Raw genomic sequence first — 51,899 nt, forward strand, 5'->3', positions numbered from 1 at the left:
CTTTTCTCTTGGGAATTATAGGGATAGAAACTGTATAGAAACGTATTCAGCGGCAAGAATGTTACTTGCCCCAAAATGGAAAGAAGTTGTCCCAGCAAAGGAAGAATGGATACAAAAACTTATGGAAAACACAGAAATGGCAGAACTTACCAAATGAATAAGAAACAAACTTTTTATAAAAGAGTGGAAATGGTTTATTGAATAAATTGTGAACAGATAAGAAACATTGTAAAATTTTTGAATGTTGATGACATTGGAATGAAATGAAGGGGTTCTAGTAATAAGGTAAAAGATTATGCAAGAGTGGATTGATATTAGATGAAAGTTAAAAGTTAAATATGTGATGAAAAACAAGTAAAGATAGACCAATAGGATGAATTTGCTGAACTACGTTTTTAAATGGAATACAAAGGGAGGCGTGAGGAAGTCAGGAAAATAAGTCAATCAAAGAAGAGAGATTTAAAAAGTGGGATTTTTTGTTATTTTTTTCTTTTTCTTCTTTTTTCTTTCTAGTATGTTAATTGTTTGTATTTTTCTATTTTTCTATTTTTGTATTTTTTCTTGTGTCTTTCTTTTCCGGTTATTGTCTTATTCTGAAAACTTTAATAAAATATCATACATTAAAAAAAGAACGTTGGCAGGATTATTGTAATAACCTGCAGTTTCATGAGTATATATTTAAAGTAGATGAATAAATGAGCAAATTAAATGAATTTGGATATGCCGACGATATTATAAATTTAAGGAACCGCAGAAAGAGGGGGAAGGAAGTCAAGTTTTGAAATGTCAAAATGGTTTTAAAATTATTGAAATGTATGAATCTGAAAAGTATAAATAATAGTAATAATAACTGCCATAATATAATAAAGAACTGCAACGTGTTGGCAAATAGGCCTATACAGTATTGGGCACACTTACAATGCAATCCAACATATGTCTACTCAGAAGCAAGCTTTACTCCGTTCAACGCAGTTTGCCAAAAGGATTGCAGCAGCCTTATTTGAATAATAAGCCTGTGCACCGAATAAAGCTGAGAAGCAAACCAGCTTAGATCGTTTCATCTGGAGCGCTTCAAATATTTGTAGGTTTGATTTCTGACTCATCCTTTCCCCAAAAGGAGCCCCCCCCCCCCCGAAGTCCACCCAAAGCAGCCAATTGCAAAGCCCCTCACCTGGCGGAGGTGAGCAAGGTGAGGCGATCTAAGCCACCGGAGACGCCACAGCAGTAAAAGGGAGGCGCTGAAAGACCCGAAATCAAAATCTGCGCCAAGAACTCGGGCAGCTTCGAAACTCACAGGCGGCCGCCCTGCTAACAAGCGGGACGTTTTATGAATGAATAAACTGCGGGGCGGGGCAACCGCGTACCACGCCGTAGCCAATCAGCGGCTCTTGGAACGCTCTTACACGGACACGCCCCCGCGCGAGGAGTTCCGCCGATTTCCGGCGTCATTGCAAAATCGTGGTCTGCAGTTTGCAGGCTGCAAGTTAATGAGCGTTCGGTCGCTTCGGAGCAAGTCGGTGGTTTGCTGGTTCTGCAGCTGCACCATATCAACCCCTTTGACCTGCAGAACTGGTGCTCCGACAGGTGCCAAACGCTTTTCTGTACTTGTAAGAAATTGATATTTTAGCGTGGCTGCATCCACTCTTTGGAACTGCCTTCATATTGACATTGGACAGGCTCCTTCACTGTGCTATTTTTGCCGCCTGCTTAAAACATTTGTGTGTAGACAAGCCTATCCGGACACGCACAAGTTACATGTGTTCTATTTCCTTTTAAAATCATTTTTATTTGATTTTACAGATATAATTTTGTAACGGTCCAAATACATCTCCGTATATGGAGATTACTCTGAATCTCAGGACTCCCCCCCCTCATCCCTTTCATGGGTCCTATCGTTAACATTTAAAACTGCATATTATTCCTTAATCTACATTTTATATCACTCCATATTATCCATACCATTTGTTACATTCCAATTGAGATTAAAATCCTGCTAACGTTTTCTTTTTCTTTTAAGATTTTTATTGATACAGCAAGAAAAAAGAAAAAAACACAAATACCAAATTACACCACAGGAATAACCATAGACACATAATTTTCTTAGCAAAAAATAAAACATATATTGGTCTTAACACTAAAGACCCAACCTCCCATCTATTCCATATTTCGATTTCATATTACTTATTGCCAAAACACACTTTTATCGTAATTAAACTTTTTCTTAATATATCCAATTTCTTATATCTACCTTGCAACTATTACTGAAGTTCCTCAAATGCTGCAACAGAATTTAAACTACTATATTTTTCAGATATTCTTTGAAAACCTCCCATTTTGAAACAATTCCTGTTTTGATTTATTCTTTATTTTTTCTGATAGACCCTCTAATTTGGCATATTCTGTCCCTGCTAACGTTTTCATCTGCTTGCAGTGGTCTCCTATTTCCTTTTGACTATTGCTGATTTAATTTTTTTTTAAAGGATCTGTTTTTAAGAGAAACACTCGGATGTTTAATTTTTATAAACCACTACAATAAAATAATTTAAAGAGGATTCTGTTTTGATTGCATGCAGCGATGTCCAAACACACGGGGAGGGGGCGGGGGGGGAGAGAGATGGCACATATTATGAGCAAGCAATGCTCCAAGGTGCTTATCTTGTGAACTTGCCATTTAAATTGTTCAATCATGACAAAAGCCCATTTCGAAAAAGAACAGGAAACCTTTTGGAAAGAGTGTATTCCCGAGGTTTGACGGCTCATAACACCACTATGTTTTGGGGGTAGAGAGTAATACCATTCTCCACTGTCCTCTCTATGTTCTAGTAGGGACACGGGTGGCGCTGTGGTCTAAACCACTGAGCCTGTTGGGCTTGCCGATCGGAAGGTCGGCGGTTTGAATCCCTGCAATGGAATGAGCTCCCATTGCTCTGTCCCAGCTCCTGCCAAGTAAGCAATTCAAAAGCACACCAGTGCAAGTAGATAAATAGGTACCGCTGTGGCAGGAAGGTAAACAGTGTTTCCATGTGCTCTGGTTTCCGTCACGGTGTCCCGTTGCACCAGAAGCGGTTTAGTCCTGCTGGCCCCATGACCAGGAAAGCTGTCTGTGGACAAACACTGGCTCCCTCGCCCTGAAAGAGAGATGAGGGCTGCAACCCCATAGTCGCCTTTGACTGGACTTAACCGCCCAGGGGTCTTTTACCTTGACCTATGTTCCAAAAGGTTTACACAATTTTGGCCACTAGTGTATAGTATATGGATAAATGTCCAGAAATTGGCCATTCCATAATATAATGTGGGGGGTGGGCCTTCCTGTATTTTGAGAAGGGGTTGCCAGGTTTTATCTTATTTTTATTTTTTAAAGGATGTTCTAGGCATTTTGCCTCTGACTGGGGGTTTGTGTGATCACCCAGTTTCCAGCATTAAAAATTCCCCAGGCGCTTTTTGCAACTGGCGCAGGTCCAATTGCGACCATGCTAAGATTTTTGGATACCATGTTTGCGACTGACGTCTCGACCTGGCTGGCCCCTCCAGCTTTTTACTTAGATATTCAGGAGAACTTAATGCATTTATATACCACCCTTTTCTCCACTAAGTACACCCCCAGTTAATTCCCAAAATGACCCTGTGAGGCAGGTTAAGAGGCTGTGACTGACTCCAAAGGTCATCTGGTGCGCTTCAAGACTGAGTGGGGATTTGAACCCTGATCTCCCCGGTCCTAGTCCCGACACTCTAACCACTAGGCTACACTGGCTTCCTAGAGTCCTTCTACTATGGGGCCGCTCTATAAAGTTTAGGTAAATAAATATGGGGAAGGATCGGAAATATTCTCCTTGAAGCCTGAATTTGTTTTATTCTGAATTGTTTACCTTTGGTGTTTCAGTGTGTTGTAAACCGCTTTGAGTTTTTTTTGTTTAAAATATAAAGCAGTATAGAAATGAAATAATAATACAGTGGTATCTCAGGTTACATACGCTTCAGGTTACAGACTCCGCTAACCCAGAAATATTACCTCGGGTTAAGAACTTTGCTTCAGGATGAGAACAGAAATCGTGCTCCAGTGGCACGGCGGCAGCAGGAGGCCCCATTAGCTAAAGTGGTGCTTCAGGTTAAGAACAGTTTCAGGTTAAGAACGGACCTCCAGAACGAAGTAAATACTTAACCCGAGGTACCACTGTAAATGGCATTGCCCCCCCAATGGTGCCCAGATATTCCATTGTGGTGACTGTAACACAGGTTTAAGGTGTCATTTGGTGATTAACTTACGTATCTAAACTTTCTAACACTGATTGCTTCCGCTTTGTGAAATTGACAACTTGTAGTCCCTGCTGCAGTTTCCTAGATTGCCAAATGTACCCCTGCGTCCAGAAGTGTAGGGGGATGCCTGACGTAGCCTCAGGCACCAGACCAAAGAAAAATACAACACATTCTAGAGTTTGTTGTCATCTGTTTAATGGCATCGATACACAGACACACCCATGATCCTTTGATTTTAAAAATTAAGAAATACACTGGAAGTTACTTTTCTACACATTTCTCTTCTTCTTTTTCTGAAGGGGTGTGGCCCCAGAGGCAGCTCAAGGCAGGTTTTTGGCCCCACGCAAAAGATGGGCAGGAGAGAAGGCAGCTTTCGTGAAGGAGAAGAGGTATTGGCGTCACGTAGAGAGGAAATAGCCAGGAGGATAGACGTCGTGAGCTTAGGCCAGGCATGCCCTAAGACCGTTTTGGGGGCCTAATTGCCCCTGTGGCAGTTTATCTCCTGATGTAAAATCCTAAAAAAACAAAACACAACAACTTCAACCCTAAAAAAACCTCAGCATCTTTGGTTTGACCTCTGATTGGCCCCCACAGCCCTTCACTTCATCAAATCTGGCCCTCTTTGAAAAAGGTTTTGTAATGGTTCTAGGGGTTGCTCGTGCGTAAGTTGCCGCCACTCCTGGCTAGGTTGCCTGTTTGAACCCTTTCTGTCTGGACAGCCTTTCTCCCGTGGCTGTCTCAATCGCTGGCAGAATCCGTCAGTGGGCGTTTCTTGAACTTCTTCCAGCAAAGAAGTTCTTTGACGCCAAGTCTCCTCCTACTCTCCCTGCGTGGAAGTCTTCTGCGCAGGGAGGGTGTGGGCAGCGGAGGACCCGTGCTCTCTCCGCTGGTCTCCGGTGAGGAGTCCTGGAGCTCCCTCTCCGATTCCCCCATCTGCCCCCCTTCTCCACTGGTGCTACGCTGATTTCCTTCCCCAGCAGATGGGCTGCCTCTCTCCCTACTGGGACCCTCTCCGGCATCCCTCCGGAGCCTTCCCTCCGCCTCTGGCTCCGATGGCAGTTCCCTGACAGGTTTGGACACCACTGGCTTAGATCCACTCCAGGGATCATTGAGGAAGGGGGTTCCTGACTGGACTGTGGGCCTCACCTCGGCTTCGCTGCTAGCGTAGCCCAGCTTTGGCCCTCTGTCCTATTTCAAAAGCTCTTTGAAGCCACCATTCTCTCTCCCCATAGCCAACTGGCCAAGGACGAAGGAGGAGAGCAATAACTATGATTGATTGATCGAGACTCCTCAGCTTACCTTTCCGCAGAGAGAGTCCTGACCTTATAGTGCCTGTGAAAGGAAAAGCAAGTGAGATAAAGCATCAGACCGTCATGGTGTTAATGAATGTTATAGCACACAAAAAGAGTCGGTTGATATCATTGTTTAGTCATAATCCCCTTTCTTGTAAACTGAAGCCATTGGTTTGAGTCCTACCTTCCAGAGCAGGAGAAGACAATCTTGCTCCATCTTACATGCCCTTTAGATATTTGAAGATTGCTATTATATTGTCCTCTCAGTCTGCTCTTTTCCTTCTTGGTAGTGGCACCCTCCCTGTGGAACGCCCTCCTATCTGATGTCAAAGAGAACAACAACTACCAGACTTTTACAAGACATCTGATGGCAGCCCTATTTAGGGAAGCTTTTAATGTTTGATGTATTACGGTATATTAATATTTTGTTGGAAGCCACCCAGAGTGGCGGGGGAGACCCAGCCAGATGGGCGGGGTATAAATAATAAATTATTATTATTATTCCAGGCTAAACATACCCAACTCCCTTAACCATTCCTCGGTTTCCAGAACCTTCTTTGTCTTTTCACTTGTTTCCAAATAATCACATTTGACTTCTGTTTATGAGATCTTTTGTCTCTCTCATCATCATACACAAGGATAACTACTATCTGCTTTTGAAAATCAACCTCTTAAGGTTATTGCCTAAAGTGCTGGAGACTAAGGCCTGGCTAAACCTGAGTTGTGACAGAGTGTCATTGAAACTACCGCAGTAATTATTAAATTCACCACAATATTCTTGCAAAAAAACCACCTGATTTCAGTGGGCCTTAAGTCATACAAAGCTTTAGCCTCAGAAGTGTGTGAGTTTTTTCTAGTGTCCTTGCATAAATTTCTATGTGGGACACTGTTGCTGAAGGAATAAACATGTTTTCAGAGAAGGGAAAGTTGTGGCCTTCACAGTGTTGTTGGTCTCCTAGCATTAGAGGACACCTAGAGTTTTTCCTCAACCACATATGCACCAGTTCAATATCCAGCATGAAATTCTTGTAGCTATTACCTTTGAATTGCCGAAAGGAACTTGCCAGAAATGTATTGATATGACTGAAGTTCCAGAATTTGCACATCAATCCATAAGGGATATTGTTGGTACTCCCAAATGTCGATCTCTCCTCGTGCCTGTAGAGAAATAAAAGGTTTAAAAACACCAATTTGCTCTCCAACCTAGAATTATCAAAGGAAGCAAAAAGAGGAGAGGGGAGAGGATCACAAAGGTCTCAGAAACCAGTTGGACAGATTCAAGGTGAAAAATAAGAGGAAAGGAATATTGAAATAAGCAGTGCAGGGAATAGAAGTGTGAACAATGGTTTGTTGGAAGAAAAACAAAACCTAAAATTAATACAAGCAGGGAACCCCACATTAAGATGAATAGCAAAGAAGCCCAAGACTATGGACAGAGGTAAAGGTAACCGCTGACCATTAGGTCCAGTCATGGCCAACTCTGGGGTTGCGACACACATCTCTCTTTATTGGCCGAGGGAGCCAGCGTACAGCTTCCGGGTCATGTGGCCAGCATGACTGAGCCGCTTCTGGCGAACCAGAGTAGCGCACGGAAACGCCGTTTACCTTCCCGTCAGAACGGTACCTATTTATCTACTTGCACTTTGACGTGCTTATGAACTGCTAGGTTGGCAGGAGCAGGGACCAAGCAACAGGAGCTCACCCGTTGCGGGGATTCAAACCGTCGACCTTCTGATCAGCAAGTCCTAGGCTCTGTTGTTTAACCCACAGCGCCACCCAGTCCCAGAGGACAGAGGATGGAGACGTAAAACATTACTTCAATGGGAAATAAACTGTTTAGATTTTAGATAGCAACTTGAAATGCTGCCATAGATACATCCCTGTTTTGGAAAAGGGAAGATAATTAGAATTACAGCAGGAGGAATCAAAAGATAGAAACTGAGGGGAGGGGAGTTTTGAAGTGAAAATAGGAACCTCAGAAAAAATGGGCCCCTAATGATTTGTTAAAAGTTGGAAGTCACAAAGTCCCACCTTCACAGAACCGCAAAGTGCAAAGGAAAAGAAGAGGGATCTGCTTACCTCTGCGAAGTGCTTCCATGATCCTGCAGGGGAAAGAGAAAAAGAGGAGAACTCAGCATACGTCGAAGCCCACGCCCCATGCCTCAGTCCAAGCAGGGTAATGTCATAAAATCAGAGCACAGCCTCTTAAATGGAGCCCTGAGCAGGAACAAAAGGGGACCAGTAAAGGATCAGACCCAGGGTCCACCCAGTCCAGTCCCCTCTTGGCAAGAGCAGCTTCAGGGAAGCTCACAAACAGGCCAGGAAAGCAACATCACTAATTTGGGAGCCAGCAGCAGACCCATCATCAGCCAAGAGCAGAAAACATCTGATTCCATCATTGTTAAGTAACAGAAATCTCTAGTCTGCATGAAGGTGAGCATTCTCTGCTTGTCCTCTTAGATGCTCCTGCACCTAACATAAGAGAATCGGCTACCAGCTCCACAAAACCAAGCAACGTCACTTTTTGTACAATGACAAAGGCAGAGACTGGTCTGGTAGTGACCTTGACCTGGAGAAAAGCTTGGGCTGCTTATGCCACTCTCCTACCTGCATGAGTTTCCTCGCAATCTCATTCTCCACCTCTTCCAGCTGCTTCAGCAGTTGGTATTCCTGTTCATCCAGAAACGAATGTAGCTGCCTAAACTCACCCTTCATCTTCTGCCTATCAGACATTAGTTGCTCCTGCAAGAAATAGATGGAAAGAAAAACAGGCTGTTAGCAACATCGCCACTCCTTCTGCAGAATGAAGAGGGTTTGAGAATTCATGCAAGGGAACAGGGAGGGTGCTTATGAATTTTTGTATTTTCACAGATGATGCATCAGTTTTCAAGCAGAGGAAAATTTCTGTTCCCATCAGAACAGGCGTCCCCAAGTAAATACAGTGGTACCTCGGGTTACATACGCTTCAGGTTACAGACTCCGCTAACCCAGAAATAGTACCTCGGGTTAAGAACAGAAATCGTGCATTGGCAGAGGGAGGCCCCATTAGCTAAAGTGGTGCTTTAGGTTAAGAAGAGTTTCAGGTTAAAAACGGACCTCCAGAACAAATTAAGTACTTAACCCGAGGTACCACTGTAGACATCTAAAAGAGTGGAGCTGCCTGATGGCTTCAGGATGTAATTTTATATCTCTCTCCCCCCCCCCCCACCCAACATTAGTTATTTTGATTATTTGCTTACTTCCCAGTAAAAGCGACACTTACAAGCAGGCGGTGACTGGTCTTTTCTGTTCTGTTATCCGCCAGGTTTTCTGCCTCCTCCTCCTCCTTCAGAGTCTCCAGGCACCTGCAGAGCTGATCCTAAAGAGAAAAACCAAATTTCTCATTTGGGTCCTGGTGAGAAGTTTCTAGGAGATAACCATCATAATCGTCATTGAGACAGAGAGAGGAAAAGAAGAGAGAGAGGACAGTTGAATTATGTTATTGTTCCCCAGGTTTTGAGACTACAGAGCCTGCTTCTGCCATCCAGAGTATTGAGCCTATGACAGATGCAACTGATGAGTGTTATGGAGAAATATTGAGAAAAGACCCAGAAAGCCCCTTCTCCAGAAAATGTCATTCTCTTTCTATCACAGGTTGGATTTCCTTCTTTTTAAATTATCATTCAAACAAATTGCCCACTAATGCAAATAAAAGCTATCATACTACAGTGTGGGTATTGTGGCTGAGAAAGTGTTTCTAACATGTAATAAAATAACATGCAGAGAGCAGAAGAGTTCGTGTCAACTCTGCAGTCAAGGATTGTTCTAAAGTTTCTTAGTCCCTGAGGATTTTGTTTTTTATGCACTTGTAGAGATTAGTTGATTGTAGCAGCAGCGTGGCTTGGAGGGGTTGGTTAATGCTGTTGGAATATATGGCTTGCTTCGTAAAAAGCTGACCATGTATTTATCCAAGCACGTGGATCTGAACTTTGCTTGTAAATCTGAAATCTGCTTTCACCCTCCTCCTCATCTGAAACAACACACCAGGTCCTACACTAATAGCCTAAGATCAAGCACCAGTGATAGACTTATATTAATACAACTGGTTTAAAACTCATGAATCTTGAGTTCTTTGCATGGTTTAGGGCTGGCAACAGGAGAAAGCAGGGTTATTGTATGTCTCTAATGTTTTTCTTGTTTTCATGGCAGTATCTGTATATATAAATAGATTTGCTAACATGGAAATACAACCAAGGGGGGAAATCTTCACCTCTTGATCTGAGCCATCACAATACTTTTTCGTAACCTCCTTCGACACCCATAATTATTTTTCTGAAAACAGCTTTCATGGCATCATCTTTGTGAGCCCGAAATGTTTATCTTCAACCTTACGCCAGTATGCCAACTACACCACAACTCCCACTTTATAACAGCAAGCAACTCTGAAAAGCCCAAAACATCATCCTTCTAGGTTTTATTATTTGCTTGCCTTTCTAAAGCAATTGTACATTTCTTTTCATTCCAAATAAATTGATGTATTAGTTATTTCCAATCTTGCAATGCTTGCTCTGCACTTTGTATTATCAGATTCTGAAACAGGAAAGGCCATTTACAAAGTGCACTCATTTTGGCTGCATTTATTTTCCCTAGAAAGGCCAACTTAACATCGTTCAGTCTTTCTAGATCAGCTGAATTTATTTATTTTTACATAATCATACCTAATATACACATCTAGTGGAGTCTTATAAACAAGCCTCAGTCCCATAAAAGCCAATGTCTGTCTTAGGATGTGTAAAATATAATTAGATGAGAGGCTTCCTGAGCATGTGCAGAGTCAGTTGACAGCAGGCTGCATCCCTCACACCTAGGATTAGAGGGATAAACGCTCACTCAGAGGAGACAGGGGTTTGCGGACAGCCTTTAATCTTGATTGCTGAATGGCTCAGTTTGTTAGAGCATGGTGCTTATAACATGAAGGTTGCAGGTTCAATCCCCTTATGGGACAACTGCATATTCCTTCATTGCTGGGGGTTGGACTAGATGATCCTCAGGATCCCTTCCAAGTCTACAATTCTATGATTTTAATTCCCATCATATATACTAGCCGTTCCTATGAATGGTTCATTCTTACCTTGTAGTCTTGGACGGCTTCTGCCACAGAAACAACCCTGTGGCCGCTGTGCCCTTGGGATGTGTCACACTCCCCACAGAAGGGGGCTTCGTCGTCCCGGCAAAAGAGGTCCAGGGTCTTCTGGTGCCTCTGACATTTTGAGCGCATCCTTTGAGCATCTTTCTCTGCTACATAATCCCACTCACTGATGATTCCAACCAAATCTGCGAGAAGCCTGTTTTGCCTGAAGTCCTTTTCTACAACCGTTCTGCATTCGGGGCACCTGGTTCTCTCACCAGACTCCTCCCAGCATCTCAAGATGCAGGTTTTGCAGAAGTTGTGCCCGCAGCCCAGTTCTACCGGACGAGTAAAGTAACTGAGGCAGATGGAACAGGTGATTTCACTCCGGATCCTCTTTCTGTACTTGTCCACATCCATGACTTCACACCTGGAAGAGAGATGGAGCAGAGTTAGGATCCCTGTGAACTTTAATCTGAAAGGGGAAATGTAAGCCCTGCCCCTTCCGCCTGGACCTTCTCAGCAGTGGGACCCGCCCTGTGCAACGCCCTCCCATCAGATGCCAAGGAGATAAAAGAAATACACAACTTTTAGAGGATATAGAAGGCAGGCCTGTATTGGGAAGCTTTTCATGTTTGATGTTTTATATGTGGGATGAAAGAAATGCATTGCCTACACCTGGAAAGAAAGATGATCACCCTCCCTCAAGTATTTGGGAAAGGCAAATCTCATCACAAGAACTACAAAGGGGGACAGATTCCTCCTCGCCAGAACAGCCATGGGGTCCGTTGCTCAGTGGGTAGAGCATCTGCTTTGTAGACCAAACGTCCTAGCTCAATTCCTAAAATCTCCAGGAAGGATTGGGAGGGAACCATGTCTGCAACCTGAACTGCAATTGCCCAGTGTTTTCCCCCATGGACAGCTGCAAAATTGCCGGTGGTCTTGGCAAACCACTTAATGAGTTGCTTTGGTTAGATTCCTGAATTGTAGGGGGTTGGTCTAGATAACCCTTGGGTCGCTTTCAACTCTGCAATTCTACGGTTCTATTATTTTCTTGCCTGTTTTAGCAATTCCAATGCACTGGGCTCAGTGGTTTTGAATTTCATTCTGTTCCCGTGGTATTTTAATACGTTTGCCATTTGCATTCCCAGTAATTCAAAATTTAATGCAATAAAAATGTAAGAAACACAGCAATAAAAATACAATCGAAAATCAACATGGATATTTAATTTACCACCTCAGTCAAACTTGCCATTGAAGTTTTTCGCCGTGTGGAAAAACCCTGGTCCAGAAACAGCTTCCTTTGTATTTTTTATTATATTTAAACACATACACACCACTTCTTAAAATGAAATCTCTAGGCAGTTGACAATAAAGATTTATGTCTAAAGGACATGGGACAGGAGGAAAACCGGCGGCTGGATGTGAGAGAGGCACTTTTAACTTCATTTTTTAAAATCATCATGACATGATGCAGATCACAAGAGGACGCCGTATTATTTGCCGCGTTTCTTAGCTGCTGTGTACAAAAACGTGCCTCTTATCGAATTAGCAAAGTAAAAGATGGAGAGGTTAAATCGGCTAAAATCCAGCTGTAAACACAAAGCAAAACCGCGTGCGATAGGAAAGTCCTAAAAAGCTCATCCGGCAACAAAAATAAGAGCAGATCGTGGCAAGTGCTAAAAAGGGTGGGATGGCGCTGGAATTTTTGGGAGCTAGAAATCTGAACCATTCGTTTCATTTACAGGTTTTCTCAGCTCACTCAGGTCGCGGAAAGAGACCTGCAGTCCCGATTCTTTTAAAGAATCGCCAGTGATGTTGAGGAAGGACAAAACCGAGGCCAGGGGGGAAGAACCACCGTCATTCATCTTCCCATAACTAAATAAAACGCACCCACACGTATCGTGTACACGAGACGACATCCCCGCGCAAAGGGCACGGAAAGGACCCCGCAGCATTACGCGCGACCTTTTCGAACCATAAATCTCGCCCAACTCCTTGATCGGGGTCAGCAGATGGGGTCCTAGAATAAATTTACCTTTATTTTTCCGAGTCCGGGCAGAGCAGCGATAGGGAGCAAAGAAAGAGATAAGTGACAACAAAGGAAGAAAAACGGAGGGTAAGAGAAGTGAACGACCCCATCGCAAAATAAAAGCCATTCACACGACTGTGTACACGTATCTTCCGCGCGACATACTGGGGGAAAGGGTCCTGCCGGGTGAGGGGCGCCTATGGAGCAATGAATCTCTCTCACCTTAGAGATCTTGAGGGAGGAGATCGGTGAGCAAAGCGGGTCCGAGCCGGAAAATCCTTCCGTCTCCACGTCCGGCCAAAGCAGGAATTCGTAGCGCTCCTAATCCGGCGGAGAAAGGAGCAAGGGGACCCCTTTTTGCCTGATCCGGAGCAGAGGAGGAGCCGAAGCAGCAGGCAAGGAAATCAAAATCGCCGCGGCGAGAAAAGGAGCCAGTCAGAGACTGCAAATCTGTGGATGAATGGATATTGGTTGTGAATGGATAGGCGGGGGCGGGGCAACGCCGCTTCACTTGGCAGCCAATCAGCTCTTGAGGGGCTCCAAAGTGCAGATCTGCGATTCTTATCCCTATGTATGGAGAATTGAGGCAACTGTAATCAGGGAGCCAATCAATTCAGGCAAGGCTCTTATTCTGCATTCAAAGAGGGATGCGTGTCAGCATTTCAGAAAAGCATTTTATTGCATGATGTTCACATATAATAGATATAATTTAAAATGCAATCAGCAACAACCATAGTTTCTGGTTATCATTGCTTTGTGGGGAGCGGGAGCGGAACAGCAGCTTAAAGTTAGAACCGATAGTTCAGAGCATGTTTATGTGGTTTGGAGCCCAGAATTTCGTTGTCAGCAATATGCTGATGACACCCAGCTCTGTGTCTCCTTTACAACATCTGCCGGTGAGGCAGCGCGTTTCCTGGACTGAATAAGGTAAACTGAATAAGGTAAACCCCGACCCACATAAGCGATCGCACGAAACAGCACACGCACACCATTTGAAGGGCAGCGTCCACCAACTTTGGGTAGGTAGCTGGCCGCCTTAAATATTCTATATTTTATAGGACTTGGCTCCTATGCGGGAGACAAACTTTCCAGATTTTGATCCTATCAGGCTGGGATTCCCTTAGGCATTGGGAGGGGCTAAGCATCTGCAGCCCTGGAGGCATCCCACCCCCCCACCCCTTTTTGCAAAAGCATTACCCCCGCGAGTGGGACTATGATTGGATCTTCTACTCGTCAACAAGGTAAAGGTAAAGGTAAAGGTAAAGGTACCCCTGCCCGTACGGGCCAGTCTTGCCAGACTCTGGGGTTGTGCGCCCATCTCACTTAAGAGGCCAGGGGCCAGCGCTGTCCGGAGACACTTCCGGGTCACGTGGCCAGCGTGACATCGCTGCTCTGGCGAGCCAGAGCTGCACACGGAAACGCCGTTTACCTTCCCGCTAGAAAGCGGTCCCTATTTATCTACTTGCACTTTGATGTGCTTTCAAACTGCTAGGTTGGCAGGCGCTGGGACCGAGCAACGGGAGCTCACCCCGCCGCGGGGATTCGAACCGCCGACCTTTCGATCGGCAAGCCCTAGACGCTGAGGCTTTAGCCCACAGCGCCACCTGCGTCCCTTCACATATAATAGATATATACTCGTCAACAAAGCCACTTGCAATTGAATAAGATACGCTTATCGAGAGCCAGTGTGGTGTAGTGGTTAAGAGCAGTAGTCTTGTAACCTGGGGAACCGGGTTCGAGTCTCCGCTCCTCCACATGCAACTGCTGGGTGACCTTGGGCCAGTCCCACTTCTCTGAAGTCTCTCAGCCCCACTCCTCACCTCACAGAGTGTTTGTTGTGGGGGAGGAAGGGAAAGGAGAATGTTAGCCGCTTTGAGACTCCTTAAAGGGAGTGAAAGGCGGGATATCAAATCCAAACTCTTCTTCAGAAAAAAAAATGAAAAAAAATATAAGGCTTATCTCTTGCATGAAGCGGCTGCCTTTCTGTCTTGCCTTGCAAGAATTGCTGCCCTGCTCCAAAGGGTGTGTCTAAATGAAGGGAAGGGAGGGCTAGGGGTTATTGTTCTAATGTAGACAATGGAGATAAATTTTAATTTATTTTTTTAATTGTCCAGTAGCACCTTAGAGACCAACTAAGTTTGTTCTGGGTATAAGCTTTCGTGTGCATGCACACTTCTTCAGATACACTGAAACAGAAGTCACCAGACCCTTATATATAGTCAGAGGGTGGGGAGGGGTATTACTCAGAAGGGTGGTGGGGATGGGTGATTAGCTGATAGGTGTGGTAAACCTGTTGAGGACTGCAATTGGTCTTACAGGAAAAAGCAAGGGGTGAGATGGCTAAAAATAGCTTTATCATGTATAATGAGATAAGAATCGAATGTCTCTATTCCGGCCAGGTCTCTCCATGGTTTTAAGTTTGGTAATAAATTGCAATTCAGCAACTTCTCTTTCCAGTCTATTTCTGAAATTCTTTTGTAATAAGACAGCTATGAATCGTTCGAATCCCTGCAACGGGGTGAGCTCCCGTTGCTCGGTCCCAGCTCCTGCCAACCTAGCAGTTTGAAAGCACATCAAAGTGCAAGTAGATAAATAGGGACCGCTCCGGCGGGAAGGTAAACGGCGTTTCCGTGCACTGCTCTGGTTCACCAGAAGCGGCTTAGTCATGCTGGCCACATGACCTGGAAGCTGTACACTGGCTCCCTCGGCCTATAGAGTGAGATGAGCACCGCAACCCCAGAGTCAACCACGACTGGACCTAATGGTCAGGGGTCCCTTTACCCTCTACCTTTAAGATAGCTACAGTACTTTGAGATCTTGTATAGAATGTCCTGGGAGGTTGAAGTATTCTCCTACTGTTGGTCCAAATTTTCCGATGTGAGCAACCCTAGAAAATATGCATACAGCACCCTTGGTTGGTTGGACAATACTAGGATCAAAATATTTGAAATCTCAGGTGACTCTGGAAACAACTAAACCATGTTGGAATGTAACTATTTGGTTTTAGTAGAAATGATATAAGGAGCTATGTATAAACAAGTATTAAGTTTTAAGCTTTAAGGTATTTTATGGTAAGATAAGGTTAAAATAAATTAAGGTAAACTGAACGACAGAATATAGTGAAAGATGGAAAGGATTTGTCGAGTTAATTAATAGGTTAGACTGTTAAGATAAATTACCCAATAAGAATTGAGAAAGATGGAAAGAATTTGCTGAAACAAATAATTAAACTAGAATACAAAAAGGGAGGTGTGAGGAGGTCGATGAAACAAGTAAATGGAAGATAAAGATATGGAATATTGGATCTGTTTTATTATTATTATTATTATTGCTATTGTTGTATTGGTTTTTATGTGTGTTTTTTTCCTTTTCAATGTATTGTAATGTATGTTCTATTAAATTTTTTGCTGTTTTCTTTTCTTCTTTTTTCTGTAATTCTTAAACTTTTAATAAATATCATTAAAAAAAAAAGGAAACAACTAAACCAGCCTGGCGCTCAGTTCCATGTCTGTCTATTTACAACATGACCTACTTTTATAATGTTTCGATCCAAGCCCTGATGTTTCATCCACAAGGTCATTTAAAGTCACACTGTGTTGTGCACTTTCAAACAGTGTACTTGCACCTGCAGGTATCTCTCATTGGTTTTCTGCATTCTGACTGCGACTGCAAGAGATTTTTGTGGGCTCTAAACATTACACTACACTGGCTTAGAGTCTTGTCCTCTGGGCAGCCACAGCTGCTGCCCCTGTTCTCTGAGCTGCCCCCCTGCCCCATAGAGAGGTGCCTCCTCACAAGCACCCCCTTGGCCCAGGACCTGAGGAACCATTCGCCTGGGGCGCTTGTAGCCAGGGCTGCCTACAAAACAACCCCTAGGCACCCTTTCCCCTTCTTTTAGACCAGGCGTAGGCAACCTAAGGCCCCTGCCTTCTCAATCCAGTCTGGGAATCAGTGTCTTTTCATATGAGTATGTGTCCTTTAATTTAAAATGCATCTCTGGGTTATTTGTGTGGGGAAAGGAATTTGTTCCTGCAAGACATGCCAGAAGGCTGTTGCTTCATGCAAGAGATAAGCGTATTAGATTCAATTGCAAATGGGCTGTTCAAGAGTAGAAGATCCAGTCAAAGTCCCACTCCCGCTGGTAACGCTTTTGCAAAAAAAGGGGGAAATGAGTCAGCATGGGAACCAACTCCTATAAAATATTTGAGGGGGTCAGCCCCCCACCCTAAGTTGGTGGATGTCGCCCTTCAAACAGTGTACAGTGGAACCTCAGGTTGCGAACGTGATCTGTGCGGGAAGCACATTCGCAACCCGCAATGTCTGCTTCTGCGCATGTGCAAGCGCCGAAACCCAGAAGTAACCCGTTCTGGTACTTCTGGGTTCGGCGCAGTGCGCAACTCAAAAACATAACCTGAAGCATCCATAACCTGAGGTACCACTGTACATGTGCTGTGTCATGTGATCAGTTATGTGGGTCGGGGTTTACCTAATCCAGTCCATTGCCAAGTCCATGACATTTGCTGCCTGACCTGCAGATGCTGTGTATTATCTTCTTTCTTCTTCTTTGGAGACCACCTATAGCCGAGTAAGATTGTCTTCCATGAACACAGTCTTAACAGTGAGTCTGTAAGTGACTCTGGAGGCCAATTCTGGACCCACACGTCCTTCCACAGTGGGGACCTAGGTTTCCGGGTGGTAGCTGATCACGGTGAGGGTTTGCCAAGTGTGCCTTCCTCTTAGCACGTTTCTCCCTTTTGTCCTGAGTTTGATCATCTTCAAATCCCATGACACCTTTAGTAGAGGCTGTTCTCCAATTGCAGCGCTCACAGGCCAGTGTTTCCCAGTTGTCGGTGTTTATACTACATTTTTTTAGATTTGCCTTGAGAGAGTCTTTGAACCTCCTTTGTTGACCACCAGCATTACGCTTTCCACTTTTAAGTTTGGAATAGAGTAGTTGCTTTGGAAGACGATCATCAGGCATCCACACAACATGACCAGTCCAACAAAGTTGATGTTGAAGAATCAGTGCTTCAACACCATATTGCTGTTGAATCATCATATTACTGCTGAATCAGCATATTACTGACAACGCGCTCCAAAACTCTGGGCTCCAAACCCCATAAACATGCTCTTTGTTCTAACTTCAAGCTGCTATTCTGCACCCCGCTTCCCCCAAAGAAAGGACAGACTAGCAGCTATGGTTGTCGTTGATTGAAAATTATGTTTTTTATAGGCAGTGCTTTTTTCCTGGGGGGACGCATACCCCTAAACATTTTGTGAATCTAACTTTCGCCTCATTAAGGGGCGGTATTTCAACATGAGTAGGAAAGTGAGAGTACCCCTAAACTTTTTTTTTAAGAAAAAAGCACCGATTTTTTGTGAAAATGCAATAAAATGATTTTCTGAAATGCAGACACGCCCCCCCCCCAATGCAGAATAAGAGCAGGGATGAGACATGCGCTGCCTCACCGGCAGATGCTGTAAAGGAGACCCAGAGCTGGGTGTCATCAGCATATTGCTGACAATGAAATTCTGGGCTCCAAACCACATAAACATGCTCTGAACTATTGGTTCTAACTTTAAGCTGCTGTTCCGCTCCCACTCCCCACAAAGAAATTATAACCAGAAGCTATGGTTGTTGCTGATTGCATTTTAAATTATATCTATTATATGTGAACATCATGCAATAAAATGGACAATTTTTATTTTTATTTTTCAAAATTTCTATTGATTTTCCAAAATTTTAAACAAACAAATAAACATAAATCATAACTGAAATTGATCCAATCTTAGAAACATTGTTAAATGACTTCCTCAAATCCCCCTAGCTGAATTTCAGTGTATATCACTGTAACAGTTTTCCAAAACCAATTTTTCTCGTAATATTAACTTATTCACTTAACATCTCTTTCTTTCCATTTTAACTTTAAACATATTATTCTCTAACATCACATATTTAAATCCTAAACTATCTGATATTTGCCAGTTTTTCCAATTAAGTCATCTTAACGGATTTAAGTGAATAGTCTTTAAATTTCATCCATTCTTCCTGGTACTCCTCCTCCTTCTGGTCGCTGACTCTTCCAGTCAGGTTGGCTAGCTCTGAAAAGCCCATCATCTTCATCTGTCATTCCTCTAACGTGGACAATTAAAAAAAAAATTATTTCCACTATATACATTAGAACAATAACCCCTAGCCCGCCCTTCCCTGCATTTAGACACACCCTTTGGAGCAGGGCAGCGATTCTTGCAAGGCAAGACAGAAAGGCAGCCGCTTAGATTTAGATAAATTTATTGTCATTGTCCGTATATACACAGTATACACAACAACGAAAATCAAACACCCAAGACCGGATTCACATACACATTCGCACATATCTCCAACACTCTCATCCTATTCAGACATAATCTATTAGAACATAACATAATCCAGAATATAACATAACCTATTAGAAGCATAGCATAACCTAAAACCTATCTCATTCCTTACTACTCACTGCTTGCTATTTCTTACAACTGGCCCTGAGATCATTATTTAGTGCAATCAGAGCTCTTGGATAGAAACTATTCAGAAGGCGTGTGGTTCGTGTTTTCATTGTCCTGTATCTTCTGCCCGAAGGCAACAGTTCAAAGAGGTTGTGAGCAGGATGGGTGGGATCTCTCAGGATATTAGAGATCCCACCCATGCAAGAGATAAGCGTATCTTATTCAATTGCAAGATCCAATCACAGTCCCACTCGCGGGGGTAATGCTTTTGCAAAAAGGGGGGGGGATGCCTCCAGGGCTGCAGATGCTTAGCCCCTCCCAATGCCTAAGGGAGTCCCAGCCTGATAGGATCAAAATCTGCAAAGTTTGTCTCCGGCATAGGAGCCAAGTCCAATAAAATATAAAGCATTTGAGGCGGCCAGCCCCAAAGTTGGTGGACGCTGCCCTTCAAAGGGTGTGCGTGTGCTGTTTCGTGCGATCGATTATGTGCATCGGGGTTTACCTTATTCAGTCCATTTCTAAGTCCAGGACACGCGCTGCCTCACCGGGAGATGCTGTAAAGGAGACACAGAGCTGGGTGTCATCAGCATATTGCTGACAACGAAATTCTGGGCTCCAAAACCCATAAACATGCTCTGAACTATCGGTCCTAACTTTAAACTGCTGTTCCGCTCCCGCTCCCCACAAAGCAATGATAACCAGAAGCTATGGTTGTTGCTGATTGCATTTTAAATTATATTTATTATATGTGAACATCATGCAATAAAATGCTTTTCTGAAATGCAGACACGCATCTCCTCTTTGAATGCAGAATAAAAGCAGGGATGCGACCTTGCCTGAATTGATTGGCTCCCTGATTACGATTGCCTCAATTCTCCATATACCGGTATATGGAAAGAATCGCAGATCTGCACTTTGGAGCCCCTCAAGAGCTGATTGGCTGCCGAGTGAAGCGGCGTTGCCCCGCCCCCGCCTATCCATTCACAAACTCAATATCCATTCATCAACAGAGTTGCAGTCTCTGACTGGCTCCTTTTCTCGCGGCGGCGATTTTGATTTCCTTGCCTGCTGCTCCGGCTCCTCCTCTTGCTGCTCAACAGAGCTGCTCCGGATCAGGCAAAAAGGGGTCCCCTTGCTCCTTTCTCCGCCGGATTAGGAGCGCTACGAATTCCTGCTTTGGCCGGACGTGGAGACGGAAGGATTTTCCGGCTCGGACCCGCTTTGCTCACCGATCTCCTTCCTCAAGATCTCTAAGGTGAGAGAGATTCATTGCGCAATAGGCGCGCCTCACCCAGCAGGACCCTTTTCCCCAGTATGTCGCGCGGAAGATACGTGTACACAGTCGTGTGAATGGCTTTTATTTTGCAATACCTCCTCTCTTTCCTTTGCTCCCTATCTCTGCTCTGCCCGGACTCGGAAAAATAAAGGTAAATTTATTCTCGGACCCCATTTGCAGACCCCGATCAAGGAGTTGAGCGAGATTTTTTAAAAAAATAATTTTATTCCCAAAACCAAAGAAAAAAAGAAAAAGAAAAATTACAAACAAAATTACAAATTCAGCATCCATATTTGTTTCCTAACATAAAGGAGTTCAGCGAGATTTAAGTCTCAGAAAGTTCGCGCGTAACGCTGCAGGGTCCTTTCCGTGCCCTTTGCGCGGAGATGTCGTCACGGGTACAGGACACGTGTGGGTGCGTTTTATTTAGCGATGGGAAGATGAATGACGGTGGTTCTTTCCCCCTGGCCTCGGTTTTGTCCTTCCTCGACATCACTGGCGATTCTTTAAAATAATTGGGACTGCAGGTCTCTTTCCGCGAGCTGAGTGAGCTATAGAAAACCTGTATATGAAATGAAGGGTTCAGATTTCTTAGAAATTGCTGTTAAATTAGGAAGAAAAACGGAGCGGGGCGGGGGGAGAGGCAGAGGAATATCTCAAGAAGCCGGAACTTCAATCTGTGTGTCCGTCTTCTCTCATCGGCTTTGCGTGCAGAAGGTCCCGGGTTCAAATCCGGCATCTCCGGGTGCGGCTTTTTGGGGCGCGCGGGTGGGGGAGTTTAGCTCCCCAAAATTCCAGCGCCATCCACGCTCTTTTTAGCACTTCCCACGATTGGTCAGGAACTGCTCCTATTTGTGTTGAGCATTTTAGGATTCTCCTAGTGCGCGCGGTTTTGCTTTGTGTTTACACCTGGATTTTAGCCGATTTAACCTCTCCATCTTTTACCTTGCTAATTCGGTAAGAGCCAAGTTTTTGTACACAGCACCTAAGAAACGCGGCAAATAATACGGCGTCCTCTTGTGATCTACATCATGGGAACCATTCTCGTGATGATTTTTAAAAATGAAGTTAAAAGTGCCTCTCTCACATCCAGCCCCCGGTTTACCTCCTCTCCCATGTCCTTTAAACATAAATCTTTATTGTAAACTGCCTAGAGATTTTTTTTTTTAAAGTGGTGTTTGTGTTAAAATAAAATACAAAGGAAGCTGTTTCTGGACCAGGGTTTTTCCACATGCCGAAAAACTTCAATGGCAAGTTTAACTGAGGTGGTAAATTAAATATCCATGTTGATTTTCGATTGTATTTTTTATTGCCATGTTTCTTACATTTTTATTGCATTAAATTTTGAACTACCTGGAATGCAAATTGCAAACGTATTAAAATTCCTTGCAATTTGCGGGGTATTTTAATATATATATATGAAACAACAGAATGCAATTCAAAACCATTGAACACAGTGCATTGGAATTGCTAAAACAGGCAAGAAAATAATAGAATCGTAGAATTGCAGAGTTGAAAGGGACCCAAGGGTTATCTAGACTAACCCCCTACAATTCAGGAATCAAACCAAAGCAACTCATTAAGTGGTTTGCCAAGACCACCGGCAATTTTGCAGCTGTCCATGGGGGAAAACATTGGGCAATTGCAGTTCAGGTTCCAGACATGAGTCCCTCCTAATGCTTCCTGGAGATTTTAAGAATTGAGCTAGGACCTTTGGTCTACAAAGCATATGCAGGACGAAAACCTTATAGGGCTGGAGGGAGGCAAAAAACCGGAATAGCTGGCAGGCGGCAAAGAGGGAGAGCCCCTCCCGCCTTAAATAAGGCAGGCCACGCCCTCAGAACCAGCCGATTGGCTGGCCAGGGGGTGATGCTGCAGGGAATCCCCCCAATCGCGCGGGGTCTGGGCTCCAGCTGCGGTGCGCGTGGTGGGGCCTGATACCCACTGAGCAACAGACTCCATGGCTCTTCTGGCGAGGAGGAATCTGTCCCCCTTTGTAGTTCTTGTGATGAGATTTGCCTTTCCTAAATACTTGAGGGAGGGTGATCATCTTTCTTTCCAGGGTGTAGGAGATGCATTTCTTTCATCCCACATATAAAACATCAAACATGAAAAGCTTCCCAATACAGGCCTGCCTTCTATATCGTCTAAAAGTTGTGTATTTCTTTCATCTCCTTGACATCTGATGGGAGGGTGTTGCACAGGGCGGGTCCCACTGCTGAGAAGGTCCAGGCGGATGGAGCAGAGCTTACATTTCCCATTTCAGATTAAAGTTCGCAGGGATCCTAACTCTGCTCCATCTCTCTTCCAGGTGCGGCTGCTTCTGGAGAAGGAGTGTGGTCCCTCTCAACAGGAGTGGAGCCATGTCTGAGGAGAGGTACAGGAAGAGGATCCGGAGTGAAGTTACCTGCTCCATCTGCCTCAGTTACTTTACTCGCCCGGTGGAACTGGGCTGCAGGCACAACTTCTGCGAAAGCTGCATCTTGAGGTGCTGGGAGGAGTCTGGTAAGAAAACCAGGTGCCCCGAGTGCAGAAAGGCTGTCAAAACAGACTACAAGCGAAACAGGCTTCTCACAAATATGGTTGGAATCATCAGTGAGTGGGATCATTCTGAGGAGAGAGATGCTCAAAGGAGGCACTCGGAATGTCAGAGGCACCAGAAGACCCTGGACCTCTTTTGCCGAGATGACGAAGCCCCCTTCTGTGGGGAGTGTGACACATCCCAAGGGCACAGCGGCCACAGGGTGGTTCCTGTGGAAGAAACCGTCCAAGACTACAAGGTAAGAATGAACCATTCATAGGAACGGCTAGTATAAATGATGGGAATTAAAATCATAGATTGTAGACTTGGAAGGATCCTGAGGATCATTTAGTCCAACCCTCAATGCAGGAATATGCAGTTGTCCCATAAGGGGATCGAACCTGCAACCTTCATGTTATAAGCACCATGCTCTAACAAAACTGAGCGAGTTAGTGATCAAGGTTAAAGCCTGTCTGCAAACCACTGTCTCCTCTGAGTGAGCGTTTATTCCTCTAATTCTAGGTGTGAGGGATGCAATCTGCTGTCAACTGACTCTGCACGTGCTCAGGAGGCCTCTCATCTAATTATATTTTACACATCCTAAGACAGATATTGGCTTTTACGGGACTGAGACTTGCTTTGCCTTATAAGACTCCACTAGATGTGTATATTAGGTATGATTAGGTAAAATAAAAATTAAGCTGATCTAGAAAGATTGAGCGATGTTAAGTTGGCTTTTCTAGGGAAAATAAATGCAGCCAAAATGAGTGCAAACTGAATTTCCCCTTTCAGAATCTGATAATACTAATAGCAGAGGAAGCATTGAAAAAAATGGAAAGAATTAATACCGGTACATCAATTTATTTTGGAATGGAAAGAAATGTACAATTGCTTTAGAAAGGCAAGCAAATAATAAAACCTAGAAGGCTGGTGTTTTGGGCATCTCAGAGATGCTTGCTGTTATAAAGGACAAAAAATATTGTGATGGCTCAGATCAAGAGGTGCAGTTTTCCCTTCTTGGTGGTATTTCCATGTCAGTAATTCTATTTATATATACAAGTACTGTCTTTCAACAACAACAAAAGCATTAGAGGCATAAAACAACCCTCCTTTCTCCTGTTGCCAGCCCTAAACTATGCAAAGAACTCAAGAGTCATGAGTTTTAAACCAGTTGTGTTAATGTAGGTCACCACTGGTGTTTGATCTTAGGCTTGCAGTGCAAGCAGTGTATTCCAACAGCTTTAACGAACCCCTACCGGCCCCAGTGCTGCAACAATCAACTAACCCCCACAACTGCATTTCCTAAAAAAAATAACCCGCAGGGACTAAGACTTCATAGCAATCCTAGACTTCAGGGTTGACATAAACTCTTCCGCTCCTGGCATGTTAGAATATCAACAATGCTTTCCAGGACAAACATGACAACACTTTCTCAGCCACCATACCCATCCTGCAGTATGGTTGCTTTTATTTGCATTAGTGGGCAATTTGTTTGAATGATAATTTTAAAAAAGAAGGAAATCCAACCTGTGATAGAAAGAGAATGACATTTTCTGGAGAAGGAGCTTTCTGGATCTTTTCTCAACATTTCTCCATAACACTCATCAGTTGCATCTGTCGTAGGCTCAATACTCTGGATGGCAGAAGCAGGCTCTGCAGTCTCAGAAACCGGGGAACAATAACATAATTCAACTGTCCTCTCGCTTTCCTTTTCTTCTGTCTGTCTCAACGATGATTTTGATGATTATCTCCAATAAACCTCTCACCAGGACCCAAATGAGAACTTTGGTTTTTCTTTTCAGGATCAGCTCTGCGGGTTCCTGAAGACTCTGAAGAAGGAGGAGGCAGAAATTCAGGCGAAAAAAACATGGACAGGAAAGCAAAGTTTATTCTTGGTTGTAAGTGTCGCTCTTACTGGGAAGTAAAGAAAAATAATTAATGCTTGGGAGAGAATTAAAATAACAACCTGAAGCCATCAGGAAGGTCTACACTTTTAGATGCCTATTTTTGGGGGGAAGCCTATTCTGACTGGAAGGAAATTTTTCCTTTGCTTGAAAACTGATGCATCATCTATGAAAATCTAAAAATTCAGAAGCACCCAGCCTGTTCCCCTGCAGTAATCCTCAAACCCTCTTTATGCTGCAGAAGGAGTGGCAATGTTGCTAACAGCCTGTTTTTCTTTCCACCTGTTTCTTCCAGAGAAAAGTAATATCAGGTAGGCAGAAGATGAAGGGTGAGTTTAAGCAGCTACACTTGTTTTTGGAAAAATGGGAAAACCAGCTGCTGAAGCAGATGGAAGAGGTGGAGGATGAGATTGCGAGGAAATCGAATGAGAAGCTGGGCTGGCTCTCCAGAAAACTTGACTCTCTTCAAAATATCATCCGGGAGCTGGAGGAGAAGCTTCAGCAGCCCCCCAGTGAACTTCTGCAGGTAGGACAACAGCTCAAGCTTTTCTCCAGGCCAAGGCCACAACCAGACCAGTCTCTGCCTCTATCATTATTCACAAATCACATTGCTTGGTTTTGTGGAGCTGGTAGCTGGTTCTCTTATTTTAGGTGCAGGAGCATTTAAGAGGACAAGCAGAGAATGTGCACCTTAATTTGTTACTTAACGATGATGGAATCAGATGGTTTCTGCTCTTGGCTGATGATGGGTCTGCTGCTGGCTCCCAAATTAGTGATGTTGCTTTCCTGGCCTGTTTGTGAGCTTTCCCGAAGCTGCTCTTGCCAAGAGGGGACTGGACTGGGTGGATCCCTTGGTCTGATCCTTTACTGGTCCCCTTTTGTTCCTGCTCAGGGCTTCATTTAAGAGGCTGTGTTCTGATTTTATGACATTACCCTGCTTGGACCGAGGCATGGGGCGTGGGCTTTGATGTATGGCCAGTCGTGGATGCTGAGTTCTCTTCTTTTTCTGTTTCCCCTGCAGGATATTAGAAGTACTTTGCAGAGGTAAGCAGATCCCTCTTCTTTTCCTTTGCGCTCTGCGGTTCTGTGAAGGATGTGGACTGCAGGAAAAACACCCGTTGTTCCCAAGGGGACAGTATGGGTCTTTGTGACCTCCAACTTTTAACAAATCAATAGGGGCCCACTTTTTCTAAAGTTCCTATTTTCACTTCCAAACTTCCTTTTCTCAGTTTCTATCTCTCGTTTATTCTGATTCTCTTTCCTTTCTTTCTGTTTCCACCTGATAGTCTCAACCGTCTTCCAAAACAGGGATGTATCTAAGAAAGCAACAAACCGTTGTTCACACTTTTATTCCCTGCACTGCTTATTTCAATAGACGTTTCAGCTGTCCTCTTATTATTCACCTTGAATCTGACCAGCCAGTTTCTTGAGACCTTTGTAATCCTCTCCCCTCTCCTCCTATTGGTTCCTTTGGGAATTTGAGGTTGGATGGAGAGCCAGCTGGCATACTTAAACCTTTTATTTCTCCACAGGCATGAGGGGAGACAGACATTTGAGCCTCCCAAAATTTTCCCTCCTGAATTGGTGTGGAAAGTTTGGGACCTCCATGATATAAATCCATTTCTGGAAGCTGTTGTGGAGCAGTTCAAAGGTAATGGCTGCAAGAATTTCATGCTGGATATTGAATTGGTCCATATGGGGTTGAGGGAAAACTCAAGCAGTCCTCCATAATGCTAGGAGAGCCAGAAAAATTGAACTTGAGGGTCAGTAGGGAAGGTAACTTTAAATTTCACTGAGGGGGAAAGGAGGTCCTCTAACCACAGCTCAAAATGCCATTTGCTGAGACTGCCTCTCTCAGCCTGGTGCCTTCTGCTTGTTTTGGACTCCAACTCCCATCAGCCCTGCTGATAATCAGAGTCCAACAACATTGTGAAGGCCACAACTTCCTACTCTCTGGTCTTCATCATCTAAGCATGACGGCAACATGTTTATTTCTTCAGCAACAGTGTCTCATCCACATGCAGATTTATGCAGGAACACTTGAAAAAACTCACACACTTCTGTGGCTGAAGCTTTGTATGACTTACGGCCCACTAAAATCGGCCAGGGGGTTTGTGTGCAACAATATAGTGATGGATATAATGATCAGTTCGGTAGTTTTAATTTTTGGTAAATAATTTTTATTCATTTTCCAATAAAGAGGGGGGATCCATATTAATAACAAATCAAGCCACATCTTACCACATTAAAAAACAAAAAAAAATACAGCCAATTATAGAGTCCAAATTAATTAATTTCAATTGGACTTCCCATGTTCTGGATTTCAAGATGTAAATGATCAGTTTTTTGGTGTTTTCAGTGACACTATGTCATAACACAAGTTTAGCCAGACCTTAGTCTCCAACGCTTTAAGGCAATAACCTTAGGAGGCAGATTTTCAAAAGAAGATAGTACTTACCCTTGTGTATGCTGAGAGAGACGAAAGATCTCATAAGCAGAAGTCAGTTTGGAAACAAGTGAAAATACAAACAAGGTTCCTGAAACCGAGGAATGGTTGAGGGAGTTGGGTATGTTTAGCCTGGAGAAGAGCAGACTGAGAGGACGAGATGATAGCCATCTTCAAATATCTAAAGGGCATGTAAGATGGAGCAAGATTGTCTTCTCCCGCTCTGGAGGGTAGGACTCAAACCAATGGCTTCAGTTTACAAGAAAGGGGATTATGACTAAACAATGATATCAGCTGACTCTTTTCTGTGCTATAACATTCATTAACAGCAGGACGGTCTGATGCTTAATCTCTCTTGCTTTCCCTTTCACAGGCACTCTAACATCAGGACTCTCTCTGCAGAAAGGTAAGCTGAGGAGCCTCAATCAATCAATCAATCAATCATAGTTATCCATCGGGGGGAGCTGTTGGGGCCCATGTGCCGAAAGCTGGTGGGGCCACAGTGGACAGAAACAGAGTCCAAAGTCACTCCTTTTCTGAGATCCCAGCCTTTCTATTGCTCCCCTTCTTCGTCCTTGGTCAGTTGGCTATTGGGAGAGGGAATGGTTGCTTCAAAGAGCTTTTGAAATTGGACAGAGGGCCAAAGCTGGGCCACCCTAACAGCGAAGCCGCGGAGAGGCCCACAGTCCAGGCAGGAAATGAACCCCCTTCCTCAATGATCCCTGGAGTGGATCTAAGCTCACAATGTCTATCCTCCCAGCTGATTCCTCTTTTCTTTTCTCTTCCTTTGTCTCCTCGCGACACCAATAGCAAGTGTAACTCTGGACCCGGACACCGCTCATCCCAACCTGATCCTGTCTGAGGATCGTCGAAGCGCGAGGTGGGGAGAGGCACATCAAGAACTGCCGGACAATCCCGAGAGATTCAGCGGACGTCCCTTTGTCCTGGGGTGTGAGGAGTTTACAGCAGGGAGGCACTGCTGGGAAGTCACCATAGGAACTGGGAACATCTGGGCTGTGGGGGTCGCCCGGAAGTCTGTGAGGAGAAAGGGCTTGGACAGCTTTTACCCTGGTGTAGGCATCTGGGGAATGGGGCAGACAGGTGGCAAGGGCAGGTCTGCCCGCCGCTCTCTGCCACCTCCTGCGCCAAAGCTGAGGAGGTTCCGGGCGACTGTTAACTATGCAGGGCGCCAAATTCTCTTTTTTGATGCTGATACAGGAGAATTACTCGAGACCTTTGCCAACGCTGAATTCTCTGGGGAGCCCCTTCTGCCCATCTTTTGCATGGGGCCAGAAACTTGCTTTGAACTGCCTCCGGTGACACACTAGCCTGACCACCCCTCCAGAAAAGGAAGAGAAATGTGTGGAAAAGTAACTTCCAGATTGTTCCTTGATTTTTTTAAAAATCAAAGGACTGTGTGCGCTTCTGTGTGTAGATGGCATTAAAGAGATGACAAGTGCTAGAATGTGTCAGATTTTTTATTTTTCCATTGTATATCTGCTTGGCTTGGCTTGCTTCGCCTCATGATCTAGGTGCTTGAGGCTAAATCAGGCATCCTCCAAGACTTCTGGCCTGGAGCACCTTTGGCAATCCTGGAAACCGTGGCAGGGAGCACAAATTACCAATTTCACAAAACATATATGCAGTTTAGATATATAAGCGAATCGCCAAATGTAACCTATGTTACAGTCAAAACAATGGAATGTATGAGCACCATTTTGGGAGAGGCAATGCCATTTATTATCATTCCTATTCATTTTGTTTTTATACCACTTTATATTTTAAAGAAAAAAATTCAAGGAGGTTTACAGCACTTTAAAACATTGATAAATAATCTCTTTTGAATACCTCCCTAAGAAAGCTAGGGGGGCCAGCTGTTATAATCAAATCAAGCTGTTATAATATTCCAAATTGGCAAAACTGACCGGAAAGCTCAGGAACCAAGAAGTCAATAATTTCAAGAAAGAATGGGGAAAGTTTATAATTTATTTAGGGGGCCACTGTAAGCAGATGAAAACATTAGCAGGATTTTAATAACACCTGTAATGTAACTAATATGATGGATATTACGGACAGATAGAAAATATGGATTATGTAATAATATGTAGTTGAAAATGTAGACAATAGGACTCATGGAGGGGAAGGTGGGAAGTCGAGGGATTCAGAGAAATCTCTCTTATTTGGTAATGTGATAATCTTTTCTCTTCCTTAGTTTTTATTTGATTTTACAAGTAAAAAAAAAAATTAAAAAGAAGAAAGCTAGCTAGAGAGGCCATCCAGAATTGACGTGGTCGCAATTGGACCTGCGCCAGTTGTAAAACCTGCCTGGGGGATTTCTAATACTTCAGGCGGGATGATCTCAGAAACCCCCAGCAAGAGGGGAAATGCCTAGAACATTCTTATTTTTAAAGAGACAAAAAAAGACCCTGGCCAGCCCCTCTCAAAATACAGGAAGCCCCCCGCAATACCATTCATTAAAATAGAATAAAGTAGCGGTGGGTGTGCCCAAGGGTGCGTCACTGGGGACTGCAGGACCAAACGACAACCCATAAATCTTCTCTTTTTTAAAAAGAGACAAAGCAAACCTTGGCAACCCCCTCTTGGGGGCGCATGGTAATGTGCATCCATTTATTTCTGCAACATTATGAGAGATTTTACTGGATCTTCAAACAGCGTATGGGGGTGTATAATCTGTTGTAGGAAAAGGTGCTCCAGACCCCAAACCCAGCTGGATGGGTCGTGTATGAATAAAAGTATTATTATTATTATTATTATTATTATTATTATTATTATTATTTTAATATTTAACCGCCCCCCCCCAAAATTGTTTCTAGGCATGAGCGTATTCAGGTTTTTTGTTAGGGGGGCAGGGTTTTGGGGGGGCAGAAGCTCAGTTTGCTATGTATATTTATCCTGCCCCCCTTGGCTACGCCCATGCTTCTAGGACTCATTCATTTCCCAGTCCTACTGATACTGACAAACAGGTGCTTTCAATTTCTGTTTCTGCTTTGTAGACCAGAACTGTTTCCCTCTCCTTCAGAATTTCCAAGCGGCTGCTGATCTGTCCATCAAAACAGTCATGTAGAGCAGGAAGTCGGGGGAACCGTTGACCCTTATTTATTAATTAGATTTATATACCACCCTTCAACAAAAGATCTCAGGGCAGTTTGCTTCCCTCGGGGGCCATTAAACAAAACTCCCATTGCCAATGCTTGCTGGGAATTATGGGAATTGTAGTTCTATGCATTCATTCATTCATTACCCCACCCTTTTCTCCAACAAAAACCCTGCGAGATGGATTAGGCTGAGAGGCAGTGAGTGGTCACCCAGTGAGCTTGAAGGCTCAGTGCGAATTTCAACCCGGGTCTCCTACTCCAATACTCTAACCACGACACCACACTGGCTAGCAGCATCAGGAGGGCTAAAGATTCCTCTCACTTGATCTAGATCAGTGTTTCCCAACCTTTGGTCTCCAGCTGTTTTTGGACTACAATTCCCATCATCCCTGACCACTGGTCTTGCTAGCTAGGGATGATGGGAATTGTAGTCCAAAAACAGCTGGAGACCAAAGGTTGGGAAACACTGATCTAGAGCATGGGTAGGCAACCTAAGGCCCAGGGGTTGGATGCGGCCCAATCGCCTTCTCAATCCGGCTCATGGATGGTCCGGGAATCAGATTTTACATGAGTAGAATGTGTCCTTTTATTTAAAATGCTTCTCTGGGTTATTTGTGGGGCCTGCCTATTGTTTTTACATGAGTAGAATGTGTCCTTTTATTTAAAATGCATCTCTGGGTTATTTGTGGGGCATTGGAATTCGTTCACCCCCCCATATAGTCCGGCCCCCCACAAGGTCTGAGGGACAGTGGGCCGGCCCCCTGCTGAAAAAGTTTGCTGACCCCTGATCGTTAGAGAGAAAAGCTGCAGTTGAACAGGTCCACCGAGGGATGGAAAGCCAAAGGCTTCATTGCAAAGAAAGAGTTCTGTGGAGATGCTGAAGGGACTTGGGGAAGATGGAGGAAGCCCATAAGCCTGGCCCTGAGCCCTGCAGCATTCTCATGCGCGCACTTCCCTGTGATTCGGGGGCCTGCTGCCTCTGTCAGGGAAGGGAGAGCTCAGCCATGGTAGCTTCTGATCACGTTCTCTGTGAAGAGAGCAGGGCCTGAGGCAGGGGTAGGCAACCTAAGGCCCGGGGGCCGGATCTGGCCCATTCGCCTTCTCAATCCGGCCCACAGACAGTCCAGGAATCAGCGTGCTTTTACATGAGTCAAATGTGTCCTTTTTTAAAAATGCATCTCTGGCTTATTTGTGGGGCCTGCCTAGTGTTTATACATGAGGAGAATGTGTCCTTTTATTTTAAATGCATCTCTGGCTTATTTGTGGGGCCTGCCTGGTGTTTTCACATGAGGAGAATGTGTCCTTTTATTTAAAATGCATCTCTGGCTTATTTGTGGGGCCTGCCTGGTGTTTTCACATGAGGAGAATGTGTGCTTTTATTTAAAATGCATCTCTGGCTTATTTGTGGGGCACAGGAATTCGTTCATTCCCCGCCCCCCCAAAAATCGGCTGCCCCCCCCCCCAAGTTCTGAGGGACAAGTGGCTGAAAAAGGCCCACGGCTGAAAAAGGTTGCTGACCCCTGGCCTGAGGCATACAAGAGAAATGTTATAAGGAATTAAGTCTAGATAGATTATTAGAGTATTAGGGAAAAAGAAGGTTAGAATATGTTAAGATAAGTTGCTGAAACAATTAACAGAAGTGGAATACAAAAAGGGAGGTGTGAGGAGGTCGTTGAAACAAGTAAATGAAAGATATGACATTGAAACTGTATGATGTGTTTTTGTTTGGCTTTATTTAGTTTATTGTGTTAGTGTTGTGTTGTGTAATGTTTATACATTGTATTGTATTGTTTTCTTTTTTCTTCTTTTCTCTTTCTCTTTTTTTTGTAGTGTTTAAAAGTAATAAATATTATTTTTAAAAAAAACAAAGGCTGCGGAGATAATTTGCCCAGGGCGAGAGTTCAAATTCAAGGGGAAAGGCCCAGGCAAGTGAAGCATGATGCCTGGGCAGGGCTTGCCTCTCAATTCTTGGAGTGGAGAGAGGCTTTGGATGTAATGCGGCTCCTGCGAAGCAAAGTGTGTCTTCCCACGCAAGATAGCAATAAATGATATTGTGAGGATACCAGAGTTACTCTGTTTTTTCCTGGCAGCCTTGAGTGTGGACTACAAACTGAGGAGTGAAGTAAGCTCACCCCTCAGACTGATGATGCCCAAAGGACTTTATATTTATGGGCTGCTGTTTGGTGGTGCTGGAGTCCCCAGTGATGCGCCCCTGGGCACAACCACCCATTCAGATACCCTGTTTCATGCTTTTCGCCCACCACAATTTTATTCTATTTTAATGATTGGGGTTTGAGGGGGAGCTTCTATGACGGAAAAGTTTGTCTACTGAGCTGGTTAAGTCACCCCCTCCCTGCCTGCAAAGCTGCCTAGCAACAGCTCCTGATTGGCCAGAGTTCCAAGGGAGGCAGTTGAAGTGAAGTGAGAGAAGGCGTGAGAGATTCATGGGGTCTGGGAGAGGGATTCTTCTTCTGACAGGGGGTAGAGCTGCGAATTCACAGTATATGGTCTCAGGTTCTGAATCACAGAACACTGATAAAGATAGAAAAGACACAGTTCCACACAGTGTTTACAGGAAAAAGGGTCCTTAGAGGGAATACTCTGACAGGAAAGGGCAGTCGTGATTCTGAGGCAAAGGAGGATTTGGGGGTCTTTAAGGAAACAGTTCATGGATCACTGCCTTGCCGTGGCGAAGGGGCTTGAAGAACTCAGAGAAGCTATGAACTATGCCGAGCAGGGCACCCAAGATGAACAGGTCATAGTGGAGAGTTTTGACCAAACGTGATCCACCTGGAGGAGGAACCGGCAAGCCACTCCAGTATCCCTGCCAAGAAAACTCCATGGACAAAGACAACAGGCATATAAAAGATATGACGCTGGAAGATGAGCCCCTCAGGTCGGAAGGCGTCCAACATGCTACTGGGGAAGAGCGGAGGGCAAGTACAAGTAGATCCAGAGCTGATGAAGCAGCTGGGCCAAAGCCGAAAGGACGCTCAGTTGCGGATATGCCTGGAAGCGAAAGGAAAGTCCAATGCTGTAAAGAAAAATATTGCATAGGAACCTGGAATGTAAGAACCATGAACCTGGGTAAGTTGGAGGTGGTCAAAAATGAGATGGCAAGAATAAATATTGACATCCTGGGCATCAGTGAACTAAAATGGACGGGAATGGGTGAATTCAGTTCGGATGACCATCATATCTACTACTGTGGTCAAGAAACCCGTAAAAGAAATGGAGTGGCCCTCATAGTCAACAAAAGAGTGGTGAAAGCTGTACTGGGATGCAATCTCAAAAATGATAGAATGATCTCGATACGAATCCAAGGCAGACCTTTTAACATCACAGTAATCCAAGTTTATGCACCAACTACTTGTGCTGAAGAAACTGAAATTGACCAATTCTATGAAGACTTACAAGACCTTATAGAAGTGACACCAAAGAAGGATGTTCTTCTCATTATAGGGGATTGGAATGCTAAAGTAGGGAGTCAAGAGATAAAAGGAACAACTGGCAAGTTTGGCCTTGGAGATCAAAACGAAGCAGGGCAAAGGCTAATAGAGTTCTGTCAAGAGAACAAGCTGGTCATCACAAACACGCTTTTCCAACAACACAAGAGACGACTCTACACATGGACATCACCAGATGGGCAGCATCGAAATCAGATTGATTATATTCTCTGCAGCCAAAGATGGAGAAGCTCTATACAGTCAGCAAAAACAAGACCTGGAGCTGACTGTGGCTCAGATCATCAGCTTCTTATAGCAAAATTCAAGCTTAAACTGAAGAAAGTAGGAAAAACCACTGGGCCGGTAAGATACAGTCTAAGTCAAATCCCTTATGAATACACAGTGGAAGTGAGGAACAGGTTTAAGGATTTATATTTGGTGGACAGAATGCCTGAAGAACTATGGATGGAGGCTCGTAACATTATACAGGAGGCAGCAACGAAAACCATCCCAATGAAAAGGAAATGCAAGAAAGCAAAGTGGCTGTCCAATGAGGCCTTACAAATAGCGGGGGAGAGAAGGCAAGCAAAATGCGAGGGAGATGGTGAAAGATACAGGAAATTGAATGCAGATTTCCAAAGAATAGCAAGGAGAGACAAGAAGACCTTCTTAAACGAGCAATGCAAAGAAATAGAGGAAAGCAATAGAATGGGAAGAACCAGAGATCTGTTCAAGAAAATTGGAGATATGAAAGGAACATTTCGTACAAATATTTCCATAATAAAGGACAAAAGTGGAAAGGACCTAACAGAAGCAGAAGACATCAAGAAGAGGTGGCAAGAATACACAGAGGAATTATACCAGAAAGAAATGGATGTCTCATATACCCCAGGTAGTGTGGTTGCTGACCTTGAGCCAGACATCCTGGAAAGTGAAGTCAAATGGGCCTTAGAAAGCACTGCAAATAACAAGGCCAGTGGAAGTGATGGTATTCCAGCTGAACTATTTAAAATTTTAAAAGATGATGCTGTTAAGGTGCTACACTCAATATGCCAGCAAGTTTGGAAAACTCAGCAGTGGCCAGAAGACTGGAGAAGATCATCCCAATCCCAAAGAAGGGCAGTGCCAAAGAATGCTCCAACTACCGCACAATTGCACTCATTTCACACGCTAGCAAGGTTATGCTTAAAATTCTACAAGGAAGGCTCAAGCAGTATGTGGACCGAGAACTCCCAGAAGTGCAAGCTGGATTTAGAAGAGGCAGAGGAACCAGAGACCAAATTGCAAACATGCGCTGGATTATAGAGAAAGCTAGAGAGTTCCAGAAAGACATCTACTTCTGCTTCATTGACTATGCAAAAGCCTTTGACTGTGTCGACCACTGCAAACTATGGCAAGTTCTTAAAGAAATGGGAGTGCCAGATCACCTCATCTGTCTCCTGAGAAATCTCTATGTGGGACAAGAAGCTGCAGTTAGAACTGGATATGGAACAACTGATTGGTTCAAAATTGGGAAAGGAGTACGACAAGGCTGTATTTTGTCTCCCTGCTTATTTAACTTATATGCAGAATTCATCATGCGAAAGGCTGGGCTGGATGAATCCCTAGCTGGAATTAAGATTGCCGGAAGAAATATCAACAACCTCAGATATGCAGATGACACAACCTTGATGGCAGAAAGTGAGGAGGAATTAAAGAACCTTTTAATGGGGGTGAAAGAGGAGAGCGCAAAATATGGCCTGAAGCTCAACATCAAAAAAACGAAGACCATGGCCACTGGTCCCATCACCTCCTGGCAAATAGAAGGGGAAGAAATGGAGGTAGTGAGAGATTTTACTTTCTTGGGCTCAATGATCACTGCAGATGGTGACAGCAGCCACGAAATTAAAAGACGCCTGCTTCTTGGGAGAAGGGCAATGACAGGCCTAGACAGCATCTTGAGAAGTAGAGACATCACCTTGCCAACAAAGGTTCATATAGTTAAAGCTATGGTTTTCCCAGTAGTGATGTATGGAAGTGAGAGCTGGACCATCAAGAAGGCTGATCGCCGAAGAATTGATGCTTTTGAATTATGGTGCTGGAGGAGACTCTTGAGAGTCCCATGGACTGCAAGAAGATCAAACCTCTCCATACTGAAGGAAATCAACCCTGAGTGCTCACTGGAAGGACAGATTGTGAAGCTGAGGCTCCAGTACTTTGGCCACCTCATGAGAAGAGAAGACTCCCTGGAGAAGACCCTGATGTTGGGAAAGATGGAGGGCACAAGGAGAAGGGGACGGCAGAGGACGAGATGGTTGGATAGTGTTTTCGAGGTTACCAGCATGAGTTTGACCAAACTGCGGGAGGCAGTGGAGGACAGAGGTGCCTGGCGTTCTCTGGTCCATGGGGTCACGAAGAGTCGGACACGACTAAACGACTAAACAACAACAACAACAAGGAAACAGTAGGGACGCAGGTGGCGCTGTGGGTAATGTGATAGGAATTTTATGGTCTCAGATATATGGCAATGTTCATAACCACACATACATAGATCAACACAGGAAGACCGACCTGGAACCATTTTGATTCCTAAACTGACCAAATCCTTTCTCTGCAAGGTTAAACTGGACAAGCCTCCCCATTGTCTCCTTCCTCACAAATCCTGTCTCAAGGATATGTCTGTTTGAATAAGGTGTGAGCCTGTGACCTGGCCCAGGAAATAAGTATTTTACCACTACAAAAGAATGGCCAGGCTCCCCAGGAAATCCAATCAAGTAACTTGCCAGACAGGAGAAAAACAACATTTAAATTTCTGTGATGTAGGTGGGATGTATCTGAGGGGTGGTCTTAGGTTACACCCCTTCTGTGATGCATGCATAATGTTTCTGGGGGTGGTCTTGATCTAGAGAATGGGAATTTCAAAAGTCTTTATAAGCCTTTCCACAGCATTTTGGGGGGTCCTCCTCCTCTCCTGCGTGTGAGGGGAGTACCCTGTTGCAACAGATCAATAAAGATCAAGCTTACTAGCTGCTTTGCTTCTCAATATTCTCTGGTTGGCTCTGTTATTTTCTCCTATCAATAGGGAATCTATGTAAGGACTCTATATGGGCACTTGGATACCCCATAAGGGAAGAGGGCATATTTTTTATTTACACCAGTAAAAACCTCAGTGCCTAGGACTTGCTGATCGTATGGTCGGCGGTTCGAATCCCCACAGCGGGGTGAGCTCCCGTCGTTCGGTCCCAGCTCCTGCCCACCTAGCAGTTCGAAAGCACTCTTAAGTGCAAGTAGATAAATAGGTACCACTCCAGCGGGAAGGTAAACGGCGTTTCCGTGTGCGGCACTGGTGCTGGCTCGCCAGCTGCAGCTTCGCCACACTGGCCACGTGACCCGGAAGTGTCTTCGGATGGCACCGGCTCACGACCTCTAGAGCGAGATGAGCACGCAACCCTAGAGTCGGACACGACTGGCCCGTACGGGCGGGGGGACCTTTACCTTTGGAAACAGTCCAGTTAAAATCCTAAATTCCTGAACTGTGTGTGGAGAAGTCTGATCTATGGAAGATGTGTAAAAGAAAATAACCTTAAGCCTGAACAGCAAACAGCCTATAACTTGAAACCATAATCATTTTAATAAAAAGCAACAGCACTGGTTGTTACACTGCAGTGGAAGAAGAACCAAAACTCCTAGTTTACACCTGTTATAATAAAGTTTGTTTGCAACCTGATTTTCCAAAAGAAAAGCCCACTGTCACTAGTGATTCATTCTCCACTGGGGATTTCACCTGAGGGAAAAGGAAACAGAGGGCTGGCCTAGGGAGAGAAAGTGCCGTTGCTCCAGTGCAGTTTCCTATATTTTGAAACGGGGTTGCCAGGTGTTTTTTTGATTATTATTTTTTTGGTCTCTTAAAAAGAGAGAGAACGTTCTAGGCATTTCCCCTCTTGTTGGGGGTTTGTACGATCATCCCGTTTGCAGTATTAGAAATCCCCCAGGCAGGTTTTGCGACTGGCACGGGTCCAACTGTGACCATGTGAATCTTGAGTGACCCTCTAGCTATAATAAATTATTATTATTAATTCTACCCCGCCCATTTGGCTGGGTTCCCCCAGCAACTCTTAAGCTTTCTTAAGGAGGTATGCAAAAGAGGTGATTTATCAATGTTTTAAAGTGTTATAAACCTCTTTGAGATTTTTTTCTTTAAAAAGCAGTATAGAAATGAAATGAATAGGAATAATAATGATAACGAATGGCATTGCCTCCGCACATTCCACTGTGGCAACTGTAACATAGGTTTAAGGTGCCATTTGGAATTAGCTTATATATCTAAGCTTTCTAACACTGCGTGTTTCTGTTTTGTGAAATTGGTAATTTGTGCTCCCTGCCATGGTCTCCTGTATTCCAAAGGTGCCCCTAGGCTAGAAGTCTTGGGGGATGCCTAATTTATCCTCAGACCTTATCCAAGACCATGAGGTGAGGCAAGCAGATATGCAATGGAAAAAAATCTGACACATTATTGTCGTCATCTCTTTAATGTCATCTACACACAGAAGCGCACACAATCCTTTGATTTTTTAAAAATCAAGGAACGATCTGGAAGTTACTTTTCCACACATTTCTCTTTTTTTCCTGGAGGGGTGGCCAGGCTAGTGTGTCACCGGAGACAGTTCAAGGGAGGTTTCTGGCCCCACCCAAAATATAGGCAGAAGGGGCTCTCCAGATAATTCAGCTATTGTAACATAGCATGTCTTGCCTGTATCAGCATCAAAAAAGAGAATTTGGCGTCCTGGATAATTGACAGCCACCCGGATCCTCCTCAGCTTCGCATCAGGCAGGCTACGCAGATGCCTCAATCCCCAGATGCCATCCTCAGGGGTAAAGTAGAGCATGCCCTTTCTCCTCACAGACTTCCTGGTGACCCCCACAGCCCATTCACCCGAAATATCCATAGTGACTTCCCAGTAGTGCCTCCCTGCTGTAAACCCCTCACACCCCAACACGAAGGGACATCCGCTGAATCTCTCAGGATTGTCTGGCAGTTCTTGATGTGCCTCTCCCCACCTCGCACTTCGACGATCCTCGGACAGGATCAGGTGGGGATGAGCGGTATCTGGGTCCAGAGTTACACTTGCTATTGTCATTGCGAGGAGACAAAGGAAGAGAAAAGAAAAGAGGAATCAGCTGGGAGGATAGACATTGTGAGCTTAGATCATTGAGGAAGGGGGTTCCTTTCCTGACTGGACTATGGGCCTCCTTGCGGCTTCGCTGCTAGGCTCAGCTTTGGCCCTCTGTCCAATTTCAAAAACTCTTTGAAATTCTCTCTCCCTATAACCAAGGACGAAGAAGGGGAGTAATAAAAAGGTTGGGATCTTAGAAAAAGGAGTGACTTTGGACACTGGTTCTGTCCACTGTGGCCCCACCAGCTATCGGCACACATTGGCCGCAACAGCTCCCCCAATGGATAACTTTTCCCGCTATCCTTAGTTAATGCAGTGGTGGTTTCAGAGCCTGCAAGCAGGGATGATGGAAGCAGAAAGCTTCCTGAAAGAGCAGACATTCCCTCCTGGTTCTCTGTCAGACCATCTTGATTGTAATCCCTTGAAAACCTGCTCCCTGCCTTGCAAGCCTATTCCCCCTGGCCAAGACTGACTCCAGCTCCAAAAGCTGAGGCTGTTAAACAGACTCTTGGGTTTGGGCATCGGTTCGGGCTTTTGCTGCTAGCATTTATTTTACTTCTTTATTTTAGATCTTATGATTTAGGTGGAAGTTGTTCAGTTTTGTTGTGTACTTTTTAATGTTTTATTCATTGCATATGACTATTTTGTGTTATTATGTAATTATTTATATGTCGCCAGCCCCCTTGAGCATGGGCTTAACTTTGGAAAGGGGAAGTGCAAATAAATGATTGATTGATTGATTGATTGATTGATTGATTGATTGAGGCTCCTCAGCTTACCTTTCTTCAGAGAGAGTCCTGATGTTAGAGTGCCTGTGAAATGGAAAGCAAGAGAGATTAAGCATCACACACCGTCATGGTATTAATCAATGTTATAGCACAGGAAAAGTTGATATCATCTAAGGCCTGGCTAAACACGAGTTGTGACAGAGTGTCATTGAAACTACCAAACTGATCATTAAATTCACCACAATATTCTTGCGCACACACACCCCCTCACCAAATTCAGTGGGCCGTAAGTCATACAAAGCTTCAGCCACAGAAGTGTGTGAGTTTTTTCAAGTGTCCCTGCGTAAATCTGCATGTGGGGGAGACACTGTTGCTGAAGAAATAAACATGTTGCCTTCATGCTTAGATGATGTAGACCAGAGAGGAGGAAGTTGGACTTTAATTATCAGCTGGGCTGATGGGAGTTGGAGTCCAAAACAAGCAGAAGGCACCAGGCTGAGAGAGGCAGTCTCAGCAAATGCCATTTTGAGCTGTGGTTGCAGGACCTCCTTTCCCCCTCAGTGAAATTTAAAGTTACCTTCCCTACTGACCCTCAAGTTCAATTTTTCTGGCTCTCCTAGCATTACAGAGGACACCTTGAGTTTTCCCTCAACCCCATATGGACCAATTCAATATCCAGCATGAAATTCTTGCAGCCAATACCTTTGAACTGCTCCACAACAGCTTTCATAAATGGATATATTTGAAAGATGTCCAAGATTTTCCACATAAATTCAGGAGGGAAAATTTTGGGAGGCTCAGATGTCTGTCTCCCCTCATGCCTGTGGAGAAATAAAAGGTTTAAGTATGCCAGCTGGCTCTCCATCCAACCTCAAATTCCCAAAGGAACCAATAGGAGGAGAGGGGAGAGGATCACAAAGGTCTCAAGAAACTGGCTGGTCAGATTCAAGGTGAATAATAAGAGGACAGCTGAAACGTCTATTGAAATAAGCAGTGCAGGGAATAAAAGTGTGAACAGCGGTTTGTTGCTTTCTTAGATACATCCCTGTTTTGGAAGACGGTTGAGACTACCAGGTGGAAACAGAAAGAAAGGAAAGAGAATCAGAATAAACGAGAGATAGAAACTGAGAAAAGGAAGTTTGGAAGTGAAAATAGGAAAATAGAAAGTGGGCCCCTATTGATTTGTTAAAAGTTGGAGGTCACAAAGACCCATACTGTCCCCTTGGGAACAACGGGTGTTTTTCCTTCTGTCCACATCCTTCACAGAACCGCAGAGCGCAAAGGAAAAGAAGAGGGATCTGCTTACCTCTGCAAAGTGCTTCTAATATCCTGCAGGGGAAAGAGAAAAAGAAGAGAGAACTCAGCATCCACGACTGGCCATACATCGAAGCCCACGCCCCATGCCTCAGTCCAAGCAGGGTAATGTCATAAAATCAGAACACAGCCTCTTAAATGAAGCCCTGAGCAGGAACAAAAGGGGACCAGTAAGGGATCAGACCAAGGGATCCACCTATTTTCAGCCCAACTCAGGTAATATAACCACAGAAGGGAAAACCTCCTAAAAGAAGCCCTGAAATGACAAAGTGTCCCACACCTTAAAAGGCACAAAATAGGGCTCTGTTCATTGCAGGGATCAGGCCAAGGGATCCACCCAGTCCAGTCCCCTCTTGGCAAGAGCAGCTTCGGGGAAGCTCACAAACAGGCCAGGAAAGCAACATCACTAATTTGGGAGCCAGCAGCAGACCCATCATCAGCCAAGAGCAGAAAATATCTGATTCCATCATTGTTAAGTAACAAATTAAGGTGCACATTCTCTGCTTGTCCTCTTAAATGCTCCTGCACCTAAAATAAGAGAACCAGCTACCAGCTCCACAAAACCAAGCAACGTCATTTGTGAATAATGATAGAGGCAGAGACTGGTCTGGTTGTGGCCTTGACCTGGAGAAAATCTTGGGCTGCTTATGCCACCGTCCTACCTGCAAGAATTCACTGGGGGGCTGCTGAAGCTTCTCCTCCAGCTCCCGGGTGATATTTTGAAGAGAGTCAAGTTCTTTGGAGAGCCAGCCCAGCTGCTCATTCAATTTTCTTGTAATCTCATTCTCCATTTCTTCGATCTCCTTCAGCAGCTGGTTTTCCCATTTTTCCAGAAACGAATGTAGTTGCTTAAATTCATCCTTCATCTTCTGCCTAAGAGACATTAGTCTCTCCTGCAAGAAAGATGGAAAGAAAAACAGGCTGTTAGCAACATTGCCACTCCTTCTGCAGCATAAAGAGGGTTTGAGGATTACTGCAGGGGAACAGGCTGGGTGCTTCTGAATTTTTAGATTTTCACAGATGATGCGTCAGTTTTCAAGCAAAGGAAAATTTTCCTTCCCATCAGAACAGGTGTCCCCAAATAAATAGACATCTAAAAGAGTGGAGCTGCCTGATTGCTTCAGGGTGTAATTTTTTATCCCCCCACCAAACAATAGTTCTTTTGATTATTTGCTTACTTCCCAGTAAAAGAGCGACACTTACAAGCAGGTTTTGAATGGTGTTTTCTGTTCTTCTATTAAACCTCAGGTTTTCTGCCTTCAGCCCCTTCAGAATCTCCAGGCCCTTGCAGAGCTGATCCTGAAAAGAAAAGCGAAAGTTCCCATTTGGGTCGTGGTGAGAGGTTTCTAGGCGATAACTATCATAATTGTTGTGTATTGAGTCAAAGGATTTTATATCTGTATTATTATTGTCTGTAATTGCATTAGGGTAAAGTAACTGCCTTTTGGTTCCAGAGGGTACAGCTACTATTGGTTCATTTAAGCTGCTGTATTTGGATCCTCTGTCTTATTGGTTGCCTCCAAAAGGCAGGACTGTGATTGCCTGATATTGTTCCCTCCAAAATGTATCCTTTCTAGCTAGTTCCCTGTCCCTATAAATGTAGCTCTCCCCTCCTCAAGTCCCAGTCTTGTTGCTTTAATAAAGAAGTGTTACTAGAGAACTGTCTCCAGCATATGATGTCAAGAGAGCTGAAATCACAAACCCCACGTCACAACAATAATCATCCATGAGACAGAGAGAAGAAAAGGAAAGCGAGAGGACAGTTGAATTATGTTATTGTTCCCCTGTTTTTGAGATTTAAGAGCCTGCTTCTGCCATCCAGAGTATTGAGCCTACAAGAGTTGCAACTGATGAGTGTTATGGAGAAATGTTGAGCTATCTCTAAATTTATTCTGGCAGCGGAAGAAAACCAAGAATAAAGTATAAATTGTTAACAAATACAGTCACACCCCGTTTTGCATCCACTTCATGTTGCGTCTTTTCAAGTTGCGTCCCACAGCAACCCGGAAGTACCAGAACGGGTTACTTCCAGGTTTCGCCGCTCACGCCTGTGCAGAAGAGCCAAATCACACTGTGTGCCTGCACAGAAACGGTGGTCTAGTTGCGTTTTTTCGGGATGCAGCCGGGCCTCCGGAATGGATCCCCTTCGTAACTGGAGGTACTAAGGAAAGAGGTGGCTTCTCCCTGCCAGATTTGAGAATATACTATGAGGCGTCCTGTCTATGCTGGCTTCAGGAGTGGATTGAGTCAAAGAATGTGGATATTTTTGATTTAGAAGGTCATAACAATAGATTTGGTTGGCATGCATATTTATGGTATGAAAAGACAAAAGTGCATAAAGGTTTCCTAAACCACATGGTAAGAACATAGATCTACCAACTGTGGGACAAATAAAAAAAAAATTATTGGAACAGAAACACCCTGGTGGCTCTCACCACTGGAAGTGTTATCTGTGAAAAAACTTAATGCAAAAAGTGAGTGGGTGACTTATAAAGAGTTGTTATTTGAAGTAGATAATCAATTGAAAATAAGAAATGGAGGACATTTGATAACATACTGGCTGCAATACCACCAACTAAATGATGTGTTTACGAAAGATTGAAGGAATGGTTTTAATACAGAAACTTCAAGGTTCAAAAAAGAATTATTGGAGAATAATTTAAAATTGGTTTCAAAAATGTATAAATTGTTGTTAGAATGGTATACTAAAGATGAAGTGAAATCAATAATGATACAATGGGCAAGGGACATTGGATATAATATCCAATTGGCATCATGGAAAAAAATATGGAGGGAAGAACTAAAATTTACAGCATGTTATACGTTGAAAGAGAATTACATGTATAGGAAAATGATGCGTTGTTGGTACCTAACTCCTACTAAATTGACAAAAATGTATAGAACTGCCACAGATACATGTTGGAAGTGTAAACAGAAGGAAGGATGTGGACATGTGGGGGGGGAGCATATTGGGAAATGATTTATAATGAGCTGAAAAATATGTTTAAAATAACTTTTGTTAAAAAAACCTGAAGCTTTTTTATTAGGATTTTTAGGTCCAGAAATACCAAAGGATTTAAAGAGACTATTTATGTATGCCACAACAGCTGCGCGGAAGCTACTTGTCCAAAGATGGAAGGAGGACAACTTACCTACATAAGAAGAACGGCTGATAAAGATGATGGACTGCACTGAACTGGCGAAAATGATCAGGAAGATCAGAGATCAAGAGGACAATAAATTTACTCAGTAATGGAGAATTTTTTTAAGTTACTTGAAAGAACATTGTAAACACTTGAAAACATTGGCAGGATTAAAAAAAATAAAAATATTGCATTTATCCAAGCACGTGGATCTCAACTTTGACTGTAAATCTGAAATCTGCTCCTCCTGTGAAACAGCACACCAGGTCCTGCACTAATAGCCTAAGATCAAGCACCAGTGATAGACTTATATTAATACAACTGGTTTAAAACTCATGAATTTTGAGTTCTTTGCATAGTTTAGGGCTGGCAACAGGAGAAAGCAGCGTTGTTTGATGTCTCTAATGTTGGGGTTTTTTGTGAAGGGCAGTATCTGTATATATAAATAGATTTGCTAACATGGAAATACAACCAAGGAGAGAAATCTTCACCTCTTGATCTGATCCATCACACTATTTTTTCCTATTCTCCTTTGACACTGTTGCAAACAAAATCTGCCCTTATAGAGTCCTTTGCAGGTTCTCCATCAGTGGGAGAAAATAACAGAGGCCAACCAGAGAATATTGAGAAGCAAAGCAGCTAGTAAGCCTGATCTTTATTAAAGCTGTTGCAACAGGATGCTCCCTTCACAGGCAGAAGGACGGAGGAGGACCCAGAACCAAGGTGTGTCCACCCTTATATAGACATTTTGAAATTCTCTGCCCTGGAGCTCAAGACCTCCCCCACAAACATAATACCTACATCACAGAATAGGCAGTCTACAACAGAAATTTGAATGTTGTTGTTTTTCCTGTCTGCCAGGTTATCTGATAATGCCTTATCTGATTGCCTTTAATGGTAGTCTGGCCATTTCTTTGAGATGGTGATTTCCCAATTCCTGAGACAATGGGAAGGTTCCCTCACCCCCTCCCTCCTTGCAGAGAAAACATTTGGTCAGTTTGGGAGTCAAAATGGTTTCAGGACTGTCTTCCTGTGCTGCTTCAGATGTGTGTGTGTGTGTGTGTGTGTGTGTGTGTGTGTGTGTGTGTGTGTGTGTGTTTACTTGGTACATTTATGAACATTTTTTATATATATATATATATATATATCCTTATTTTTTTTATTACAACAGCCATAATTATTTTTGGAAAACAGCTTTGGCATCGTCTTTTGTGCGCCTAAAATATTTATCTTAAATTTACGCGAGTATGCCAACTACTGAACGACTCCCACTTTATAACAGCAAGCATCTCTGAGATGCCCAAAACATCATCCTTCTAGGTTTTATTATTTGCTTGCCTTTTTAAAGCAATTGTACATTTCTTTCCATCCCAAATAAATCAATGTACAGTAATAGTTATTTCCAATCTTACAATGCTTGCTCCGCTCTTTGTATTATCAGATTCTGAAGCAGGACAGGCAGTTTGCAAAGTGCACTCATTTGAGCTGCATTTATTTTTTCTAGAAACATCATTCAATCTTTCTAGATCAGCTTAATTATTATTTTTTAACACAACCATACCTAATATACACATCTAGTGGAGTCTTATAAGGCAAAGCAAGTCTCAGTCCCGTAAAAGCCAATATCTGTCTTAGGATGTGTAAAATAATTAGATGAGAGGCCTCCTGGTGCTTATAACCGGTATTAATTCTTTCCATTTTTTTCAATGCTTCCTCTGCTATTAGTATTATCAGATTCTGAAAGGGGAAATTCAGTTTGCACTCATTTTGGCTGCATTTATTTTCCCTAGAAAAGCCAACTTAACATCGCTCAATCTTTCTAGATCAGCTTAATTTTTATTTTACCTAATCATACCTAATATACACATCTAGTGGAGTCTTATAAGGCAAAGCAAGTCTCAGTCCCGTAAAAGCCAATATCTGTCTTAGGATGTGTAAAATATAATTAGATGAGAGGCCTCCTGAGCATGTGCAGAGTCAGTTGACAGCAGACTGCATCCCTCACACCTAGAATTAGAGGAATAAACGCTCACTCAGAGGAGACAGTGGTTTGCAGACAGGCTTTAACCTTGATCACTAACTCGCTCAGTTTTGTTAGAGCATGGTGCTTATAACATGAAGGTTGCAGGTTTGATCCCCTTATGGGACAACTGCATATTCCTGCACTGAGGGTTGGACTAGATGATCCTCGGGATCCTTCCAAGTCTACAATTCTATGATTTTAATTCCCATCATATATACTAGCCGTTCCTATGAATGGTTCATTCTTACCTTGTAGCCTTGGACGGCTTCTTCCACAGGAACCACCTTGTGGCCGCTGTGCCCTTGGGATGTGTCACACTCCCCACAGAAGGGGGCTTCGTCGTCCCGGCAAAAGAGGTCCAGGGTCTTCTGGTGCCTCTGACATTTTGAGCGCATCCTTTGAGCATCTCTCTCCTCAGAATGATCCCACTCACTGATGATTCCAACCATATTTGTGAGAAGCCTGTTTTGCTTGTAGTCTGTTTTGACAGCCTTTCTGCATTCGGGGCACCTGGTTCTCTCACCAGACTCCTCCCAGCACCTCAAGATGCAGCTTTCGCAGAAGTTGTGCCTGCAGCCCAGTTCCACCGGACGAGTAAAGTAACTGAGGCAGATGGAACAGGTGATTTCACTCCGGATCCTCTTTCTGTACCTGTCCTCAGCCATGGCTCCACTCTTGTTGAGAGGGACCACACTCCTTCTCCAGAAGCAGCCGCACCTGGAAGAGAGATGGAGCAGAGTTAGAATCCCTGTGAACTTTAATCTGAAATGGGAAATGTAAGCCCTGCCCCTTCCGCATGGACCTTCTCAGCAGTGGGACCCGCCCTGTGCAACACCCTCCCATCAGATTTCAAGGAGATGAAAGAAATACACAACTTTTAGACGATATAGAAGGCAGGCCTGTATTGGGAAGCTTTTAATGTTTGATGTTTTATTACATTTTATATGTGGGATCAACTTTTAGTATCACCCAGGAAAGAAAGATGATCACCCTCCCTCAAGTATTTAGGAAAGGCAGATCTCATCACAAAGGGGGACAGATTCCTCCTGTGTTCAATGGTTTTCAATTGCATTTTGTTCCTTCATATATATATTTTTCTTGAATGGTATTTTAATGTTTGCCATTTGCATTCCAAGTAATTCACAAAATACAATCGAAAATCAACATGGATATTTTTAAGCTTGCCACTGAAGTTTGTTGGAAAATCCCTGGTCCAGAAACAGCTTCGTTTGTATTTTATTTTATTTTATTTAACACGCACACCACTTTTTAAAATAAAATCTCTAGGCAATTGACAATAAAGGTTTATGTTTAAACGACATGGGAAAGGAGGTAAACCGGGGGCTGGATGTGAGAGAGGCACTTTTCACTTCATTTTTAAAAATCGTGAGGATGGTTCCCATGATATAGATTACAAGTGGACGCCGTATTATTTGCCGCGTTTCTTAGCTGCTGTGTACAAAAACGTGGCTCTTATAGAAATAGCAAAGTAAAAGATGGAGAGGTTAAATCGGTTAAAATCCAGGTGTAAACAGAGAGCAAAACCGCGTGCAATAGGAAAGTCCTAAAAGTCTGATCCGGCAACACAAATAACACAACCATCCAGCAACACAAACACGTCGCTGCCAATCGTGGGAAGTGCTAAAAAGAGCGTGGATGGCGCTGGAATTTTGGGGAGCTAAACTCCCCCACCCGCCCGCCCCAAAAACCCGCACTTGGAGATGCAGGATTTGAACCCGGGACCTTCTGCACGCAAAGAAGATGAGAGAAGACGGACACACACATTGAAGTTCCGGCTTCTTGAGATATTCATCTGCCTCTCCCCGCACCCCGCCCCGTTTTTCTTTCTAATTTAACAACCTCACCAAGCAATTTCTGAGAAATCGGAACCCTTCATTTCATATACAGGTTTTCTATAGCTCACTCAGCTCGCGGAAAGAGACCTGCAGTCCCAAATATTTTAAAGAATCGGCAGGGATGTCCAGGAAGGTAAAACCGAGGCCAGGGCGGAAGAACCACCGCCATTCATCTTCCCATCGCTAAATGAAACGCACCCACACGTATCGTGTACACGTGAGGCCATCCCCACGCTTTACGCGCGAACTTGTTGAGCCATAAATCTCGCCCAACTCCTTGATCGGGGTCTGCAAATGGGGTCGGAGAAAAAGATTACCTTTATTTTTCCGAGTCCGGGCAGAGCAGAGAAAGGGAGCAAAGGAAAGAGAGGAGGTATTACAAAATAAAAAGCCATTCACACGACCGTGTACACGTATCTCCCGCGCGACATGCTAGGGTGAGGCGCGCCTATTGATCAATGAATCTCTCTCACCTTAGTGATCTTGAGGGAGGAGATCGGTGAGCAAAGCGGGTCCGAGCCGGAAAATCCTTCCGTCTCCACGTCCGGCCAAAGCAGGAATTCGTAGCGCTCCTAATCCGGCGAAGAAAGAAGCAAGGGGACCCCTTTTTGCCTGATCCGGAGCAGCTCTAGTGACCAGCAAGAGGAGGAGCCGAAGCAGCAGGCAAGGAAATCAAAATCGCCGCCGCGAGAAAAGGAGCCAGTCAGAGACTGCAACTCTGTTGATGAATGGATATTGAGTTTGTGAATGGATAGGCGGGGGCGGGCCAGCGCCGCTTCACTCGGCAGCCAATCAGCTCTTGAGGGGCTCCAAAGTGCAGATCTGCGATTCTTTCCATACATATGGAGAATGAGACAATCGTAGTAATCAGGGAGCCAATCAATTCAGGCAAGGTCGCATCCCTGCTCTTATTCGGCATTCAAAGAGGAGATGCGTGTCTGCATTTCAGAAAAGCATTTTATTGCATTTCACACATAATCAGTGCTTGCTTTTTTCTATTTAAAAATATTGGGGTACTCTCATTTTCCTACTCATATTGAAATACTGCCCCTCAGTGAGGCCAGACTTAGATTCACAAAATGTTTAGGGGTATGCGTACCCCTGCGTACTCCCAGAAAAAAGCACTGCATATAATAAACATAATTTGCAATCAACAACAACCATAGCTGCTAGTCTGTCCTTTCTTTGGGGGAAGCGGGGTGCAGAACAGCAGCTTGAAGTTAGAACAAAGAGCATGTTTATGGGGTTTGGAGCCCAGAGTTTTGGAGCGCGTTGTCAGCAATATGCTGATTCAACAGTAATATGATGATTCAACAGCAATATGGTGTTGAAGCAATGATTCTTCAACCTCAACTTCGTTGGACTGGTCATGTTGTGTGGATGCCTGATTATCGTCTTCCACAGCAACTACTCTATTCTGAACTTAAAAATGGAAAGCATAATACTTGTGGTCAACAAAAGAGGTTTAAAGACTCTCTCAAGGCAAATCCAAAAAAATGTAGTATAAACACTGACAACTGGGAAACTCTGGCCTGCGAGCGCTCCAGTTGGAGAACAGCCTTTACCAAAGGTGTCATGGGCTTTGAAGACACTCGAACTCAGGACGCAAGGGAGAAACGTGCTAAGAGGAAGGCACGCTTGGCAAATCCACACCGTGATCAGCTCCCACCCGAAAACCAACGTCCCCACTGTGAAAGGACGTGCGGGTCCAGAATTGGCCTCCACAGTCACTTATGGACTTATTGTTAAAACCATGTTTATGGAAGACAATCTTACGCAGCTACGAGTGGTCACCAAAGAAGAAGAAAGAAGATGACACACAACATCTGCAGATGAGGCAGTGGATGATCCCACCCACATACCTGATCACATGACACAGCACACGCACACACACCATTTGAATGGCAGTTTCCATCCACTTTGCCACTTTCTGGCTCCCAGAAATATTTTATGGGAGTTGGCTGCTATGCCAGAGCCAAACTTTACAGATTTTGATACCCTCAGGCTGAGATTCCGATAGGCATGGGGAGGGTCTGTGCATTTAAAGCCTTTGAGAAATTCCCTTTTTTTGCAATAGCATTACCAGTGGGAGTGGGACTTTGATTGGATCTTCTACTCATGATCAATCTGCAATTGAAGTGAGACAAACTTATCTCTTGCATGAAGCAACTGCCTTCTGGCATGCCTTGCAAGAATAGCTGCCCTTCCCTGCTCCAAAGGGTGTGTCTAAAAGGGAAGGTGGGGTTGGGATTGTTGACAATGGAATTCGCCTCCAGGGGTGAAGCCAAAAACTGTTAATAACAGCACCCAAGTGACCTCCGAGGGCCACAAGCCTGGGCAGTGTGTTTGGAGGTCCTGGGCTGCCCAGAGGATAAGAAACACACACCCCCTCTTCAGCTTCACGGATGTGGTCCAAAGGAAAGCAGTGCAAGAGGTTTAGCACCAGCTTCGCTGCAGGAGTTGCCGAAGGAGGCGCACAAAGGCGACATTCAATGTCTTAAGGATGTTAATATTTTGTTGGAAGCAGGACTTCTGGAGGCGGCGCAAAATAGCAATGGCGGTCCTCTTTACCTGGTGAAGAGGGGCTCCGCGAAAAAGGGTCGTCCGCTACGGCAAAGCGGAGACCCATTAAGAAAAACCGCAGGCAGAGCGAGCCTGCGGCCGTGGGACTCGGCGGGCGCCCTAAGCCCCCCCGGAAACGAAGAAGGGGCTCCGGAACGTGAAAGGGGGAGCGGCGCTGTGAGTTCATCGCTCTTTTCGTGGATGCAAAGCCGCGCTGCTGCTGCTGATGAGCGCCGACCTTTCTTCTTGAAAACATCAAAATTGGCTGCTACATACCCGTGAGTAAGGGGAGCTAAACATCGGAAAATTTGGGAATTTGGTTGAAATTCGGCTGAAAACGGGAGGCGAGTAACAGGAAGTCCGTCTCCCGATCCTGCTAACCAGATTAAAGCAATTGCGCAGAAGAGCGCTGAAGCGCTGAAAAGGGACTGTAAAAGTAAAACGAGGGTGTATTTGACAGACTTTGTAGTGAAAAGACAAGCAGGAAATCTGTGTAAAAGTTGTGGATTTTATTTTTGGGACCTTCTTCCTAATTTTGAGCTATGTGGAGTTAAAAGAGACAACCCAGCGATCGGGCTGTCAGCGTGCAAAGGAGAACTGTCAAACTGCTGATACTGTTATTGGAGCTTAACTGATACATAGACTGAGACATTAACGTTTAAACATTGTTGCTGGGACCCTTCTTGACACCTTGTGGCTTTTCTTTAAGACAAAGAAAGCCTGTGGAAACTTCCTTTTGTGCTCTGGAACTATCAAAGACTTAACATAGGGAATATAAGAACTTCAATGGCGGACAAGAGCTCTCTCCTTCCTTGAAACTTTGAAATACCCCCACCTAGAGGATTGTGGAGATATAGAGGCCTGGGAACTGTACTTTATTGTGATTTTCTGTGGTTAAATTGTTTACACTCTGGACTTTGTCTAACTTATGAAACAAAAGAAAATTTGACCTTGAACAGAGGCAGGTGTGGAATGAGTGGCACAGGGAGAACAAGAGCAGCTAAAGCTAAAGAGAAAGAAAAGAAACCAGGGCAACTTGTTCAAACAACCCTATCTCATCAACGAAGATCATCTGTCCCAACTGTGCTGACAGCACAGGAGGTGGAATTTGAAGAGCCTGCTGCAGAGCCCGTTGCAGAAGATATGGCAACTGGAGGATCTGAAATAGTTCTGAAGCAAATCTTGGAACAACTTGGAATTTTAAATCAAAAAGTGGACAACCAATCATCAAAAATTGACC

General features: G+C 44.1%; 3 protein-coding genes and 1 long non-coding RNA gene across 5 annotated transcripts; 1 reads left to right on the forward strand and 3 right to left on the reverse strand.

Annotated features, from left to right (window-relative positions):
- Positions 1-6,355: 6,355 nt before the first annotated feature.
- On the reverse strand, positions 6,356-8,479 carry LOC310839506 (uncharacterized protein; the record flags this gene model as incomplete). The annotated part of the gene is made up of 4 exons (XM_083728144.1): positions 8,154-8,479; positions 7,626-7,648; positions 6,586-6,704; positions 6,356-6,438 (listed from the first exon to the last, which is right to left on the reverse strand). The coding sequence occupies exons 1-4, from the start codon at positions 8,277-8,279 to the stop codon at positions 6,356-6,358; spliced, it is 351 nt and encodes a 116-aa protein (XP_083584270.1). The 5' UTR covers positions 8,280-8,479.
- Positions 8,480-18,609: 10,130 nt separating this feature from the next.
- LOC310838286 lies at positions 18,610-24,591 on the reverse strand. Its single transcript, XR_014560890.1, has 2 exons — positions 24,496-24,591; positions 18,610-18,820 (listed from the first exon to the last, which is right to left on the reverse strand). It is a non-coding gene; the product is annotated as an uncharacterized lncRNA (long non-coding RNA).
- LOC310837981 (E3 ubiquitin-protein ligase TRIM11-like) lies at positions 24,432-28,777 on the forward strand. 2 transcript variants are annotated; one of them, XM_083725268.1, is made up of 5 exons: positions 24,432-24,866; positions 25,168-25,398; positions 25,894-26,523; positions 27,692-27,724; positions 28,129-28,777. In XM_083725268.1, exons 3-5 carry the CDS (start codon positions 26,361-26,363, stop codon positions 28,644-28,646), a joined length of 714 nt encoding a protein of 237 aa, XP_083581394.1. In that variant the 5' UTR covers positions 24,432-24,866; positions 25,168-25,398; positions 25,894-26,360; the 3' UTR covers positions 28,647-28,777. The 2 variants fall into 2 exon arrangements, with proteins under 2 accessions (XP_083581394.1, XP_083581393.1); XM_083725267.1 differs by lacking the exons at positions 24,432-24,866; positions 25,168-25,398 and having other exon boundaries at positions 25,430-26,523.
- A 9,595-nt stretch (positions 28,778-38,372) lies between these two features.
- LOC310837722 (zinc finger protein RFP-like) lies at positions 38,373-47,108 on the reverse strand. The gene is made up of 7 exons (XM_083724741.1): positions 46,490-47,108; positions 42,279-42,374; positions 41,738-41,968; positions 41,068-41,090; positions 40,464-40,582; positions 39,813-39,845; positions 38,373-38,987 (listed from the first exon to the last, which is right to left on the reverse strand). The coding sequence occupies exons 1-7, from the start codon at positions 46,904-46,906 to the stop codon at positions 38,503-38,505; spliced, it is 1,404 nt and encodes a 467-aa protein (XP_083580867.1). The 5' UTR covers positions 46,907-47,108; the 3' UTR covers positions 38,373-38,502.
- Between the last annotated feature and the right edge of the window lie 4,791 nt (positions 47,109-51,899).

This window comes from Podarcis gaigeae (genome assembly GCF_964106915.1).
Source record: "Podarcis gaigeae genome assembly, chromosome: 2".
In the NCBI taxonomy this organism is placed as follows: Eukaryota; Metazoa; Chordata; class Lepidosauria; order Squamata; family Lacertidae; genus Podarcis; species Podarcis gaigeae.

Excerpts from the sequence above, each read along its gene's own strand:
- LOC310837722 (XM_083724741.1), bottom strand. The coding sequence starts at position 46,906 with ATGGCTGAGGACAGGTACAGAAAGAGGATCCGGAGTGAAATCACCTGT. Across the intron at positions 40,583-41,067 it reads ATTAGAAGCACTTTGCAGAG|GCATGAGGGGAGACAGACAT; the intron begins GTAAGCAGATCC and ends ATTTCTCCACAG. Across the intron at positions 39,846-40,463 it reads TGTTGTGGAGCAGTTCAAAG|GCACTCTAACATCAGGACTC; the intron begins GTATTGGCTGCA and ends TCCATTTCACAG.
- LOC310837981 (XM_083725268.1), top strand. The coding sequence starts at position 26,361 with ATGGAGAGCCAGCTGGCATACTTAAACCTTTTATTTCTCCACAGGCAT. Across the intron at positions 26,524-27,691 it reads TGTTGTGGAGCAGTTCAAAG|GCACTCTAACATCAGGACTC; the intron begins GTAATGGCTGCA and ends TCCCTTTCACAG. Across the intron at positions 27,725-28,128 it reads AGGACTCTCTCTGCAGAAAG|CAAGTGTAACTCTGGACCCG; the intron begins GTAAGCTGAGGA and ends CGACACCAATAG.